We start from the raw sequence: 72,089 nt of genomic DNA, 5'->3' as shown, positions 1-72,089 counted from the left end.
ATAGTAAATTTTAGACCATCTTCAATCATGAGGAAGCAGGGCAATCAAAAGCTATTTCCCAGAAATTTTCCGAAAATCAAGCTCTGACAGGGGCGGGATGCAGACTACCGTTTTAGTGGGGGCCATACTAAAGAATGTCCCCACCGAGCGTACCTACGGTTTTGGGCACGAAAACTTTCTTAAAATGCTTGGGTGTCAATAAAGAGCACAGTATCGGTCAGGAATAGGACTCCTAATAAGCATAAGCGTTACAAATTAATTTCATAAGCAATGAAAGAAGAAATTTCAAAAATTTACTTTCAGAAATAATTGAGAAGACAACTGAAATCATTTACATTTTATTCGTACAATGTTTGAACACAACATGGATACTATTGTCGACGGTTGAGCGGGGGGGGGGGGGGCATGACCCCTATGACCCTCCCCTTGTATCCGCCACTGAGTTCTAAACACATGCAATTGTAAACAGTCACTGAACCTGCTTTAGGAAGGGATGGGTTTCGGACGTTTTCCCCGGGCATGTTTCGAAATTGAAGTTCTAAAATAATAATTTTAGAGGATCTTTCATAATGTTTGAGAGGGTGTTGGGGTTTGAGGAGGGTGTGTGTGAGGAGGAGGGGGTCAAGAGCTCTCTTTCTCCTAAATTGTTTTCGAAATTTAGGCTCTAAAACTAATTTTCTGTTGTTGCATTATATATGGGGCGTTCAAATGCCATCCTGAGGAAAATTTTCGAAATTGAAGTCCTTTAAATGAACATTTTGGCTATTTTTAATGATACTGGGGGAGGAGCTGCGTTCTCTCTCGTATCCAAACTGTTGCTGCTGCCGCTGATTTTGGTTGACATAACTGATTTCCAAGTGTGTGTCCCCCCCATCCCATTGTCACTTAACTTTGGGAAAACTGTTTTCAAGTTTTAATTTAGCACTCCCAGGGTGTGGCCCCTGTGACAGATGTCTCCCTGCTATCCTTAGCTACGTCGCTGGTCATGTTTTGAATTTAAAATAAAGTTTTGTTGAGTGGTTGAGTAGCAATGATATTAGGCGCGGCGCCTAAAACGGAAAAGGTATCTGGAAGTGGGGAATAAGTCACATGAAGTAAGATAAAATGATAGTTTTAAAAGCTAAAAAAAGACACGCTTTTGTAGCAAAATGAACTAAAAAGTAAATAATAATCCTTGAATAATAAGTATATAAAGTAATTGACCAAACACTTAATTTTAATGTAATAAAAAAAACCCCGCGGGGTGCTGTCTATTAATTTTTGCTTGGACAACAAATGAAAGAAATTCAAGACAACTGATAAGATCCCCCCCCCCCTCCACCCTTTTTTGCATTAAGTTAAAATTAAGTGTTGGGTCAATTACTTTATTTACTTCATTTTTTACTTTTTAGTTCATTTTGCTACAAAAGAAGGTTTTTAATAGTTTTTTAAAACTATTATTTATTTATTTTTTTTTTCCTTCTTCTTTTTTCTGTTTAGTTTAACTTGATTTACGAAAAAATATTCATTTCAACATAATTCAAAATCTTGTATATTCATGAAATTTGCCAAAACAAAAAGCGATTAAAGGCCGCATTCGAAACACGGTCTCTCGAACTCCAAAAAGAATAATTATGCTCCTTAAAGTGTTATAGCCATGCTCTAAAAACATTCAACTGCGCCGATAAATTGCTTGTCGAGTAATTGTCTAATCCAGCTAAACCATCTCAGTCATCGATGTATGTGTGCGGAAATCATATTTATATTACTTTGAAAATGAGAGACACATTTGAATCAAAGTATTGTTCAACAATGGCCTGATTAACAATGAATTGCCAATTGAAGGCTCACCTAAATTTTGCCAAATTAGTTAAAAACAATCATAACTCATGCTCTAATTACCTTGGAACATTGAAACAAATTTTGTCTGATGCAAAAAAATGAAAGGTTTTTATAGATAATTTTTGCGAGCATTTTTAACATTCTTATTTTAAATTTTTCTTCTTTCCATTGTTGAGTTTATGCCAAAATAGTGATTAAAATTGGAATAAACTAACAATTAACAGTTTATTAATTAATTTGATTATAGTATATTGCAGCACGTGACTCTTGTTATCTACCAATCACAAAACACACATCGCTGGACCTACGGTCCGGTACACTGTATAAAGCATCGAATAACACGACTCGCTATCTATCAATAACATAGATAATAGACAGAGAAACATCAAGTTACCTCAAGTGAAATCAATAACCAATCTTGATTGCACAAAAGAAAAAAAAGAAAAAAAGAAGGGAAGAAACAAGAGAGGGAAAAAAGAAAAGAAAAGAAATCGAGCAATTATAAAGGTTATGATGCCACTCTGAGACAATAAATACTTGTCTGGGGGAAAATAAAATTGAGCAAATTCAATTTTTCAGGACTAAAAACAATAACTGTTGCATGAAGCAAAAATGAATTCTATAAACTAGAAAACGTTAATCAAATCAGTAAATGAAAACGTGAAGATTAAAGATTTGACTATCAAAAGCAAACCGATTCCGTGGAATAACGGAATGAACTCAGTTACATAACGCCTACATTTTCTTGTGGGGAGTTTTGCCAAGCGCCTGAAAAAATACTTTTCTCGATTCAGTTTACGTAACAAAATGGAGAAAAAATTCCACTTACTCGTCGAATCTTGCGTCAAAAACGGCGGGTGGCGTTCGAAACGGATGAGGGTCGAAGCCGGTAGTTCGAAGAACGTCGGGAGCGAATCCGAATATCTTAGATGCGGTTCTACTTGAAAGGTGAGAGACGAGGCGATAGAGAAGAGGAAACGAAAACCACCGGCCGGCGTGGATAGAGGGCAGAGGAGGAAGTGAGGAGAGGTTCGAACAGAGAGAGAGCGCGCGCACAGAGAAAGAGAACGATCGCCCCCTGCGCACAAACACCACCAACCACCCGCGCTTTATTCGATGCTCCTGTGATGGAGATGCGTGGCAGATGATTGTAATGCGCGCGCACACGATCGATGCAGGCCAGACGAGGGGGGTGGGGGTGATGACGAACGAGAGGGGGGGGGGGGTGCGAGAGAGAGAGAACGTTTCGTTTCTAAAATGCTCTCTTTTCTGTGAAAGAGAGGGGTGGAAAGAAGTCAAACACGTAACGGGAAAGGCTATTTTTTCTCGCCCAACATGAAAGATTTGAGATACATCTTAAAATGACATGAATCGGTTTAAACACAACTTGTTGATCATGTACAAGAGCACAAATACGAGAAAGCTATTCTTTCTTTTCTCAGAAAAAAAAGATCACATTCAAAGAACCAAATCAGAAGGGATATTATTCAGTTGTTGTTGTTGTTGTTGTTGTTGTCGTGTCCAAAGAAGTGCAGAGTGCGAAAGCTTTAAATGGCTCCAAAAGTCTTAAAAACAAGATCCGCTAATTCTGGAGCCCGATGACTGTAAAGGATTTCATGTGGTGGTGCTCCAAGTTGGAGGAGGGAGCGAATAATGGCCTGGCAATTAAAGACATGGTCCGGGGTTAGTTGTGAATAGGGACAGTGCTTGCAGATGGGATAGGATTTAATATTATTTGGTAGAATCTTCATGCCCTTGAAATGTCCAGTACGTAGCCTAGCTATTGTAGAAGAGAGGTTTCTTGGGCAGTGGAGGTCAGGGATATTATTCAGTTCAATGTGCTTTACTGTCCCTGAAAAAATGTGTCTTCTCACAAAAAACGACATAACAGCGAGCAGGGACCGATTTACAAACCTGGGTGCCCCGGGCACTGACAAATATGGTGCCCCCCCCCCCCCCACAAAAAATATGGTGGTAAGTGTTGGATATTCTTTTGGTCGAAAGAAAACTTTAAAGTACCGATTTCATACGAAAAAAGTTAATAATTAAGATGTTTTGCAAAAAAAATCATTTAATATAAATCTAAAAACATTTATAGTTTTCATGTTAGAAATTTTTTTACAGTTGCAGATGGAAAAACTATGATACAAACGGTAAAGGTAAATCATAATGTGCTTTCTGCGCATCAATGATTCTTTATATATTTTCTCCTTTGTTCTCTTGTAGTAAACGCATCTATAATGTCCTCATAATCAAGTTTTAGGTCAAACTTCCTTCTATTGATAACAGAGCTAATAAAGATAATTTACCATCAGAAGTGAGAGTACGCAAAGGACACTTAATTCTCTTCAATAGCGAAAATGATCGTTCTCCACAACAATTGGCTAATATGCTTTCATTTAATTAAAAAAAATTGTCAAATGACAAAATTTTTTTGTTTCCTTTAGTTAGAGACCCGAACACTAGTCCCTAAAAAAAAAAAAAAAAAAAAAAAAAAAATCGATGACAGAAATTTGGTGCCCCGGGCCCCGAATGCCCTGCCGTAAATCAGTCCCTGACAGCGAGAGAGAAAAAAATAGATTTTCATTTAATTTTATTGACTTATAGAGACAGTGATAGTCTGTGTTTAAGAAATTGTAAAAGGAAGTTTGTGGCGGGACTGCGGCCAGGAGACCCCATAGCACCTACAGCCTTGAAATTTTGTACAAAATTACTTCGAGCCATGGGGGTTTGCACCTGAGGTTTTATTCTTTAAATTTCGAACTACTTTTTTTTGTAATTGATTTTGTAAACTAAAATTTCGCGTAAATTGCCTATTGAATGGATGAAAGGCTGTACGTATTTTTTTCTGATAGAGCATGCTTAAAAACATAGGATCTGACCACTTTTTAAAATAACTCGACAAAGTTTAATGTTTTTTAAAAAATACTTTAATCGGTGAGCTTTTATTGTTTACGCTTCAGCCGATGACATCACAAAAGATGCAATGCCATTCACTGTTGCCATTTACAGAGCAAAAAATTTAATTCGAACCTTTACTCACATGTACTGGCAACGATATGGTTGATAGCAAGCGTAGTAGAGCGCAATATTTAATTTGCTTCTTGATTTATCATAACGTGGAAACATGGTAGACAGATGCGCCACAGTACATCATTTGTGACGTCATAAAAACCAAGCCTTATTTTCAAAATAGGACATTTTAAAAAAAAACAACTAAAAATGAAGTGTGGGGAAAAGGAAAGATTTTTCTCGCTGCATGTCTTTTTATTTTTTGCTTCTTCTATCAATTTCAGACTAAAAAAAAGTACTTTTGACTGAAGGAAGCAACCCCATTCCCCAAGATTCCAATTTGAAAAGAAGATTTCTTTAAAAAATGTACTATTTTTGAAAAGTACGTCAATGATCTCAGTTAAGTATTTTCCTTCAAATACCTATCAGTTCCTTTCAATTTAACGAGCTGATGTGTGCATCACATGACTTCCTTTTACTCCAATTTAATGTCATTTCCCCATTATTGACAATTTTTATGTGATTCAATTGTTTACTCTCTAAATATCACCAACAGTGGCCATATTGAAACCAAATTTAAAAAAAAAAAAAAAAAAAAAAAAAAAAAAAAAAAAAAAAAAAAAAAAAAAAAAAAACATCGCAAAATTTGTCACCAAGTTGGCGACAAAACTTGGTGACCAAAAGACTGGCGATGTATCGCCAAGTGTCCGACAAATTATAACACCACTTGAGTTTACATCGAAATTAATAATGATTTCCCCCCAAAAGGGGGCAAAAGACCCCCTTAGAAACATCCGAATGCAACCAAAATTGAAGGTGCACAACTAAGCCCCACTAGGAGTCTACGTACCAAATTTCAACTTTCTAGAGCATACCGTTTTTGAGTTATGCGAGATACATACACACATACATACGTACATACAAACGTCACGAGAAAATTCGTTGTAATTAACTCGGCTCGGGGGTCGTCAAAATGGATATTTCGGGTGTCTGTAGGTTCCTAGGCATATATCCACGTGTGGCCGGGTCGAAAAAAAAACTCAACATTCATTCGGGTGTGAGAAAAATGGAAATTAAGGCCGATTTTTGAGTGAAATTTTTTTTGTGAATACAATACTTTCTTTTTACTTTCTTCAATATCTAATATATAGAAGAAAGTATTGGATTCGTGCAAATTTTCGAATTTTGACGGATTCGAACGTTTTTAGGTGTGCTGAGTCCATTTCGACTATTTTTGGAAAATGTCTGTCTGTCTGTGTGTGTATGTGTGTGTGACCAGTTTTTTGTGGCCGCTCTACAGCAAAAACTATCGCATGAAATCGAACGAAATTTGGTACACATATGTGCCCCTATGTGAACTTGTGCCCATTGGTTTTTGGCACGAATTCCTCCAAGGGGGGTGGAGCAATGGGACGTTTTTTGAGTTACGCGTGATTGCTATTCCTCAGGAAGTAACTGGCGGAATCAAACAAAATTTGGTCCATATGTTGCCAGTAACAGAAACAGGTGCTGATTCAATTTTGGTGTCAATAACTCAAACGGGGGTTGAGCTATAGAACGTTTTTTGTCGTCAATTGTGACTGCTGTATCTCAAGAAATAATGAACGGAATCAAACAAAATTTTTTGGACAAGTAGCCCTTAGTGGGTATAAGAGCTGATTTTATTTTGGTGTCAACAGCTAAAAAGGGGGTAGCGCAATCGCCCGTTCTTTTTTTCCATTGTGAGTGCCCTATCTCAAGAAGTAATGCTACGTTCTGGTTGAAATTTGGAATATATGTGAATCCATACGTAAACAGGCTTTGGTTCAATTTTGACGCCAATCGCTCCAAGAGGTGTTGATTTTTTTTTTTTTGCGATCGAAAATAGCTTTATTAATGCAACAATAAGAAAGATAAATCGTAATAGATTGTCGTCTGCGTATTTCTCGTGATTTTAATTGTATGGAAATGATCGGAAATATTATCTCAAAATGATTTAAAATTTTTAACTGTTGCCATCTTATGTTTGTTAACAAATAAAATATTTGTAATTAATTCAAGCAAGGCTTTTAAAATAACTTTCAGTTTTTGCATGTGTAATTTTGTTTTTGTTGGGAATATTGCTTCTTCGTCAAGCATGGGGAAGGATCAGAAAAAAAAGAAAAATATAGAAGAAAGTTTCGTGATGGCCACAATATACTAGTTTGTAAAAGGAAGTAAAAAAGAAACGTAAAAGTTTAGAATCTTATAAAATTATCCAGAAATGCCCAGATGATCTTGATTTTTGAGAGTCTTTCCACATTCTGAAGAATCGTTCCGATCTAGTTGACGATCCAAAAGCCATTCCGCATTGTTCTGTAGTTTGGCATCCATTCATTTAATTGGTAGGCTTCTTTCGCCCTCTTTGATCTCCTATGCCCAATGGTTTTTTGTGTTGCAGGTGTTTATTCTTGTGTTTGTGATGGACTTTTTATCTGATATTGCATTTCCATTTCTTGTTTTTTTTTTTAATTTTGTACATGCTTTGCTTTTTTTTGTTGTATTTTCCAACATCTTTCCTTTCGCTAAATGTAACAACTGATTCGTTGCAAAAAAAAATTCTTACGTGAAATTTATTGCTAATTTATTAATTAGCGGTTTCATTTTAACAGCAAAATGCATTTTACCCAATTTTTTAGAGAAATTTTTTGCTTAACGGTTTTTTCTTGAATGGAATCATGCAATAAATTTCGACTCTTAGTTCCATTTTGTCCTGTTTGTTTTTGTTAATTGCTATTTAAGCTGTTTGCTGTTGATTTTTTTTTTTGCTTTTACGGGATGTCTAATTGGAAAAGGGGTTCCTGGCAGGGTTGGCAAGGTTTTGGACACAACGGTAAATCCAGGGTAAAAACCCTGGTTTTTACCCTCCTGTCCAAAACCCTTATGTCCAAAACTGTCCGAAAGTGTCCAAAACTATATTTTTAGAAAAATTGCATTCTGTGAGAAAGCATCAAAAACAGAATAAAATGTATCGAAGTAATTTTTTATATTGAACATTTATTCAATGGAGAACATTCAACTTATTTATGCAGCTGATTTTAATCTAGTTACATAGAAGTTGAATTCTTGCTCAAAATTTCAATTTCTTTGCATTAGATTTTTTTTTTTTGATAATATCAACCAAATTTCCCTATGTTTATGCATGTGTGCAAATGAAAGCACGGTTGCAAGTTTTTTATCATCCTGTTCAAAGCCCTTGTGCCCGAAAGTGTCTAAAAATATTTCTTGGGAAACTATATTTTATGAGAAAATATCAGAAATAGAACAAAATGTATCAAAATTATTTTTTGACTATTTAAAATATTTATTCAATGTGATCATTCAAGTATAAAAATACATGTAGTTTATTTAAGCAGCTGATTTTAATCTAATTATTAATTAGATAATCTTAAAAATTTCAATTTGTATGCAGGAGTCCCCCCCCCCCATAAACCAAATTTTTCGACATTTATGCACTTTTTCAAAAGAAAGTGTTCAAAATACAGTGCAATAATTGACTTAAACGCAATAAGTTACAATTTTTTGTTGTTTCAGAATATATTAAAAAATATGAACTAAAAAAAGAGAATAACACAAGTTTTACAATAAGTGTTTAATCACCAATTTCTTGTTCTTTAATCTATGATTTAAAAAATAATTTTCGTTAAAACATCATGTAAAACTTATTTGTAAAATTCATTTTAAAAATTAATTTTTTTTTCACTTAAATATTGCACATTTAATAACATTCCTTTCAATTATAAATGGAACTGAAATTAGCTGTCTTGGTAGTGTTGTGAATTTCCTCTCATAACTCTACCAACTGTTGCACAAGGAAGTTTTTATGTAGTAGTTTTTTTTATTGATAATTTTTTTAAGTAAAATATTTTTTAAAATAACATTTTAGAAAAAAATATTATAAAAAACTCATTAATTAAACCTTGGTTATGTCTATATTTATGCATTACGAATATTGCAGTCAATACGACTTGATTAGATTACACCCCTTTAACTTTAGCGTAGTTTTGAACAGTTTAAGATAATTTCGGACACTATTGGAATGTAAAAACCACCTGTCCTGTCATGAACCAGTCCAAAACTCAACCCTGACTCCTGGAAATCCCGAAATACGTGTACTCTGTCGTATGTAGGTAAACGGCAGTATCTGCAGAAATGAAATGTCAAGATATTTGAAGAAATGTGTGTCGGATACAATGTTAACCATAGGGAAATGCTGGAATTCGACGGTTTATTCGGGCCTTTTTTTCAGCGCAAACCAAATAAGCAAGCTTCTTTACTAATAATAAAGCTGAAAGTCTCTCTGTCCGGAGGATGTCTGTATCTCTGTCACGCGCATAGCGCCTAGACCGTTCGGCCGATTTTCATGAAATTTGGCACAAAGTTAGTTTGTAGCATGGGGGTGTGCACCTCGAAGCGATTTTTCAAAAATTGGATGTGGTTCTTTTCTATTCCAATTTTAAGAACAAAAATATCATAAGATGGACGAGTAAATTACGAAATTATCATAATGTGGAACCGTAACATGGGCACAAGCCAATTGGTGAGATACGAAATTATCATAACGTGGAACCGTAACGTGGGTACAAGCCAATTGGGGAGAAAATTCACCATACATTATTTGTAAATATACAGGCGAACCAAAAGACCTTTTAATTTTTCTATTACGGGCAAAGCCGTGCGGGTACCACTAGTGTACAATAAAGCTAACGTAAAATAGATGACAAAAATGCGAAAAAATGAAAAATGTGCAGTTACTGCCCTTAACTTGCACACGGCAGTATTCAGTAGCTTGTTTATTTGTGCTAAACAACGTTGGATATTTCCTGCCAGACATTTATGCTTTCAACAATATCCATGTTCATTAGTGGCAACTTTAATGTTTTTTTCAAGGAATAGGGGGGGGGAGGCCCGTCATTTGGGCGATCAGAGGGGGGGGGGGGTATCGAAAACAATGTAAATGTGCATTTTGAATGCAATTTGGTGCTTTTTTCCTATAAATTTATATAAACAAGTATATGCCCATTCCCCCTCTTTCTCTTTCCCAGAAAATTTTGAAATGACAGGCCTGAGGGAGGGGGAGGCGAAAGGTGTCAAACAACCTCAAGAAGGGTACAATGAGCTCAAAAAGGTTGGGAACCACTCGCGGCAGGATTTAGACATTTAAAGGCTAAACTATTACAGGTATCAGGCATGAATAGACTTGCCAGATTTCTGAAATGTCCCCCCCCCCCCCCCGCCGTGTTGCTAGTATTCAAAGGGGTACACACTTCCGGCTGATTTTTGGAGCGCTTTATAGGGCAGTTTATTCTCAATGCTAATAAGTAAATGGTTACCAATTATGAACCTAAAGCAAGGGTTTTTAACGTTACATAAGCTGATAAAATTTGAACTTTTCACTTCCGAGATGTAAAAATTTACAATTTATTTCAGTTAGAAAAAACACTTTGAATGAGGAACAAACAAATTAAAAATATTTAGATACATTTTAAATTTTACAGGACTTTTTTAGAGTCTTTTTTGGTTTTAATCTGTTGCAAAAATCCTCACAAGCTAATCCGGCATTAATTTTACAAGTCTGTGATACAAATGATAAAGTAATTATCCTAAATAATCATTCACAGTTAACTATTTTTAGACCTTTTTGGTCGTTTGTAATCAAATTTATCTTTTTCCGGGACATGACCGGGATAGTGGAATTTTGTTTAAAAACCGGGACGTCAGGCAAGTCTAGGCATGAGGGCCCTGTTTTGTAGTCCAGACAACTTTGTTCAGGGCCGGATTTGGAAGTGTGGAGGCCCCAGGGTAACGAAGGAGGGGAAGCCCCTAATCCGGGTTCGAAAAGATCATATTTTCGAAAATATCAGATACTTTGATATATATCCAAATATTTTGATATACAGTGAAACCTCCCTAACGGACGCTCCCGAATAACGGACACCTCTAATTAACGGACATTTTTGCAAGTCCCAGTCCCTCAATATAGGCCATTCCATGTAATTCACTCTGAATAACGGACACTCCGAATAACGGACAGTTATTTCACAAAAAATTTCACTTGCGATCGTAGCACTTCCGGTTATTTTTTCTTTTCACAGAACATCTTAGTAACTGCTTGCCTTACTAAGCTTTTCATCCTCCACAACTGAATTCCCCCCCCCCCTCACCATCATTTCCTTATCACTGTTTCTTGGAATTAAAAGGGTGGTAATGGGCAGAAACAGCGATTGGGGCTTAAAAGTTGGGGGGCAGAAAAAAAAAGAACTAAAAGACATGGTACTTTTTGCAAGCAGCAAAAAATGAAACAGAAAAAAAAAGGCATAATTTTGTTACGGCTAGTTTTGAGAGTATTGAAGCAGATAAGTGAAAACTGATGTCAGTGTAACAATTAACGTACGTTTTTCTTAAGATTTTAATGATTTTTGTACACAATAACTATTCAAAAGTTAAGATAAAAAAGGGGAAACTGGGTGCTTTTTCTAACTGGGGCTCTCGGGAGATGCAATTGAACAGACCGGCGCCGGTAGTAGTCGGCTTTATGGCGCCGTGGTTTCGTTGGGTTATTTAATTTTTAGACATGAAAAAGATTTGCCCATATTCAAGGTCATATTGCCAACTGTCAATAATGCAATAGTGATACTCCAGATAAAATAAATTAGCCATATAAAGTAGAGAATTTTCGGAAGCACTGAAATACAGTAAAGAATTGAAAAACTTTCCTGAGCAAAGGGGACACTGAAAGACTTGCTAAGGTAAATGATTTAAATATTTATGTTGAGAAACAGGCTTGTAATGCAAAAAAGAGATGTCAAACTGTTTTAACTGATTACTTTAATTGATTAAATGCTTTTTAAGACAAGTGTGTGCTGTCAGTATACCTTTATTAAGAAAAAACACAGATTAATTACTCTTGACGTAAAATGTAGTAAACCTTTCGCAATCATTTCGATTGTGTTCTACAAAGGAAACAACAGCCCATTTTGAAAAAAGTAAATTAAGTAGTTCCTCCTAATAGCGGACACCTCCCAATAACGGACAAAACTTCTTGTCCCTTGACTGTCCGCTATTCGGAGGTTTCACTGTATATGTATATATCCGATATTTTCGGTCCGTCAAAGTAAGGATATTTTGTAAAAATGTTATTGTGGGGGCCCCTTTGTTGTGGAGGCCCTGGAGCAGTAGCCCCGCCTGCCCTCCCCTAAAATCCGGCCCTGACTTTGTTAGAGGCAAAACAGACCATATTTTTACTATGTGTGTCTTTTTCGTCGATGCAGAAACCATAGCTGCAGACATTGAAAGGTAAAATTTTGGGAGACTTTGCATGGACAAATTTAGAAACAAAAGTTTGAAAGCAAAAGATTTGTAAAATACAAGTAGGGATTTCTTAAATTTGGTCTACACAGGAACCAGATTTTGGAAATTGAAGTTACTATTTTTACAGTTCATACCGCAAGTAAAAGTTTAGAAAGTTCAGAAATAAATCGAGACCGGTTTACTGCATATTTTACGGGAAATAAAACTTTAAAAAGAAGAAAAATTGAATAAACACGTTTCAAAAATGATCGGATACGTACAATTTTCACAGACGTGTAGGAAAAGGTTTCGTTTTTGCGACCGCCATCGTTTTACCACAGGTTTTTTTTTTTTCTGGATTTTTAATCACTGAGAAAACCCTTCTTGAGAAAATGTCAGTGTTTTTACGAGATATTTACTTTTTAGGGAATTGGGGAGAAGGTATGAAAATTCAGGAGTCTCCCGAACGAATTGGGAAAAGTTTGGCTGAAAGATACCCATGATTTTTCGTGTTTTGTAAGTCTCCTGTCTTTTCTTTCTTTTGGTTGACCTTGGAATGGGTATCAGGAAGAGGGATGCAGTGGCCCTCTTTAAGTGGAGTCTGGAACATCCCCAATTTCAGGGGGTCAGAGGAAAATTTTTGAAAAAGAGATTTAAATTCTTCATTTTGGGGCCTTATAAGCGGCTTTATTGAAACTACAAAAATATCAAGGGGAAAAAACACAGGCAAATCAAAATCTTTTAAAAAATATATATTCTTTTGCAGATTGAGCAGGGGTGCACCTCCCAAAATACCACAAAGACCCTCCCCCTCCCCAGGAAAAAAAGGCCCTCAAAACACCCCATCCTAAAATTTCAATGGCGCAATCTGCGGCATGACCCCCTTCCCCTCCCCAGGTGGGCACCCCTGGACTAAGATCAATCAAAATAAATATTGCTTGTGTCACTTGCTCACTTCGGCTTTGTATAGCTAGTTCTTTTTGATATTTGATCCCCCCCCCCAACTCACTCAACAAATTCAAAATGATCATTATTAGTAAAAAATGCATACATTTAAAAAGAAATGATGAAAGAGTGGTTTATGAACTAGAGTTTAAAATTTTGCCGGTCAAAAAATTTTAGTATGAGAAGTAATTTCTAGTAAAATAGGCGTTAAATTTATTAAAAACTGCTTTCCAACTCTTTAGCAGTTTCTTTCTGCATTACTTCTAGAACTGGAGGTTGTCAAGAGTAATGGAAATTAAAAAATCAAGTGGTGTAGAGGTTTCATATAATTCTTTAAATTTTGTCACCATTCTACGAACAAATAGAATGAAAATTTCGCACGATACAAATTGTTCTTAATGCAGTGATTTGTATGTGTGAGGAAGAGATTGGGAGTCTCAACTCTTATCTACTTGTACATGGCAATCGTTCGTTGTGGTATATTACTAATTGATAAGACTAGCCCCCAAAAGTTTTACTCAATTTCAGAACACTAGGCTTTCTTTTTATTATTTTTGAAATTGAGCCATTTATAAAAAACAATACAAAATTGGAAGACATTATAGGCAAAACAGGAGCTTATTCCTGAAATCAGGAGTGTTGGTAACCCTGCAATGCAACTGTTTTGCAGTTTCTGGTCCTAGAAATTTAAATACGAGTATGATACTCCAAGTGAAATTTGAATATTTGCTTTCTTTAATAGTGATAAAAAAGACATAAACAAAACTTAAACTAAAACAGAAAACCTTTTTTGATCAAACTTTCGGAATTTGAGGACAAAATGCTAAATTTATGGACACTTCTCGAAATTCTTTTAGTTCAGAAAATTCGGGACAAGCGTTGTACTTTGAAGGAGATCGTTCAGAGTAAGTAGTAACTCAACTTGAATAAATACCTCTGTGTTTGAAAAGTAAAATAGGAAATAACGTCAAATAGCACAAATTGCAGATTACTGCAGACACATTTTTTGGGGGGACTAGGAACCTGTTTTTTAATGCGGGTTCCAAGGTTTTCTTACGTTACAAGGAATCCATTCTTCAATGCAAAATAAGTGAGCTTATGGATGAGAAAACATCCTATAAAAGTGATGTGTCTCTGTCAGATGTATTTTCATCCATAAGCTCACTTATTTTGCATTGAAAAACGGGTTTCTTGTAAATCTGAAAAACGTGACTGCAGTAATCTGCAATTTTCGTGCAATCATACTATATTATTTCTTACTTTACTACAGTAGAAGACCATTATAACGCACACCTTGGGACCAGAGCTTTTGCGTTGTATAGGTTTTGGCGTTATATAGATCATTTCAAATTTTGAAACTAATATTCAGAATGTATCTATCTATATATTAGCACTTCAGAACAGGGTTGGCAAAAACCCGGGTTTTTTTAAAAAAGCCCATGGACCCAGGGTTTTTTGGGTTTTTTTAAATAAAACCCAAAAAAAACCCAACTAAAACTGGGTTTTTTAAAAGAAATGTGGGTTTTTTTGTCTTTTTTTAGGGAAAATGTAGGGTACTTGTAGCACATTGTAGCGTAAGTATATGAACAATGCACAAGAATTGTCTTGGGGTAAAAAAAGCTGGAAAACTAGTTAAAATTCAGCGTTTTCTGAAGAAGAGTATGAAAGACGACGAAACCCAAGAATGGTGAAGTTTCAGATTTTTTAGTTTCCATGATTACCAACAGTTAAGGCAAAATTACTTCTTGAGTGATAAAATCTATTGTTCGTTTTTAATCACTATTATTTTTTTTGCATTTTACTTTATTGTATTTCATTTTTTTATGCAAAACTACTGTAGAACCTCAAGTAGTTTAAATCCCTATTTACTGAATTCCAGCTTAATCAAGACATTTCTTTGAATTTTATGTTGCCTGTTTTTCTATTTCTGTGTACAGATTAAGAAATATTAAACTTTTTTGTAAGATAATGAAAATACTGTACCTGTTCTGTTTTCTGTCGACCGTTTGTAAAATCTGTTTATTTCTAAAAAATATACCTTGTGTTTATTCGAGATTTGTGACGTGTTGGTTAGCAGAAAATAATTCACATGAAAGCCTTTTAACTAGATTAGTTTCCTCTGTACAATCTACAAATATTGAGAAAATCAGACGTGACAGGACTTGGTCAAGATAATTTGATTTATTTATTGACCAGTTAAAGAAAAAAGTTAAATATATTTATTTAAAATCTTTGAAGTATTTTTTTTTTATGCCGTCAAGAGTTAAGAAATACTATTAAAGTTCAAAATTCATTTTTTATGTTCATTGTCTGTGGTGAAGAACAAATAAAATAGAAGTTTAAATTGTAAAAGTATTTAAATTAATTACATTTTTAAAAAACTTCTCAAAAAATTAAAAAAAACCCAAAAGTGGGCTAAATAATGGGGTTTTTAAAATGGGTTTTTTCAAAAAAAAACCATTGGGTCCAACCCAATTGGGTCCAATCCGGCCAACCCTGCTTCAGAATGAGTTTTATCTGCAATAAGTATTAAAGCATTAATTACACACTTAGTCATTCACAAATAAATATGTTTCACAATCAAAAGAAAGTGAATTATCCTGTACTTCTGCTAGCTTCATGGTTTGTATAACAATTACATTTTCAAGAGCTATCTGGTATTTTCTGTTTACTGTTAATACTCATTTTCATTTGAAAGCTTTGAATTAAGATGGAAAGATGAAAAACTCAAATTTTAATTTGCTTAACAATTTGTATGTTTGCAAATCAAAGCAGAGGGGTTTTTTAAACTTAAAAACCTATTTTTTTTTCTACTGAAAAGTAGTGTGGTTTACAGAGAATTGCATTATATAGGTCAGCGTTATAAAGGTATTCTACTGTACTATAGTATTTGAATTAACTGGGACAAAGCTATTATTTTGCAGACTTTCAAGTTGATTGCCAGCTAGTTTCAGCAGGTTCCACTAAGCTATGTTATATCGTCGCCTCAGGGCAACACTAAGACATCTAATCCCGGGAATAACACTAAGATATCCTACCGTTGCTCTGAGGCGACGATGTCTCTTAATGCGATCTGGATGCTAGTTTTTATTGCTTAGAACTGGTTTAGATGAGTAATTATGAATATTGAACAATTCTTCAGATGGTTTTTGTGAGAAGAGGAAGTAACAATTTTGTATTCGTTCATTTTAGTACGCTAAAAAGGGATATGACTCCTTGAAAGTTAGCAAAGATAATGGCACTTAACAGTCACACATCTACAGTGGTAAAAAATACTATTTCTGGGCGATTCTCGAAAAAATGTCCTGTGCGTAACGCTAAGTATTTTTAATTTTGTTAAAGTAACTGTAAATTAAATATGGGATTAACTGTTATGCTTTAATAGTATATTAAATCATGTATTATTCCCCAACAGCATTATTTTTTGAAGGCTTTGGTTGTTGAAAAAAAATTAAAAACTTAGCGTTACACAGCGGACATTTTTTCTAGAATCGCCCCCTAGAATCTATGATTGGCATTAAAAAATAGAGTTTCTACGGATGTCTGAAGAAATGCATTTAACTAATCAATTTCCCCCTCGAAGAAAGGGTAAATGTGAAGGAGAAAAGAAAAAACTTCAAAATAGGATCAGTTCCTACCCTGAAACAACATTATTAGACTACAAGAACTATTCAATACATTATGAGTGCCTAATGATATTCATTGTTCGAGCGAAGGCCTCTCAATGCTGGTCAAAAGAGAAGTTGTCAATAGATCAATTTTCCAATACCAACCACAGAAAATATCTTTTACCCACATGGATTTCTGCCTGTTAAGTTAGATTATCTTTGGTGTTGTCCCCCTCTAACTCTCTAGGCATTATATATCCCTATTTTGTACTCTATAATGAACGAATGGAATATGTTACTTTCTCCTCTGACAGAAAAAAAAGACTAAAAATTTTTTCAATGTGCCCTATTTCTCATCGGGACAAGTTTTCTGACATCCAGATGACATTAAGACTGACAGAATTGCTTAGGGAGTCCACTGGAGCCAGCTGGCAACCAAGTTGAAAGTCCCGGAAAAAATATCTTTGTCCCAATTAATTTGAACACTATAGCAAGTCTTAACTATCTTTATCTTCACTAATAATAAAGCTGAAAGTCTCTCTGTCTGGATCTCTGTGACGCGCATAGCGCCTAAACCGTTCGGCTTATTTTCAAGAAATTTGGCACAAAGTTAGTTTGTAGCATGGGGAGGTGTACCTCGAAGCGATTTTTCGAAAATTCAATATGGTTCTTTTTCTATTCCAATTTTAAGAACATTTTCCCGAGCAAAATTATCATAAGATGGACGAGTAAATTACCAAGTTATCATAACGTGGAACCGTAACATGGGCAAGCCAATTGGCGAGAAATGCACTATAGATTATTTGTAAATATACAGGCGAACCAAAAGATCTTTTATTTTTTTCTACTACGGGCAAAGCCATGCAGGTGCCACTAGTTCATAATAAAACATCACTTCCAGATTTATTATTATTTTTTTTTTGAGCAGACCTTGATGATGTATCAAATCAAAGAGACAACTCAAAGTAATATTCTGTTTTATTTAACTTTTCAACCCAACAGTGCAAATTCAACAAAAAAGAAAAACAACTGAAATGTCAAGGTACGGACACATATCAATGAGCCACGGCGGCATTTTCCACAATGAGTCAATCGTCTACAAGATGGAATGTGCCAAACATATCTAAGAAGAAACAACCACATTCAACTATAAAACTAAATCATCTCTTCAATACAAAAGCAAACGTAACATACGACATAATCTCAAACAAAAATCAATAACTACAAACTAGAAAACTGTACAATCGGCACCGTATTCAGTGGGGTAGGCGGGCAGAGGACTGCTATTGCTTTCATACATCTTTATTACAACGAGGGGGGGGGGATTGAATCGGTGCATGGCACTAAGTTTACATAGGTCGTGAGCAAATGAAGTCAAAGTATCATGATGTAATTCAAAACGATGAATTCAAAAATACACAGACTAACATGTTCAAAGAAGAATCAACAATGAACAAGCTAGGTGAATTAACAGAGTGCAACATGTATAAAAATAATTACATCTGATTCTATATATATTTTTTAGCAATAAAGGTGAAACTTCTAGACAGCCTCTCATATTAAAAAGGACTTTTATAGAATAAAACCAATGAGTTAGTTCAAAGAAAATAAAATGCAATAGAAGATATTTTTTTTAATTAAAAAAGAAGAAAAAACAAATCTGCTTCATAAAAAATTAATGAACTATTAAATAGTCCTCAAATATGATTTAACAAAAAATTCATAGCCCACTGTATAAGATTCAATGCCGATTCAGCCCAACATAGACACATATTTAATAGTTTCTGAACTCATATTGTCTTCAGTTCAATGCAGCGCTTGTTCATTAAAATCGTTAGTAATCACATTTTTTACTAAGACTTTTGATATTTTGAAAAGAATTATTAAGAATATTTCAAAACATAATCAAGAGACTACTAAATCTAGTGTTTTATCCTGTTAATTGAAGAATGTTTTAAAGACTTCCAATTTAATTCACAACTATTGCAGTGAACTGAAAAACTACTCACTCAATTTTTTTTTCCCTTAAAGAGCAAAACATTTTGCATAAATCAATGCTTAAAATAAAAGTTCATTTTACACTAAAAAATAGCTTTCCATTGCTAAAACTTGAATTTAAAAGTTTCATTACTTTTATTGCCAAACTGTATGTCTTTTCAAAACAAAATCTCATATTGTCCATAAAAGCTTAATATATACATACTTTTTTAATTTACAGACCTACTTATACCTCAGAAATGAAAAAAAAAAAAAAAAAAAAAATCAAGAAAAACTAATTTCAAACTAAAGCTGATTTGACCATCAATATGAATCAGGCATCTAAATATGATTCTAGTTACAACAAAGTCAATAGCATGGAGTCCAACACTATAACTGCACAAATTGCAAAAAGGACTACGTACATTGTACATGAGTTCAGGGTTGCAAAGAATCTCTCTCTCACTGTATTACATAGTGACTTTCGGTATTAAACACTTTAGATCCATGAATTATTTTTTAGCTCACAACTTTAAGAAATTGCAAACCAAGAATTGATTCCATATAACCTCAAAACACATGTCAATATATTTTACAATTTGTGATAAAGTAATAACTGTTTTGCTTATCACTTGTTCCAGAGAAAAAATATAAATTTTACTTTTACGATTAAGTCATTAAAAAAAATTTTTACTTGAGATCAAATCTCCAAAGGTTAGAAAATAAATTGCACTTTGGAAAATTTAAAAAGAAAAAAAAACAATTAAAATCTGTTCAAATTTGGTATCTTTTCCCACCAAAACTGACAAACTTCACAAAGAAAAAAAACAAACACAAGAAGCATTTTTATCAATAAAAATTGCAGAGGTATCGGGGGGGTAACAAGGAACTCCTTTTTCCATGAGCACTATGGGCTTTTATTGTATGGAACTTTCAGAGCTAAAGTGGCTCATGTTGTTGGTGAACTTGATCCACTTGAGATCTGAATGCCTGGTATGATAAAAGCTCTCATCAAATACCTAGTCATTTAAAACCTCATAACTTTGGGAATAAAATGAGGTTCTTTATAATTCCCTGGATACGTCTAAAACTTTTATAAGTATCTGTGTTTTTTACCGTGATTTTTATCAGCATTGTCTGACAACAATTCAAAATTTTCACATTCCTACTTATTCAAAGCACTATATACATAATACAATAAAAAGAAATGTTCAAAATTCGTCAAAATATTTATTTTAATCCGAGCCAACAACTGGTAGAACAACATTTTTCCTCAATTTAAAAATGGATAAGATTGAGTGGGAAATATCTCATAATATTTTTTTAGAAAAAGGTTAATTACTTTTTTTTCCACATAATAAATAATCATTTCCACATACTGAAGGTTTATTTTCTACCATTAAGTAAAATAATCTACAGAAAATCAAAAAGCAGACGACAGAATTCACAAGTCGTTTTAACACTCAATATAACATCAATTTTTCACAGAAACTGAACTATCAAAACTGCTTTCAGCATTTCAAAACAAAATGATTCAAGTTCAAATTTGATATTACTATACTCAATGCTTACTATTATTCCAAAATTACTATTTAATCATAGGTTAATTTCTTCAATACTTTCAGTTATGTATACTAAACTGCAAGCTACCTATAAATGATTGAAACAGACCTACATACTTTGGGATAAAATGTTAAAAAATACAAGGTTGCGACGACACGCATCGTGAAAAATATTAAATCCTTAAACGGAGATCATAGCCTTTTGCAAACTTTGACAAAGATTTCATTCTATCACAGCCGCGATTCACGTTCCTCTCCCACACAAATAAAAAAATGTTTACAACTGAAAGTTGAGAAGCTCGTGTGATTACACATAATTCAACTACAGTTTCCCCCAATGCACAGAACCTTTAGGACTCGGGATCTCCGTGCTCGAACGGACGTTTCGTCGAAAACAAATATAGATATTGATTATTCAACAGTAGAGAAATAAATTAAATCGGTCAGTACTTTTTGCCACGTACACGTTAAGTACTAGGTGAATCATTTGAGAAAAATAAACGAACAAATTATCGATCATTATACACGTGTAATGATAGCACCACGCTGTTGCCAAACTAGAACAGTAGATATGCCCTTGAAGGAAACGTTCTTCCAAGATCTGTCAGCGCGTTGCTACGTATGCTGCTTGACGTGATACCCAGAGGGAAAAGACTAGTATTATACCTATAAAGAAAGAGAGAAATCAATTTTGACAGGAACGACCACAGGAGGATAAAAAATATCAAGTATCTGTACACACAACTCAACACTATTTGCAGGTAGGAAAATCCATATAATGAGTAGGCAAAATATTTAGCGAGAATGCCTTTTGCTTTCTATCATCCTCAGTAGCGAATTCACTGATCGCGTAATGCTCCTGACGTCCAAAAAATAAATCTCGTGCCACAGCATGATAATTTGATAATACATTTTTGGTAATGTCTGACATGCAGTTAACCCATTAAGCGCCGCTATATGAACCACTTTGAAATTACTTAAGTTTTCATGAGTTTTGATATTCAATACACATCTCTAATCATATGTAGCTGAAATTTCGCAAAAATATTTATTAGGTTAGGAGATATGGTATGGTCCCAAAATGGGAGACTTGGCGTTTAATGGGGACAACATACATATCCCTGCCACTATGTTGATACTTGAAAAATATCTGGCTAAATCCAATTAGAAAGCCCTAAAATCGTTTTTATGTAATTAATATGGCTAGGTATTGGTATTTTATGTACATATTTTACATATTCAAGCTTTAAAATGTAAAACTTTTAAGTTTTCATGACACCTAAAGCTATACATTTTGGGCCCCCTTGCAACAAAAGCCGTGGAGGCTAGCCGTAGAGGCTAGCAGTGTATATTTGCAACATTAATAAGTATTAGTATGCTAGTTATTTTCAATTTCTTGAGCCGTTGGGGCCCTTAAGAACGTCTCCCCCCCTATGCCCTTACATCACACCGCGTCTGGTTTTCATTCGTGTTGAATTCCTTTTTCTTATACATTTTTGTACAAAATGGAACTTTTTCCACACATTTTACTACCTTTTAGCAAAAAGCCTTAGGATTTTCATACACAAAAAGAGAAGAGGTAGCTTTTTTCTATTAACCATGTAGGGGGATCGAGCAATGGTAAATGACAAGGACATGAAGCACTATATAAAATGTATCTTATAAAATGGAACTAAGATATTTTTGGGCTCCCTGATGGTGTAATTGTGTTATTATAGGCAAGGGTTTTTTTGCAGTTAGCATTTCGGTTGCTTCACAACATGTTTGATGACATGATTTATTCATTATCATAATGTTTTTAGAGATAAATGTCTAGCATGCTTCGCATTGAGGAATTATCAAAGGTCATAGTTTCTCCGATTTCATCCAACAAATTACGATAAATGGTAAAAATATAAAAAGAGACAGTTATCGCATTATATCTGTGATCTAAACGATTTCGATTAAAGTTTTTTTTCTTAACTATCTGAAAAGAATTTGGCGATTCACAAACAAGTGATCCTGTACTCATCTTCTTGTTTTAAGCTAAAATATATTATTTTAATAGTGTTTGAAGCTCGTAGCAAAGTCAAAAATTCTTACTACATTTTTGATTTCAAAAAAAAAAAAAAATATATATATATAGTGAAGAAATTTCTCTATTGAAATTCAAGCTCCCTAATTGAAGGGGGAGCGCCCTCAAGGGGGAGGGGGAGCATGGAGCTGACTGAGCTGTAAAATTATTTTATGGTGGGGGGAGGAATAGTTTTAAAGGGAATTTGAACTTCTTTTACGGAAATCTCTTTCGTGATCTGTAGAAATTCAGAGAGATGCGTCATCTTCCTTAGGGAGTATTGGCACCCCTGTTTCTCCAGAACTTTCTTCTAAACGAATGAAATGTTACTTCTTTTGATAAAAGCACCTGCTCTTGACCTTGAACAATAAAAGAGTGTTTACAATGAGAAACTACAAAGGGGGCTATGGCTTCAACAGGAAAAAAAGGGAGAGTTCATTCATACAAAATGGGTGAAGACGATTTCTACTGGGCATGACTTGCTCTGCTAATCAGAACACGCCAAGTCTCCCATTTTGGGACTTCAGTAAATAAAGTCCTCTAAAACTACTTTAAATTATTTTTCTTGGGCCCTGTTTGTTTTGATTTGAAAAAAGGTCTTTTGAACTTCATATTCCATGTTCCTAATTTCCTGCATTTGCATTTATTATTTTTAGGGAATTTTTTCCCCGTGTAATGCAAAAACAAGAATTTTTTGCAAAATTTAAAAATTTTTCAAAAAAGAATTTACATTCCAAACCTTTTTGAAAAAAATTACCAGTGAAGTTTGGTTCTCTATCATTCATTTTAAAAAATTTCAAAATGATATCTTAATTACTTGATGAAGAAAAAAATCTTAATTGAAGGTTCCCAAAATGGGAGACTTGGCGCTTAATGGGTTAAATGCTTTAGTTTGACAAGGCTGAACTGAATCCGGTCACTCGACTGTTTTACTGGTAAGAATGTCATTTTAGGAGAATGAAGAAACGAAAAAGGGGTCAACAATGAACGCTTATCTACTGGAGTTTAGAATGCATCCAATGGAGTTAGGGTTAAAATTTCAGCTATCAAGATATCACCAAACAAGCAACTGATTCGTTGAAATGTAGAAGCAATTTTCACCCGTCACACCTGGACGGGCAATTTTCTAGTGTATCTATAAAAGCAAAATTCACTTTTTTCATTAATTTATCTACCTTTTCATTGTTAAATATTGATATTAATTCACAATTATCAGGCAATGCACACATCTGCTTCAAATGTTGTATCTGTGCACATGTGCATCTACATTATCTAGCTATGGGAATGACTCCATTGCAAGTAAGAATTTGAATCTTGGTTGTTGAAATTTTACCACTCTCCACATATGTGGTCAGTGTCCACTGGACACTGTGGACCACTGGACACTGTGTCCTTTCATTGTTAAATATTGATATTAATTCACAATTATCAGGCAATGCACACATCTGCTTCAAATGTTGTATCTGTGCACATGTGCATCTACATTATCTAGCTATGGGAATGACTCCATTGCAAGTAAGAATTTGAATCTTGGTTGTTGAAATTTTACCACTCTCCACATATGTGGTCAGTGTCCACTGGACACTGTGGACCACTGGACACTGTGTCCTTTCATTGTTAAATATTGATATTAATTCACAATTATCAGGCAATGCACACATCTGCTTCAAATGTTGTATCTGTGCACATGTGCATCTACATTATCTAGCTATGGGAATGACTCCATTGCAAGTAAGAATTTGAATCTTGGTTGTTGAAATTTTACCACTCTCCACATATGTGGTCAGTGTCCACTGGACACTGTGGACCACTGGACACTGTGTCCTTTCATTGTTAAATATTGATATTAATTCACAATTATCAGGCAATGCACACATCTGCTTCAAATGTTGTATCTGTGCACATGTGCATCTACATTATCTAGCTATGGGAATGACTCCATTGCAAGTAAGAATTTGAATCTTGGTTGTTGAAATTTTACCACTCTCCACATATGTGGTCAGTGTCCACTGGACACTGTGGACCACTGGACACTGTGTCCTTTCATTGTTAAATATTGATATTAATTCACAATTATCAGGCAATGCACACATCTGCTTCAAATGTTGTATCTGTGCACATGTGCATCTACATTATCTAGCTATGGGAATGACTCCATTGCAAGTAAGAATTTGAATCTTGGTTGTTGAAATTTTACCACTCTCCACATATGTGGTCAGTGTCCACTGGACACTGTGGACACTGATCACATACGTGAAGAGTGGTAAAATTTCAAAAACCAAGATTCAAATTCTTTCAACTGTCGCCAAATTTTTGACTCCTAAGATTAGACTTTCATGTATTCCATCCTTGCTGAGGTTAACAGAATGAAACAAAATTATAACCCCAAATTTAGCGACCATTCAAAATCTTAGCTATCAAAATATCTCCTATAATGGGTAGGAATTACGGTGCTTTTTTCCTTGCTGTTTATGCAAAGCATTAATATCATTATCACTAAAAGGATTTACAACATTTTTTTGCATGAACGTTCGTCTCATTTTTATGACAGTTCTACGCAATAAGTGGAATAAAATGCATAGAGGCAAAAAATTAACAGAAGTTAATAGAAATGTTCTTCATTGCACTACCAGAGATAATTTTATTTAAGAGTTATAAAAGTAAGTTACAAAATAGTAATGCTGAGACCACTTAATAGCATCCAGTGTAGAGTCATAGGAAGAGGTTTTATTTGTTTAGTTATCACATTAATTGAAATTTAAAAGAAAGTTTACAAAATCCAATAATAATTAAAAACTGGATAGCTTTAACATTTGGTTTGAAATTACTTTCATTGTCTAATAATTGGGAAGTTTGTAATTAATTGCTAAGCTCAGGGTTCATACTCTATTTGGATAAAAAAATTCCATGACTTTTCCAAGACTTTTTCATGACTTCAATGAAAATTTTCATGACCTTGTTACACGAAAAGAATAGCACTATTTAATCTCAAACTTGGTAATATTTGGAAATGTGCATTAGCAAAACGTCTATATGAATGCCACAGCTTACTCATAATGGAAAAAATATAAGTGCACACTTAAAAAAACTAAACCATTCTTATTTGTCTTCATCATATAAATTTACGTAAAAATGCAGTGAAGCGAATATGATGATGCTTAAATGTCTGATTTTTTTTTTTTTTTTTTTTAAACAGGCAGAATGATATTGAATGGGACAAAGGTTGAATAAGTCATCACTAAGTTTCAATAAATGTGCTTCAAAAGTTACCTTTTAGTGTCAACAGGGCCTTTAATCATCCACTTAACTTGACAGTATTTTGGTTCTTTAAAGTAAAGCCACTTAGTTTAGTTCCTCATGTTTCTAAACCTGATCTTTTTTGAAAAAACCATTCAGTAATGAATCAATCTTCTGATTCAAAAGTATATTAGTTTTGTTTACAAATTTGCATATTTTCAAATGCATATAAATTAGTAGGTTCAGAAATTCCAGAACACGTTTAATTCTCGGCATTGAACGTAGCAGTGGGTCGCATGGATTAGTTCTGCATGCAGTATGTTGGGCACTACTGTTTTAGAGTATTAGAATTCCTCTTTTTCTGTATTCTATCGCCTGACTTAAGATCTTTATTTTCTAAAACATTCAACAAATTAAGATAAACTCTGATAAATTTAATAATAAAGTCCTTACGAGTGATGGAATCAAACTCGCATGCAATCGATTTTTTTTTTTCAGTGGGCGTGGCAAAACTAAGAACGTGAAATTTTAAACTACAGAATATGAAACATAAGAAGTGTTGAAAATAACAGAAAATTCAAAATAAGTGATGTCCAGGCAGTAAAATCACATCGCAAAAAATGGCAGGCGGCTGCGACAGAAGTGGATGCAATGAGATTTCAAAATTCAGATTTGATTTTTGGATTGTTCAATTTTCCAGCTTTTATGTGCTATACTGTTAAATCACTCAAGATTTCTAATGCTCCTTTAGCTACTGTTCATTTCTCTTTGTCCAGGACATTTTTCCATGACTTGAAATAAATTTCCATGACTTTCACTGAAAATTTCAATTTTCCATGACTTTTCAAGGTTTGAAATTCTGTTACTTTTTTTCCATGACTTTCCAGGATTTCCATGACCCGTACGAACCCTGTAAGCTTAACTGATACATTTTCTCCCCCCCCCCCAAAAAAAAAGTTCACTAACTAGAAGATACTTTTAAACAGGGGCGTAGCTAAGGGGGGGTTTTGGGGAACCCCCCCCCCCCCCCCCCGAAATGTTAGTCGCAAAAAAAAAAAAGAGAAAAAGAAGAGAGATGAGAAAGAAAAAAAAAAGAAAAGGAAAAAATTCCAAGCGATTATATATATATATATTATATATGTATAAATATTATATATATATATATATATATATATATATATATATATATATATATATATATACAAAAGAAGTAATCCCCCCCCCCCGAAAGTCGGGTCTAGCTACGCCACTGCTTTTAAAATTTCTTATCTAATTGAAATAAAACTGTTGATTAGAAACCTGTTTTAGCAGAACAGATGAAAACTATTAATTATTAAGTAGATAAAATATTTATCGTGCAATAAAGAACTATGCAATGAAAGTTTCCTAAATGTACTGATTTTTCCTTTCTTGTTTAGGTTTCTCTCTTGGCTTCACAACTGCTGCATTTTCGCAAGTGCCGATAGCAGACGTTTTGAACAAATATCTCACCTTTCACAAGACACCGAAGGGGTCGTTGGAGTTCTGACGTGTGCCCACAGATCCAGCTGCGGGGGCTCCCTGTATCACAGTGTGTTGAGGCGAGGGTGTCCCGTATATCGCCTGCATCTGAGGATGAATTGCCATGGGCACAGGAGCCACTCCATAGGGGGCAGCCACGTTGGGATTCCAAGTGGCTGGCATCTGAAACAGGGTTTAAGCTGGGTTCAAAAGTTCTTTAGCATAAAAGCTAAAATTGATGGAAAAATGTTAGCAAAATGCTAAAATGTTACACATTCTCATCTTTTCTTTACTAATAATAAAGCAGTAAGTCTCTCTGTCCGGAGGATGTCTGTAGGATGTCCGTAGGATGTCTGTGACGCGCATAGCGCCTAAACCGTTCGGCCGATTTTCATGAAATTTGGCACAAAGTTAGTATGTAGCATGGGGGTGTGCACCTCGAAGTGATTTTTCGAAAATTCGATTTTGTTCTTTTTCTATTCCAATTTTAAGAAAAAAAAACTATCATAAATTACGAAATTATCATAACGTGGAACTGTAACGTCGGTACAAGCCAATTGGCGAGAAACTTCACCATACATCATTTGTAAATATACAAGCGAACCAAAAGACCTTTAATTTTTCTATTACGGGCGAAGCCGTGCGGGTGCCACTAGTATATTTATATATGCCTCAGTGTGTTTCATCTCCAGTTGAAAATAAAATTCACATTTCATTTGTGACATTCTTGAAGAAATAAGTACAACAGCAGTTCTTTTAAAACATAAAATAAAAAAAAGAAAACATGATTGGGGTTTAGAACGTTGCAGTTCCCTCCTCCTAATAAAGCAGTTTTTGGGGGGGACATAATGCTGGATAAGACTAATAGTTATTGAACTTAATTGTAGTTTAAACATCTCAGCTAAGATTTTAAAAAGATTAAGTTGATTATCGCCATTCACGCTTCCTCTCTAGGATCATACATTTCTTCTTTATTTAAAAAACTAATTTATTTTTTATTTGAGCAAAAAAGCGAAAATGCATTGCTTTATTTTCGCAATTCAGATAGTGTTTTCGCATTATGCGAAAAATGCGACCGTAGCGGAAACCCTGATCTGAAAGATCACAGAGTGTACATTGCTACGACAACAACGATAGCTGAAAGTAAAATTACATCCGCATGGAACATACTGAAAAGTACAGATATGTCGTTCATGAACGAAGGGGTGTAAATGACAGACTTCTTACAATTGAACGGTGCAATACAATCTCCTAAAAATGAACGAGTTCTTTTGAGCGATGATACTTATTTCTGTTCTCGCTCTCTCTCTCAATTATTCATAAGTTGTTGACCAGAATTCGGAAATTCATCAATTAAAAAATCCTACAATTTCATGGATGACACAAAAAAGTTTTGCCCTTGCCCTTCAATAATGCACTTTTTGTTAGTGGCTGTTGATGAGCTTTCATGAGAGGAATGGTCACTATAAACAAGATTTTTTTTCTCTTTGCAAAAACTGTTCCACAGTTGTATAAAGCAACATGATAAAGCTTACAAAAGATGGAAAAGAACAAATGGAATTTCGAGTGAGAACTCGGGAAATTACAAAACTTGGTGCAAAAACTTGCATTTATTTACTGAATTTATCCTTTCAAACTGTTTTTTTCACTCCCATATATTACTAATCAATGATCTGTTGCTGTAAACACAGCAAAGAAAGGTATTTTTAGATAATTAGGGTAAAGTAGGGAAATTAGTTGCATTGATTTTCCACACCGATTTAGTTGAGAAGTATTTTTTTTCAGTAACTGGTTTTTGAACTTCTGAAGAAGAAATGAATCACTAACAACATCAGCTATCAACATCAACTTTAGTTACAGTGGTACACCAACAAGTTAACTCATGGATATGATTTTAAAAATGGTATGCTACATTATCAGATTAAGATATTGCTTACTCAAAATGAAAGTTATAAAGAAAAATTAATGTTAATCCAGAAATCTAGGAATAAAATACAAACAAATAGCCAATTAGCTTAAAAATGAAAAAAAAAGAAAAAAGAAAGGACACTTAGTGCATGGGGCCAGATATCGGATTAAAGTTGCATCACTACATGGTACCAGGCCCAAGTATCACTTGGTAAAACATTAATTTAAATAATCCAGTAACAATCATAAAAAAAATACCGGTATGTATCACGATATATATCCCATATTTATTTTGAAAATATCATGATATTTTGATATTTCTTTTTTCAACTATGGTATTTTCAATATAAAAAGTATATTAATTACAGTAATATTGTTCATTTATTATTAAAAGTAACCAAAAAGTTATGTACTATAGTTTTATGATGTATTAATACATGATTAATATAACAGTAATATAATATTCCTTTCTTATTTTATATTCATAAAATTATTAGCAATGTAACACTTTTAATACAGATTTAAAGTGCCTAGTTAAATATTAATTGTTCAGAAAAAAAAAAGAAAATGTTTGATGACTGTGCACTGACGAATGCATATTTTTTTGAATTATATAACTGTACTAGCTGTACTCCCACGGCGATGCCCGTGCTAAGACTTTAAAGGAAGTCTGTTGAATAAAGAACCCCCATGCCCCTCCCTCCTGTTTTTACGCCAAGTTCGCCGCCTAGGGCGGCTGTTTAAATAAATTTGGCAATGGTATTGATTAATCAATATCTACCTTTTTCGTATTTTCTATACCTATTTCCAGTTGCCTTTTGTATCATTCACTTTTTTACGCCAAAATTGCCGTACTCAAATATGTAACATAAAATAGATACAGCGAAACGTCTGGTGGAAGCGACCGCGCTACAGTAACCCACCCAATTAGCGAGCGAAACAAACTCTGGCCGATAAGCAATTGCGATTAAAAAGCATGTAGCATCTAGGACAAAAAGGAAATCCCGTATCCTGTACGAAAGAGGATTCAACTCCCCAGCAGAAAAACAACACAATTTAAAAACATGGTACATCTAGGACAAAAAGGAAATCCCGCACCCGGTATGAAAAATTTAACTATAGAAAAGCTAACGCTTGAGAAAAGGAAAAAAAAGAAAAAACTCTAGAATTTAAAAAAGAATACCTCCCCCCCTTCTGATGTCAAATAATCGGTAATCATATTTTTTAAACTAAAATGCGTGAACATCCTTTAAAAACCTAAATGCAAAATAATTAAATATTCTGCAACTCCATTGTTTATCATCGAATTCGCCAAGCGACTTTCAAATTAAAAAGAAAATCAATTAACATTCGCACAATGAATTTAACAAAAATGACAACAGCGCAATAACCAAATCAAGAATCCACCGGTTCTACTATTCGAACGCAACCGTATACCGAAGATGACAACACTGCAGAAACAAAAATTTTAGTTTAGCCTTGAAAATTGGCTCAATTAGAATCGCTTATATCTCCTGTTCTAATTAATTGAGAAAATGGAATAAACATCATCTTGTTCAGAAAGGAAAGCTCTTTCCAACGACATATAATGTTAGGGGGTGGGGGATTTTTTACCCCCTAATTAGGCACAAAACGTGAAATTTCAGCTTAATTAGTTAATTATGAAAAAACTAATTAGAAATTTAGAATTCGGGCTTCGAGATGCAGACCCAAAGGGTACGTTCGAATTTTGTGCCAAGTTTCAGGGCTGTAGGTGCTATGGGCCTTCTGGCCATCAGATACAAACAAAGAAAGAAACAAAGAAACACTGTCACCTTTATATATACAGATAAGTAAAGAAAAATGAGTAAAACAGCTAACACTAAATTAGCTCCATTAAAATCGATAAAAATGTAAAATAAAATAATCCAAAACTGATTTTAAAAAAAAAAGTGGATTACAAACACAAAATTTTAAAAACCGACTATCACAAAAAATAGAAAACCTTAGCACAAATGTCCTTATTATTAATTAGCACTGTTGCAAAACTGGTGTACAAATGGAACAAAATAATACTAACATAAGTTAATTAAATTTAAATTAACATCCATTAAAAGTTTTAAAAATACTTACTCGGTAAGCTTGCTGCTGCATCATTGCAGGCATAACAGCAGACTGAAAACCATAAACAGGTACATTCACCATACCAACTACTTGTTGAGGTACACCCATTGCCTATTGAACGGAAAAACAACATCCACGTAAGAAAAAGAACAATTTAATACAAATAATGATTCACGGAAAGAAGAGAATGAATCAGGAAAAAATCAAATTCTTTGACAATATTAAAACAAGAAGATATTAACCACTTAACGTATTTGCTCAGGCGCTCTTGTATCTCGCGTTATTTTATTTCTAATGCCAGCCTGAAATCTACCTCAAAATGAGAAATTGCCGTTTAAAGTTGTGTATCTTCATGTATTTGATACAGATGCAGCTTTTTCAGAATTAAGCAAAAATATTTCCCATTCACAAATGACCATAAAACATTGTTTATAGGTAAAATATGCGACAAAGAATCACTTGGTGACCGTAACTCAATTTTGATAAAAAGTGCAGATATGACTTTTGTGCTTAGCACAGCAGTATAGTAAAAAGAGGTAGGCTAGGTTATTATTGAACTCATTTACCATTAGTGATGTGGATCGGGTAAATACCCAGTGGGTAGGTAAATATTTTTTGGGTATTTACCTGGGTATTTACCCAAGGCCTGGGTAAATACCCAAAAACTGGGTATTTTACAAAAAAATGCAAAAAGTGAATGGGAATTTTTTTTTAAAATCTAAATATGAAATAATTGGTAAAACTGATACATACATATGTATTGCACAGTTTATAATATTTGTTATTGAAAGACTTGATGAAATTATGAAAGAAACATATCGTGAACCAAAGAATCTTTCTTTTCAATGTCATAATTGGAGAAGTATAAGCAATTCAATGATGAACTTCAGGATCTTAAAATCAATCTAGATTAGTCATATCCAAAATGAAAAATAAAAAAAGGAAACATGGCTGTTTGGAAGAAAAAACTGAGAAGTTATTAAGACTATGATGTTATTTATTTATTTTATTGCTGTTTAAGTGATAACAAGACAAATATAGAAACAATTTCACATTAATAAGCAAAAAAAAAAAAAAAAATCAAATTATTATTTTCTGTTGCCTTGCTCATTTGCATTTGCTCCCCGGGACTTTGTGATGAAAATTTATTCAAACTATTTTTAATGCACGCAATCAGTGATGTAGGGTGGGAAAGTTAATATTTTTTTGGGTATTCGAAGGCTGGGTAAGACCCCTAGTAATTGCGCGTTTCGCAAAAAAAATTTAAGTGGTATCAAAAGGTGATAATTTTCTTTTTTAAACATAAACAGTAAAATAAAAGATTAAAACTATAAAAATTTATATATTATAATTTTTTTAATTAAAGGCTTAATGAAATCTTATAAAAAAAAACTGTCAGAATTTAGAATGAACTATTTTAGGCTCAAATTTTCTTCATTTTAAAATACTATTTTGGAATTTTATTTTAAGACTTATTCCATTAGTAACACAGGATTTTTGAGACAGTATCAAAATTCCATCCTGCTGCAAGTGTAGCTATCTTTAATTTTTCCCTTTCCCATTATCAGTTCTTTATCATTTTGAAACAAACCTCAGCAGTTTCTTTCCTTTAGAATTAATAAAAAAATTTTTTAAACATCTTCAAACACATTTTACTGAAAAAGGATTGATTAAGTATTTTTATGCTAACATTTATGTTGTACTGTATTTATTTTTATTATTAAATTGTTTTGTTCTTTAAATTAAAACATTGTAAAACAGCTTGAACGTCTCTATTTTTTTCTCCCACTCAATACATATGCTTGAAATACAATAAAAAGTGAAAGTCAAAATATCAAAATGAAATAAGCGAACTAAGGATTGATACGTTATCACGGGATAGACCAGCCACTTAGTTTGCAAGGTCCATTCTTCTGAACATCTTTGGTTTGTTCCTTTCTATTTTTGAATTTTAAATGTGTCTGTATATTATGTGTGTGTGCGTGTCTATTTTATATATATATATGAGATGCAGAATACGCCTGAACACTTGAACTAGGTTTGGAGGAAATTTCTGCAAAAGATACAGGTAAATAGATAGTAATAATAAATTGAGCGACATTCTGATGTCGTGCAGGGACATATTACTGGGTTATAAAAGACTAGGACCTTAAAAAATTGATGTTTGCTTTTTTTTTGTAACCAGTTAAGGTTTTTACTTTTTGTAGGATGGCTTTTTATATCCGAAATTTGGCTATCAACATTGATTAGGCATATCCAACACATTTAATATGATGATAAATCAAATTGATTTGATTACTTTTAATCTGATTACTTTTAGTCTGATTAAATTCAATCTGATTAATTTAATCTGAACTAAAACAATCTGAACTAAATTAGTTTTTTTCATCAACTAACGAGTTAGTTTAAACTAACGTTAATCATCGTCTGCAATTGAAAAAAATCAAATTAAATTTAATCTGAACTAAATGTGAGTCAGATTACTTTAGTCGATTGAGGATTTAGTTGATTAATGCCCAACACTGATTCACGGAAAGGTTCCATACGTTGTACCTGTAGGTGTTGTCTAAAATAAAACTAATATTCATCAATTACTCCCAAATTTAATGTTTTCAAGACTGGATGGGTTTTGCTTTAAAATGAATGTAAGGGTTTGCAAAGTTATGGAAATGAGATTGCAGTTTTTTCAAGGGCTGTAGAAATCAGTCGGGGAGGGGGGGGGCTACGGAACAGACTGCACCATTGAAATTTTTAAAGGGGGCTGCTTTAAGAGAATGGTCACCTTTGTAGAAAGGAAGAACAAATCATGCCAAAAATATAGCATTAGCGTACATGGAGATAACATGCATACTTCGCCCGGATGGTATGAAACCAGTGAACGTTTGGCCATCAGTTTGACATGAACGAATGACAGCTAATCGAGCCGACCAAACTACCTTGGCACTTTCAAATGAGGTTTACGGCCACAAGGTGCAATGGTTACTTGCATTGGAGTAAATAATTACAAGTGGGCACTTTATCCTCATTGGCAACTGATTTGATTCACAGGGGGTCAGTTGAGTTAAGAAAAGAACTTATTGCTTGCCGATTATCTCAATTCATATTTGCTTTTTGATACAAACTTGACTTCAAGTATTATTAGCAGTAAAAAATTTTAAACCTTTAAAAATGTACAAAACCAACTTCTAAGAATAAATGAACATTTTAACAACACCCTTTTATGTTCATGCTTTTCACTACAATATCTAAGATGCATACAACTATTACAATTTACAACTTTTATAATAACTTACCATAGGTGGCATGTTCTGAGGTGTTCCAAAATTTGGAGGTGGCATACTGGGACTCCAATTTGCACCGCCTGTTCTGGCTGAGGTTTTAGGTGAACCCCACTGATGGCCTCCAGGTCTTAGATTGGAAATAACAGTAATAAATATTTCAATTTAACAAAATCACATAAAAAACACTAAACTCACAATAATCAGCAAAACTTTCAGATAATTTGCAATTGAACAAATTTAATTAACACAGAAGTCGATTTGAATTTTGTTCTGATGTCTATTTAAGCTAAAATTGAGTCAAATTCTTGCACAATATGATTTTTAAAAAATATTAAAAACTACAAATATTAAACAATGAAATTATGGTCTGTTTTTGGCAAAAAAATGCTTAAGTACTGCACTAGCCTTAAGGATTTGCATGATTAAAGCAATTTCAAAACATTTGTAGTTAATATTTATTAATCATGAAAGTGCAGCATAGCTTTTGTATTTTCCTAGACACAAATTTATACAAGAAACAAATCCAAAATAAAAATCAACAGAGATAAGTTGCAAATAAAATATTTTTCAAAAGAGCAATAGTCTGTAACTATATACATCAGACCTCGCGTCAGATCTGGTAGTTCTGTTTTTTTTTTTTTTTTTTTGCCGAATTGCTCCTGGTGCTTCCCTTGCTTCCTGGTATTAACCCAATAAATAATCCAAGTTTTATACTTTGAGTGCTGAACGCAACCTTTTCAAAAGCTGAAAAAAACCTTGAAATTTTAGACCTAAATAACCAGTTTTTCAATAATACCTACTATGAACGTTTTTAAAAAGGACTAAATTTGCTACGTCGTGAATCTGGAACTGTCTCTTTAGACTCAATCGTTTCTGAAATAAAAACTTCAAAATTTAATTTTTTTTTTCAAACTTCGCAAGTTTTAGCAATATTTTGTCATTCTGAATGGCTTTATCTCGGAAACTATTGGGTCTATAGATAGTTTTAGATTCATATTGTAGCATTTTTAATCTAGTTTTAAAATGTTCAGAATAGGTATTTTTGAAAAACTAGTCTTTTAGGATTACAATTGGAAAAAAACTAGAGTGAAGTCTAAAATTTCACATTTTTTAAAATTTCTGAACAGGCTGTGTTTGGTGAGGTCAAAAACTTAAGATAATTTATTGGAATAATCTCATAAACTCAGCATAAAATCAGAATTACCGGATCTGATGCAAGGTACCCCCCCCCCCCCCTCAGTCGACAAGACTACTGGACTACAACTGCAGGTTTAAAGTTAAAGAAGCATTTTTAATATTGAGCTCAAATGGTGAGATACTCAGTACAAATGACGGACTTACAAATTTTGAATCAGTCATCAGTTCTTTATCTAAGGAAAAAAAATCTGTGCATTATTCAGTTTGGCTTTTGCTATGCATATAATTACAGAAATGTCCAGTTCTAAGGCAAAATGTCAAAACCTGAACAGTAAAGTTTTGAAGTTTAGTTGATATAAAGCAAGGCAGCTGGAAAACTGCGGTTAGTGATTTTTAAGTGACTGCATTTTTATTAGTACTTTAAATCACACTGGTTTATTTGTTTCTCAGTTACAATATTAATGCTCAGAACATTCGTAATTTTTCAGACCATGAGGTTTTAAAACAGCCAGTAAAAAAATACAATGTAAGTATTTCTGAAAATTAAATGCAATATTTTTTTTAAGCAAAAAGAAATTTTAATCTGGTTCATTTTATGCACAATTTAATAACAAAGTAAGCAAAACCAAGCACAAATTGATAATCAACCATTTCTCACTTGGCAGGTTTCTTTGGTCCATTGATATCTAAGTTTTGGACTAGAGTCTGTAAACTGGAATCCAGATCCGAGGATATGAGTCTGGCAGATGTAGGTGATGACTTAGATTCATTTTCATCAGGAACAGGACTTGACGTAGGACTTGAAGTTGGCTTAGGCTGCAGCACTTCTCCAAATGGGTCAAAGGCTATATAACAAAGTAAAACACATTTAGGCTTTCAATCAAAAGCATAGGGTCAGGTGGGGTGGAGTGGGTATTTTTGGTATTTTTGAAAATACCAAATTTTTGAAATGATTATCAAACTATTCAAATCTGATATCCAACAATTAAAAAACCATAACGGAGTTTTTACATTTCAACAATACACTTCACATATCCATAGTTATTATTACATAAATAATATTATTGTTTAGTGAAAAAGCTATTATTTCAAAGTTTGTTTTTACCTATTCTACCCCATGGGGTAGGGTGAAATAGGTAGAATTATTTAATTAAATTTCAGAGTGAAAACATGAATTTGTTATTTTTTCACACAAAGACATTAATATAAGGGTAAAAATCTATTGAACAATATAGTCTGTAATTCCACTGCAATTAAAGGTATAATGTCCACGATTATTGAGGATTGGCTGACTTAGTGTTTTGATGATCTGTTCTTCTTCAATCTACATTTTTGCATTATTGGGGAAGGTGAAAAAATTTCCCATCGAAGACTTCTTAAGAATTTTTACAACATAAGCACAAGTATATAAAGATCCTAGAGCTTGAGCAATAAAATACTTTTTAAATTTCTTAGCAATGTATTCAACTAGCACCCATTCTCCTGTAGATATTGTACTTGTACATAAGCTTAGTGGAATGGAAGTTTGATCAGACTGATTTTCAATTTATTTAGTCAGCTCTGGCTTTCTCTAGAGGTTGCAGAGCATGACTCGTATTGGGCGGTAAGCAAATGATAATTTCATTATCGATAGCATGCTTTACAGTTTCATATGTCAGATGGCTCGCATGTATTTTCAGATGCCTTGCAAAAAGTTAGAACCATTCTTTAAAGATTGTGTCTTCCATTTAACCAGATTTATTGCAACCCCAAGCAACTCCAAAACATAAGGATTTCAGAATATAAAACATTTGACTAAATTAACAACTTATTTCAGAGAAAAACTTTTAATGAGAAAAAATGTTAATTCCACAGCCTAACAATCATTAATCCTAATATTACACCCATTCCACCCCACTTAAAGTTTTTAAACATATTTCTTAAAATGTATGGATTTTTTTTTTCTTCTGATTTTTTCAGTTGACAAATGAGACTTCCTTAAATGAAAATAACAATAATAGAATGCTATCTAAATTCAAACAAAATCCTGAAAACAAAGTTTCAAAGATATCAGTTAATTTTAATTTTTACAATGTAACTTTCAAGAAGGCTGCCACTAAATTGACTGTTTCCATTTGGTTTCTTCTTGAACCAAAATAAAGTCAAACTATTGTAAATAACATGAGTGTTTTTATTATTATTATTTTTTTCTTTTTATGTTTTTTTTCTGTAACTCGAAGATTAATAAACTACCCATTCCACCCCACCTGACCCTAATGAATAAAATTCTATTATAGGAAAAAAGAATACATTTACACAAAGAATTTTCAACTAAGTTGTCTTTGAGGGAGAGAGAGGAAAAGCAACCTCTCAGCAGACTACACACTCAAATCGAAAATCTGCTTGACACAGAGCTTCAGTTAATAATTTAGCTCAGTGCATAAAACACAAAATTTTGAAACACAATAAAAGCAGATTGTATTTTATAACTGGCACGGTGGGAGGTATTTTTCTCAATAATCTTGTTTCTAAGATCATAATTTGTCTAAGTTTATATTTAATGTCTACTCAGCTTTAGAAATTAATTAAAGCACCACTAAGTGTGGATCTAGAAGGGGGAAAGGTCATGGGGTCATAAAAACTCGTCTTTAAGTGACCCAAAAAAAGTCTATAGCTGTGTTTCGGAAGGCTTATCTTTCAAAAAAATTCACTCCAAACTGCTATTTGTGTCCAAATATTTCACTTTTGACCCCAGCAAAGATTTCATCAAACTCAGCAAAATCAAGGCAGGTTAAAAGAAATAATTATGATTCAATAAAGTTTTGTTAATTACTTTGAATGAAAATTGTGGCAATTAAATATCATTAGAACTTAAAAACCCCAGAAATTGTATTTAAACTATAATCAGTTATGATGAAAAAACACAGGCAATTAATCCTATATCTTTAATACTTTTAGTCCTGAATATTACAGCTCAGTAGAAAGTTTTATGTTTTGGATAAACCCAAAAAGGGACTAATATGACATCAAGCAGGCAAAAAACCCCCAAACACTTCGAAAGAATTTAACATTAACTTACACATTCCACTTTCAACAGGAGCAACAGCCGGAAAAGCCGCATTGAAAGCTACTTCTCCAACAAAATCTGCCCTAACACCTGCAGAAGAAATAAATAATTTAAACAGGATTCAATTACAATGCTCTTGTGAATGTTTGGGATGCAATACAAAACATTGCTTGAATTTTAATATCAAAAGAAATATTATCAATAAGTCTAAATCTTTAAGTTTAAAAAATATTTCATCCATAAAAAAACTTTTTAGTACATTACATTTCATTCATAGTCTCTATGAAGTAAACTTGAATTAAAGTGGCAGAAATAAACTTAAATCTAATTTAAGATACGGCGACATGAAATTGTCGAACTACACAAGATACCAAAAATTTTGTGAGTTCATAGTAATCCAGCCAGAGGAAATTTGTATCCACTTAAGGATCCTTCACAGAATTCCTATTAATAAAAATGAGCCTTCACAAAATTTTGATCCATCAAATTGGACTTTTATACTAAACTAGCAGTACCCACACAGCGATGCCTGTGCTAAAAATCTAAAGAAAATCCGTTGAATTAAAAGAAAAACAAATCACATCAAAATTACATTTGCAGCAGCTTTCAAATGTAAAAAACTCCGGAATCCGCAATTCATCCCCAAATTTGCCAAGAGACTTTCTAATTAAAAAGAAAATCAATTAACTTACGCACAATGAATTTAAAATAAAGTAATAACAGTAAAATATTCATAAGCAACAAAGGCAATTTCCTCCAAAATGTTTAAAAAGAAAGTAATTGAAAAATTGTCTGGAAAATGGACCTAGTGTTGTAGTTGAAAATTGTATGGAAAGTGGATCTAGTGTTATAGCCATTTCTCGAAAGAGAAGCCTTGAAAATTGGCTCAATTAGAATCGCTTATTCACAACTCCAGCGCTCGAATACGCTACCTTGCGGTGATTTACAAAACTGCCGAAAAAACTAAATCATTGCCACATTGCGTTCCACGTATGTCTGTTGACTTACGTGGCAGTAACAAAGGCAGTTAGTTCCGAGTATTTATTAACATATTCGATGTGTCTTGGATTGCTTTCAGCAACAGAAAGTGTTCGAGCTCCTCAAAATAATGTTAGTTTTCATTATTTCACTCTAAAAAGTGATTTGATTGAGAAATGGTGAAAGCGCGTTAACACCAGAAAACTCTGGATTAGCGAACTTAGATAACGTTATACCAGGTAAAAATTTTTATTGTTTTGTGTGAATTTGTTAGAATATGGGTTTTTTTTTAATCTTAAATTAATTTAACAAACCATATTTTACAGCAGCATTTAGTTGGAATAGACAGTATGCAAAATTTGTTCTTGAATATATTATCGTAGAACGAAATGAAAAATGCTTAACCGAAAAAGAATTTATTTTGTTGCTTTTATTCTCAGCTGAAAGGTTTCACCAAATTTGTTTAGGGTTATAGTTTTAGTATTGTGCGAGCTAAGTATCCTTGGTGAGATTCCGCCCATATTAGTTAAACCATTTTTATTTTTTATCATGAGTGGAATAAAATGGTAGAAAGATTACAGAATTCGATAAGTAAAAAGAAATAATGGTAGATCAAATTGAAAAGAAAACTACCACCATATATCCGTGAGAATTTTGTTGATGATTTGTATAGCATGACATAATTAAATCATAACTCAGAAATTAGAAACATACCAAATAGAAAAATTTAAAATGAACCGATTCGGCAATTTGAGAAAAATAACTCGGCTACAAATGCAAAACAATTAGCGCTAGCCAAGCAAGGCAAAGAAATATCATCTTCTTTTGACAATAATTCGTAATGTCATATAATTAAATTTTCTAGCATTAATTGTTATTCTTGTCAGGCCACAACTATTATTTAGTTTTACCAAAAATTGATAAATATCGAATTTAACATCGTTAAAATGGCTGCTTAGAACTACGAACTGCGTATTTTGCATTAATTTCTAACGTTTAATAATGCTTCTTGAATTCTCATTTCTTTCTACGTGGGCCAGAATATCAACAAGACTTTGAAAATTAATTTAAAAAGAATAAAGCGAAAAAATCATGCATACGAACAAAATTTACTAGACTTATTAGCATTTTCTTCGTTACCACATGCGTTTGTTTTAGTTTTTTCGTCCGCCATTAGACAGTGACTGCAGTGCCCCCTATAGTTTGTTGGAGTTGCGAATATCTCCTGTTCTAATTAATTGAGAAAAATGGAACAAACATCTTGTTTGGGAAGGAAAACCCTTTCCAATGATATATAATGTTTGGGGGGGTGGGGGGATTTTTTACCCCCTAATTAGCCGAAATTTAGCTTAATAAGTTAATTAGAAGAAAACTAATTCAAAATTTAGAATTTCAGCTTCGAGGTGCACAAGCCCGGGGTACGTTTGAATTTTTGTGCCAAGTTTCAGGGCTGTAGGTGCTGTGGGGTCTTCTAGCCATCGGGTACAAACAAAGAAAGAAACACCATTACCTTTATATATATATAGACTAGCATTCCCGTACCCGGCATTGCTCGGGTAATGGAATTAGCAGGGGTTAACAGTGCTTGGTGCACCTAGTTTCGAAAATCCCCTATAATAATTACTTATTACCTATAACTTTTTCTAATTTGGGGAGGATCCCGGGGACCCTGGACTCCTTATATATATATATATATATATGCCCTTGTCCTTAACCGATCTTTAACTGTTATTAACGATTCTTTTAAAGTATTGATTATCTTTGCAAACAGAGGTCATCCACATTTTATTGTTATACCTATGTTTAAGCTACAACTTCTTTGTATACAACATTTTTAGTTTTTTTTTTCTGGTGCTAAAATTATTAAACTGCTTGATGAACTGACTTTGGAGCAAGCTACATAACATTGGCCGTGTGAAAAAAAGTCTTCTCTTAAATGGATCCCTGCTACTTTTAATGTGTGCCCTTGTGACTTATTAATGGTTATTGCAAAGCAAACTTTAACAGGAAACTGCACTCTTCTAACTTCAAAAGGATAGTCCGCCTGTGATGATGTTCTTAAAAACTTCAATTCTAGTTTTGAAAAAATGAAAGCAATAGACAGAAACATTATGATTTGACTTGAGAAAAGCATCGAAGAATCACGTGAGAAACAAAAACAATATCAAATTTATAGTTCGCTATCGACCAAAAGTTGAGATGAAGTATTGAATAATGATTTGAATGGAGGAAAGCTTTCGAAAATAAGGGATTTGAATTTCAATGACAGGTTTTAATTTCGCAGAAATTAATGGGTTTTAATTAATTTCTCCCGAACTAATTGAGATTTCGAAAAATCCTTTCTTAGTGGTTACTTTCGTAATCATGCGGACATGCCTGCCAAATTTCAAGTCTGAAGCTTCAGCGGTTTCGGCTGTGCGTTGAGATATATATATATATATATATATATATATATATATATATATATATATATATATATATATATATATATATATATATATATATGTATATATATATGTTATCTCAGGACATTGATTTTTATATATTAAGATTGATATTAAATAACTTAAATTAAACTTCAAAATCAAAGTACAGTAGTAAGTCTATTTTTAATGAAAAGAAGAAGGCAATCTTTAGCTTATTTGCCAGCCAAAACCATAATATTAATACTTTTCTCTGCATGCAACTTTTTAGCATAGTACCTAAAGATTGTTTTTTTGTCTTCACAAAAATACAAATCCAGGATAAAGTGCGAACTAAAGATAAAATTGTGGCTCTATAACTAAATGAAAAATGTCCTCGGGTCACTAGCTACTGAATAAGATTTTAAATTTTCAAGTCTACCTTCTTTGAATGCATATCGCCGCATCAGAGCAACAGTAGGATATCTTAACGTTATTCCTGGGAATATATGTCTTAGTGTTGCTCTGAGGCGACAATAGAGTAGACCCTCGTTTTATGCGGGTTTATTTTACGTGGTTTTGATAATGCGTGGTTTAAGATTTGACACCTTTAATTTATTTTACGCGAATGAGTTTCGGTTTTACGCGGATGCGGCCATGCAAACAGATAACATTTTCCCCCCTTTCAAAATCCAAACTCCTATAGATTGCAGATTACGCATTATCAACTGCATTCTGGCGTGCTAATAACCGAGCTCGGGCCACTGGAGACATTTTATGCGATCGGTTCCAGAGCTCTTCCAGAAGTAAAGTTATTAAACTCACAGAGTTCAAAACAAGCTGGAAGAAGAACTATTAGGAGTGACAAAGGAGGCCAAAACCAACAAGGATACTGATGTCGGTAATGCACGACCAAAAACGTTCACATTGAAAATTTTTAGCCATTCCTAGACAATAGAAATCTGATTTGTTAGTGAAGGAAGATTCCATCATGGAAATGACGCAAGTGATCATGGATACGTAAATGCTCTGCAAAGAATTAGAGAAAAATTCTTAATGACTGCCAAAAGACTATCATAGTCGGCTCCTCTTTATAAACAGGACACGAAATTAATTTATGTTTTCTTTATGCATGTTGTGCATAAAAGTCGATATAAGTACACATTACACATATTATACAATTAGTCATCACTAGAATGAAGTATTTTGTAATCTATGGAACCAAACCCCTATTTTAACACTAGTATTAGGTCTCAATTTACGCGACATTTCCGTGGAACATAATCCCCGAGTAAAACGAGGGTCTACTGTATAGTTTCTGAAAAACTCTAAAACCTGTTCAACTCAAAAGTAGAAGCTCTCCTTTTCAGAGAATGTAAGTACTCAAAGGTACTGATCAACAGATTAAAACAAAATTAAAAATTTCGAAATTTTGAAGAAAAAAAAATTGTAACTATTTGTAATTTTTTTTTTTTAAAAGATGTAGCAAAAAGAGTTGATCACAAATTTCCAAATAGTGCATATTGTTTTGAAGAGAAAATTTTTAACTTTCATATGAAACATATTGAAAAAAACTGCAACATATTGTGCACTGTTCGGAAGATGTGAGAAATGGTGCACAGGCTGCCACTTTTGCCGAACTTGATCTCGGCTCAGGAACTTTTTAGGGAAAAACCAAAATATGCTTGCAACATACATTTCTTTTTGGAACTATAAGATATGTTAAATACTAAAACTTGTGAGACTATGATAACCTTTCTGCTTGAATTCACATGAACTATTACACCTTTACAAAAGAAACAGTAATGGAAAAATACTGAAAGTAAAATTTCTCCAATTCACCTTCTGTCCCAACATTTGCAAAAGGCACCTGGTGAAACGCTGTCTGAGTGCTCATGAAATTATCGGCCGTTGAAGTGTTGAGTGACATCAAATCGTTGACAGATGATGCTTTTGTAGCAACAGGCGCAGCAATTTCTTTGGGTCTTGTAGGAGGGCTTAAAGATACTGGAGCAGAAATGGAAGGAGGGGGGATGGGGCTCGGAACCTTCCTCATCCCCGGTTCTGGAGTCGGTTTCGTTGCCAATTCCTTGAGTCGTTGCTCCTATTTTATCATAAGTAAAAAGAGAAAATAAATGATTTGCAAGAGTTTTATTTTGATAGGTAAAGACAACGGATAGCGTGAAAGCATTGGTGTTAGTATTGAGTAGTTAGTATGAGTATTTTAAGCTTAAAAAATTGCTATTAGTAAATAAAATTGTCTCCTCCCCTTCCCCTAGCCCCACAAATGACAACTTTATGGTTTTAAGACAATAGTTAAAAAATAATCCCTCAGAGAAACTAACTTGAACAATGAACAGTAGGCTTTTCAAGTAAAACACATGGTGATTTGGTAGCAATAAAAAATAGTGAACAGTAAAACAAAAGACGCTTCGGTAAAACGCCCGGTTTGCATCAGTTACCATTGTTCATTTTAAAATAACTTTTATACCTACTGAACCTACTGAATGAAACACACACTGAGAAATTTAGTTAAATTTGTACCAATACACATATAAAGGGACATGGGGAAGAACATTCATAGTCCACCACACACAAATTTACCCCAGTACACTTTTTAAGTTTGAAGTCCTCAAGCTTTTCTATATTAGCCCTAAGATTTTCCCAGTTAAGCTCGGTACTATGATTTTTCTTGCCAGAACAATATTACAGTTAAATTACTGTCTGTAATAATCTACCATTTCCCACAGCAAGGGGTTGTAAACAACTGCCATGCTTTGAGAGGGAAAAATTGTCATGTGAGTTTTTGACAAGGGGGAGAGAAAGGGGGTCAAAAATGTTGAAGAGGAAAAAAAAGTTTGACATGATAGCCAATAAACTGAAATAGGCAGGAAAAAAAAATGAAACTTTGATCATTCCTCCCTGCATAACTTCATATGTGCGTGTGTAGAGATACATAACATGCAGGAATACATGCATTATATTTTCTACCCTCCCACCATGGAACAAATTAAAATGAGACCTGACCCAACACAGTCAAAGAAGTAACATTAAAACAGTCTATTTGCTGTTCAGTAAGTTACCGCCCTATAGCCAGGGCTAAGGCAGAAATATAAATGAAATACACCGCCAGCTCAGTCATTCCATCCGAGGACTGCAGTTTCGTGCTTATTAGCAGTCCAATGATTCTCTAATGATGCTGGATGAGTGCTAATAAGAACGAAACTGCAGTCCTCGGATGAAATGACTGAGCTGGTGGTGTATTTCATGTAGCCTATTTCACTTTATGAAAATAAAGAAAAAAAATGTTAAAGCACATACTAACCATTATGTTTTGCCAATCAAGCGATAAAGAAACCACCTCCTCATGCAACTACAGCAGGAAAGAAATGATTTTTATTCCTACTAAAGCAAGAAAGCAAGGCAAGAGAGCCCCGAGTAATAAATCATGCTAAAATACTAAAGCACATGCACTAAATTCTAATTCTACAGAAACATGCAAATTGAGAGAAATGAAAAGCATACTAATAATGAATGAAAAGAAATTATAAAAGCAACATTTACATATAAGAAAATTAAAATTGAAACAAAAAAAGTTTATTTAAAATTTAAAAAAAGCTAAAAGAAAAAGAAACTTTTTTGGTACATATAAAAATACTTCACAAGGAAAGAAAACCTATGTTGAGCATAATTTTTTCAATTTCTATTAAAAAGGTTTGTCTCACCTCCGAGTACAAAAGTTCAGGAAATTAGCAAATCAAAATAATATTATAACAAATATACCTCATGTTCTTTCCCTATTTCAGAGAAAGATATTTTTAAAGGCTCTATGAACCTATTTCATGCACTGACAATCGGAAATAAAGAGTCAAAAATTTAGTCAAGGGTATTTCCACCCTTTGCGTTTTAAATACAAATTTCGCATTGCGGAAAATGGGGAGAAAAAAGGCAATTGGAGTATTTAAAGCATTACATCTGAATGTTTTGCTATTTTCAAATACAAAATGTAAATATCTTATAGTTGAGGCAACCCTAACTTGCTGGCACCATTGTAATGCTATGATTATGAGTAGCCTTCACAATGCTGCCAGGTTTGGTTTGCTGCAACTATAAGTTTTAAACATCAATATTAAAGTACAATTCTTTTTTTTTTTTCTCTTTCCATCTTCCATTTCATTTTTATGAAGCTAGTTTTTATAAAATAGCTTATAAATAAAATTTTCATGGTTTTTCTATATTTCTCTCCTTCAAACTGATTTTCACTCCCCTAAAAAATCCACCTATCACGTTAGAGGCAATAAACAAGTGTTGACATTAATCCAAAACCTTTGTATAAAAAAATCATTAATGTTCAACTGTCACAAAAATAGCATCTAAGTTTAATTTTAAAAAAATACACACAATATACCTTATAAACATATGTTTAGAAACTTAATAATATTTTAAAGTTTCGGTAAAAACAATTTCTTTCAATCTTTCAGTAATCTACACAATTACTTTTTATGCGAAAAATTACAATCATCATGAAGAAAATGCTCAAAAATGAACTGGAAATACAATAAATTTGTACACTATTTTGGGGGTAAAAACGCAGTCTGCTTCTTTAAAAAAAAAAGATGAAAACAATACCACTGTATGCAGATTTCAATGCCAAAGATAGGAGAAATTGACTACAGAAACAAGCAGGTGCATACAGAAATGCTCTAAGTATGCTTAAAAATAACCTTTAGCTGGTTCATTATTGCGGCTTCTTCTTCAACGGCCCGTCTCATGCTTTCATCAACAGTCAATCCATTCAATTCATGAGCACTCGAAATACTGTTTGTGAAAGCAGAGCTGGTCGAATTCAAAGCTGATACTGCGGTTTGCACGGCGTTGGTCCTGAAATAAATGCATTATATTACTTTAAAAACCAACCCAATAGCTTCAAAAAATAACAGTACATTTTCGAATATAGTAGTTTTTTTTTTTTTTTTTTAAATACAGTAGAGTCCCGAAAAGCTTGAGTCTCGAAAGTCTGAGGCTCAATTTAATTTGAGGTGCTTTTTTTATATTTTGATAGATATTTTTTCTTAACTAAAAAACTGATTTGAATTAAGCAAAAAATAAAGCATTATTGTAAAACTTGTTTAACAATGTACAGTAAAACAATAGAAAGGTTTTGTCCAAGGAAAAACAAAGTCCAACAACACTCTTCAAATGTTGCAAAACATTCATTGATTGCTAGGGATTTACTGAGAGAAGCCCTGGAGATTATTACTTGATACGAAAAAGGGTTTGAAATTAACATTGTTTTGCCACAAAGAACAAGTAAACTGTCATTTTAGAGCCATCTATTGCAATCAAAATGGGAGGTGCACAACTAGATGTCATACAAGTAGAATAAAAGAAATTGTAACCAATGACTGGCTGTTTATGCGAGATGCATGCACAAGTATGATACAGACGTTACAACAAGACTTGTTCAAGGACAGTCAAAACGTAATTTTGTTTGGCTACAAGTTATATTCATATGGACATCATGAAAGAGTTGTCCTAAGTTGTTTAGGACTGAAAGAAATGGAAATTCGTTTGAACTTGAGTAAAGGTATCCTTTCTTTGTACGAGGAAAGAAAAGGACATGTCCTTGTCATTCAAATACACATAAAATTCTCAGATCTAAGAATTTCGCGGATAATCTGAGTAATCAGTAATTTGAGGCTGCGTGAGCCCCGATTACCTTGGATTTACAGCACTTCGAGATGTAAAAAACACAGTAAAATTTCAACTTATTGCTTCTGAGTGTAAAACAGCTGAAAGTATACAGTACCTAGGGGTAATTTGTGCCTTTTTTCCTTCCAAGTATGTTAAATGATTTTCCATTTCTTCTAAAAGGCTGCCTGGTGCCTACGGAAAAAGAATAACTTTTTATTGAAAGGGACAAACTTCAAATCAATAACTTCACAAAAAACAAACTGCAAGCAAAGAATTAGGCTGAAATAATTTGACCAAACAATTATTCACTCATGCACTTTCACCACTTTAAAGCGATGAATTTTCTTCAGAAATGAATTTTACATTCTGGAGTTAAATACAATATAACTATAAAGATTGTCTGCCTTTGCAATGTAGCCTTCATTCCCACTCACTCCAAAACGAATTCCTTGAAACACCAAGACGTTTCATATTTTACTACTGTGTTTTTCTCGATGCTGCAGTCAACCAAGGGTAATTATTTTTATCCCCTCATTAGCCCTCTTATTATCTATCTTTCTTTAGCAAGGTTTAAAATATTTTTGGGCTTGAAATTGATGAGGGGATAATATCTCCAAGATTATATGAGGCAGTGAGAAGCAAAGGGATGCAAGTGGCAAAATTAAAAATTTGGAGATAACCAGTACAAATAGTAGGGGGATTTGAAGGGCCCTTCAAAAAAATTTCCTAATTGAAGGAGTATTGAAGGAGCAAACGAACCCTGGATTTATATGCTAAGACAAAGCGTATAAAATATGTCCATGATTATTTCCATTATCCCCAGTAGCCAAATATAAAACGGCAATTTTTAATTTGATTTTTTTCTACTTCAGTGGCACAAGCATTCTACATTTTTTGAAATGGCGGGAAATGACAACTTATTTTTTCTATGTGCTAATTAAGCAATTATGAGCTTGATTCTGAAACGATTAGAAATTGGGAATATTTTAGGAGAATGATGATAAAACTGTAAAACTTAGAATATTATAGGACAATTTTTTTTTTTCAGCTTTAGGAATGCTAGGAATTTTAGGACAACTCCACCCATTGACATAAGTAGTGATCTTAGTAATTTTTCAGTACATTGCAGTTCATGATACAATTTCATGATACAGTAGAATCGCATTTATCCGAATCAAATGTGTAGAGTTAAAACAAATTATAATCAATTAAATAATAATTATAAATTACAACAGCAAGAACGGAAAAATAAATACGCCTAATATTTGCTCATTAATTTAATTAAATACACAACTCCTACATAAGTTGCACAATAAATTATAGTTGTCTAATAAACAACGTAGCATATTTTGGAATGTCAGTCCGACACCACTGCAGCTGAACTATAAATGATCAAGTGTTTGTGAGTAACAAACCTAAATAATTTTGTTTCAAAGCATCGCTTTTTTACCTTTATGAAAGACTAACGGTACCCGCACGGCTTTGCCTATAGCAGAAAATTAAAAGGTCATTTGATTTGCCTGTATATTTACAAATAATGGATGAGGAATTTCTCGCCAATTTGTTATGTTAATTTGCTTATCCAGGTAATGGTAATTTGCTGGTCCAAGATATGGTATTTTGCTCGGTAAAATAAGCTTAAAACTAGAATAGAAAAAGAAAAAAAAATCAAATTTTCAAAAAATCTCTTCGAGGTGCTCACCCTTATGCTACGAACTAACTTTGTGTCAAATTTCATGAAAATCGACCAAACAGTCTAGGGGCTATGCGCGTCACAGACATCCAGCTTTATTGTTAATAAAGATAAGTCTGCTTACTTACGAATGTGTTTTATTCATTACCTGGATTATCTAGGTTTTGGTTAAAATCGGATTGCCTTTGTTCCCAATTAGTCTGGATAAACAAGGCTGTACTGCACTTCTAAAAAGTTGTATCCACTGCCACAATGAGCATGTTAAAGGACAAGCAGAGTCTCGTGGTTAAAGCAACAGATTCCGAGACTATAAAAACCCACCAAGTACATGTAGGATATGTGCTCATTAAATCATGTTGACCTGAAAGAATGGAGTGCCGATCATAAAGCAGTTTACCACAGGTGAAGGGGACTGGGAAAAAATATCCTCTCCATCAACCTCATGCCCTAACTGCTGAGGTGGAAATGATAACGCTATAAAGGCTGTTCGATTTTAGGCATTACGGCGGTCACCTACTAAGTGCAGTTTTACAAATGACCATCACCTTTGTGATGTTTAATTGAAAAGGACAAATGCTGAAAAATCAAAATGACTCCACATTTGAAAAAAAAAAAAACAACATTGAATGTGATAAAGAATAAGTTTTCATTCCAGCAATTGAATAAAATCAGTTTGTTTAAACAGCTTAAAGCACTATTAGCACATATTTTTATTACAATTAATGACAACATAGATTTTTGCTATCTGTTTGTTGTGAAACTATGTACACATCAAAGGAGAAAAAAACTTTGTGCGCAGTACTGACAATTACAACAACAATACTACAGAAAAAAGATTAAAATTAAGAATACAATGTTTTAAAATTTCTCATTAAAGCACCGCTTCATCCAAATCTGCATGGGTAGTAGTGAAATGCTTAAAATTACATAATCATTCAAAATACAGTAAAGAACTTACTTTTGTTAGATCAGGGATGCTGCCTTTGTCTATGCCTACACTCTGAAAAAATAAAGAAAAAATAAGTCTAAGGATACGTGACAAATATTTTTCATCCATATAATTGTAAAATGAAAGTAATAAAGGAAGAACAACTTATTTACCTCAGCTACTTTTAGGAAGTCGGAAACTTTATCCATTGCAACAATAAACTTCTTATAGATATCTAAGGCCTCTTTGCAATGCTTTTTGTTCATATTAAAATATTTTTCTGGGGGAAAAAAAAAAAACAATATTTTAAGTATAGATGTGCATGAAGATTTTGTCATTTATTCATTGCTTAAACATTGCGAGTATGATCTTATAAATGACCTTTGGAATAAATGAAAACACAAACATATAATTAGTGGAAAAAGATAAAGCTACAAGCAGATTAAAGTCACTGATATTTCAAAGTTTAAACAGTTCCCATATTTGCAGGTTAAAAACAGAATAGCACATATCTTCAGAAACTCACTACCGCAAAAGTCTAAACAAAACAAAAAATTCCGCACAAAACAACTTCAATCGGCAGACTCAAGGATTTTGTTCATATAGGTTCCACAATTTTCAGCAACATGTTCTGCCAATTTAGGAGGACCCGTGTGAGTTATTGTCCAATATAATAGCCATTTGGCTAAATTTCATCACTAAGTTTTTATTTATTATGTTTAACTCATTACTTGAACGTATGATGAAATCGCAAAATTATTTTTCACAGCAAAATATTGATAATTTAACAACATAAAATGCCATGATGTTTCACAGCAGCTTGCTGGAATGAAAAATATACCCTTTTCTCTTAACATTTTAACCAAGTTTTAAATCGTTGTCCCTGCTGGAATACTTTAGAGCAAGACATAAAAGTTGAAACATGCTTTAATACAAGTTAAATTTCAAAATAATCTTTGGAGACATACACGTGGGGCCATCTGCTGTTTACAAATCAATTTAGATTAACATGTAACAACTTGGGTGCATTTTCACTTTTTGAAAAATTGCAGGGCACAGATTCTGAAATGGAAATGTTAAAAAAGCAACCATGGGAGCTTAGTGCTAAAGAAATAATTGTTTTTTTTTACTTATGGATCTATAATCAATCACAGTATTCTTTTTTACATATATATTTTCAATCTCTCACTAAGACAATAGAAGCAAAATATCACATAAATGTTAAAGTGCAAAATAAGCAGTTGCTACTGGTCACAAAGTCACTAAATAAAAAAAATTTTTTAGTAAAAATTGTCTGCCTATCTCCACCTTAAAAATAAATTAATAAATGTAAAAAGAACTTAAGAACAAAAACGTAACTGCTCTTTGACTTGTGGGGAAACAAACCATTTGCATAGATGATAAAAATTCTCAAATAGGCATAAGTTTTGTTATAACGAAATTTTAAGAGGGCTAATGTACAAAGGACAAATGAAAACAATGAATGCTTTTTATTTAACGCATGTGTGCAGACCATCAATAGGTCAAAAAAAGTAAGGAGGTGTATGAAATTGATGGCCCCTTAATTATTTCAAACGTATCTCAAACACAGGTGTATTGAAAATATGAACCTAATCCTGAGCATAGTATTTACTCCATGATGTGGGGTGGAAAAGAGGGGGGGGGGGGGAGGGCAGATTTCCCTGGCAAAATTTCAAATTTGTAGTTTCAAAAATGCATTTTAGCTTCATAATTTTCAAAAACTTGCAATTCCACTTTGGGTGTCACCCCCCAAACTGGCGACAACTGGGATGGTCTGCCCCTCTCCTGCCCCCTTGTAGCAACGCCACTGATTTTACTACTATCCTTCCAATTCACACAAACAAACCTGGTAAATTATTACTCACAATAGACTCACAGCTGAAAAAAAAAAAAAAACTCATGGGATTTTACACCTACTATATTTTAAAACATTTTTTTTATAGAAGTAAATAGATAAGTCATTTCAAATGCAAAAAAAAAAAAAAAAAAAAAAAAAAATTAAAACTAAAACACAGGACAGCTTTTTTTTCTTTATTGAGTGTCAATGTAATATTCACATATACTAGAGCACATAAAACAGTTACATGTTTTAAAATGATAGCATACCAAATAAATTTATTATTCCATCATTGTAAGCTGCAAACAACTGGATGAGGTCTCTGTATAACAAAACAAAGCCAGAATTCATGACACCATTGGTTAAGTCATCAGGATTGCACTAAAATAAAAATGTAAAAATAAATTATATCACCCCCTTGTAAACATTACAAGGGTCGATCCAGGTTTTAATTTTTAGGTCTACTCTTTGAGGGGGTGGGTGACTTTTTTTGGGGGGTATTTTTCTCATACATTTTTTCTGAAAAAAAACCTTCTGTCATATTGTATAATGCAGCACGGGAGCTCAGCCTGGTGGATGTAGAAGAATTTCAAGGAAGGCTTAAAAGTCTTCCAAAAATCAATTACAGTTAACTATAATTCATTAATTTGGGTTCACACATGTAGATATTTTTGAAATTATTGCCTTTTTTTGCAGCTTTTATCTTTGGCGTGAAGAACTTCACTGGGAATGACTTGGAAGCTGGGGGGGGGGGGGGGGGGTTAATACCATTTCGCTTTCAGACAAATTGGTGAGCTTAAAATTGTTGAAAGAAGTTTCCACTAGTGAAATTTTGTGAAAGGTCTCATTTAAATATGTGAAGTTTTGTGAGGTGGGCGCTTTTAAAATAAAGAATTTTGTGAAGGAGCTGCAAAAGTAGACCCAATTTGCGTCTGAATCGACCCCTGTATTTATTATCATAAATTTTAAAATAGCGTAAAGATGTTAACAGAAAAAAATAATACATTTTTTTTCTTCTTTCTATCCATATCAATTTCAATACGTATGGCAGTCAAAAGAAAGAAAAAAGTTCATGATCGTTTATTAGAATTGCAATGAAGAAGCCTGGTTAATAATGAGCCAGAAATTGAACAAGTCTAAGCACTTTTTGTTAGAGACAAGGTCATTCACTGCACTTGCGTTTCATCCAAAAATCGCAAATCTTTATTGATAACTAGGGGATCTTCCAGGGTTATTTTCTGTGGTTCACTATAGGGCAAAATTTGATCAATAAATTAGACTTACTAGGAAACCTTTCTTTTTTAATGCTTAGATATTATGTTCAGTAAATTACCGCCCAATAGCCAAGGCTAAAGCAGAAATACATGAAAAACACCGCCAGCTCAGTCATTTCCAGCCGAGGACTGCAGTTTCGTGCTTATTAGCACTGTTAGCTAGATATTATGCTAGCAGTGCTTAGCTAGATATTACGCTCATTTTTTTTTCTCATTTTTCTTTTGACCATTGATTTTTGCAAGGATAGGGTTTTAAAAATCATGCTGAAAGTTTTTTTTTCTTTTTTGGAAGTCATTTCAGGCAGTGAGGTATACAAGGGTGGAAGGATTTTGAAATATATCACCCCAATTTTCAGAATTCTTTCTTTTGACCATAGAAACTAACTAAAACTAACCATATCAGAAATTTAACTGGCTAACAGTTTTTTTCTGTCTAAGTTGCTAGTCTCCAGTTTCAGTCAGAAATGGTTTAAAATTTTAGATAAAAAGTTCTGTTTCAGAGAGAAAGTGCTGTAAAACTCAGTCATAGAAATGCAATGGAAATATAAAAAACAGACGGAGAAAGATATGAGTAAATTTGAACACATATGCAAAAATTGATTAAGAGTTAAAAGTTTTTACATTATTATTTTTTATTTTCAAATAAACAGACTCAAGATGATGAATATCAGAACGTCGTATATATATACACTGGTGTGCAAAAATTAAGGACGAGACGGTTTTTTCAATATAACTTTGTACAAAAGCTTTCCAAATCAACACATTTAATACCGTAAGATCCCCAATACGTAAGGACATGTGTAATGTAAGCAACACTTACTAAAAGAGAAATCAGAGGGATACAAAGAAGCTTTATTGAAAAGGTAGCATGGAGCGCAATGCGACTGAAGGCCGAAACATCCCTGTGATGGGTGTCCAGCAAGAAACATCCGGTCTTTAGTAGGGGATATGATCTCCCCCGACTGCTAGGCAGGTTTCACAGCGTCTGCCCATGCTGAGAATGAGGTCGTCAATGAGTTGTTGAGCCATTGCTGCCCATTCGTCTTGCAGCGCCAATCGAAGCTCCCGAATCATTACTGGTGGTAAGGTACGAGCTGCCGAGCGTCTGCCTAGAAAATCCCATACATGCTCGATGGGATTGAGACCCGGAGATCGTGCCGGCCAATCCATACGTTCAATATTCTCACTCTCTAAGAGCTGTTCGGCAGCTACTGTGCATGTGCATTGTCGTCCATGAAAAGGAACTGCGGACCCATAGCGCCTCTAAAAAGACGCACATATGGAAGAAGAATCTCGTTACAATAACAGGTCCCGTTGACTGAACCTGCGTCGAAGATGTGAAGGTCTGTACGACTACCAAGCATGATGCCTCCCCAAACGAGAACGCCGCGACCTCCATACCTGTCCCTTTCAATGATGTTCGAGGGATGATTGCGGCTTCCCCGCTCTCTCCAGATGAGTATGCGATGAGAATCGCTACTCAGACTGAATCTGCTCTCATCCGTAAAGAGTACTCGTCCCCATTCATTGTCTCTCCAATTCCGGTGTTCCCGGCACCACAGAGAACGCCTTCTCCGATGGGCAGGCGTTAGAGGTACACAACGTATAGGGCATCGTGCAAACAGACCACCACCGTGCAGTCTTCTGGCCACAGTAAAACGCGATATCGGTCGTCCAGTCTCCTGTGTCTAGCGATTTCTCCCGCTGTCTGCCGCCTGTTTCTTCTGGCCTGTAAGACAATATACCGGTCATCTGCGGGTGTGGTTCCTCGTGGACGACCACTACTGAACCCCCGGATAGCTGTTTCTGTAGTTTGAAATTGTCTCCAAAGTCGTGAAACGATGCTGTGAGCACAATTCCGAACTCTGCAGCCACACTTGTCACACTGCGGCCTTCCTCCAACTTCCCAATGATTCGACCTCGGGTAAAAGCATCCAGATGTCGTCTAACAGATTGATTATTCGCCATTTCTCCCTGAGGCAGCAACTCGGTGTGATTTTAACTGCTATATGGCGTGCAATCTCTTTGCCAGAAATACTGATCTTACACCGACAACATGCTTTATACTACTCAGACACTCCCCCATTACGTCTGCCTGCATATCTGCGCATGTGCTAACGAACATCACCTTACTTAATCTCCTGATTGGTCTTTCTGTCCGCTCTGCCTCTTCGTTCAGCTGAATGCTAATTTTTCGACTTCATCCTTAATTTTTGCACACCAGTGTATATATATATATATATATATATATATATATATATATATATATATATATATATATATATATATATATTTGCAAATGAGTCTTCACTGTGTGAAGGAATTTTGTATACATATAATTTCCTCTTTTCTTTTTGAATACAGTGGACTCGCGCTACAACACAAATTTTTCTTGAGTAATGAACGGTCTTAGAAAAAAAACCTCATGTAAGTCTAGAATCCACTATAGAGACATTGAATATTTCATTATATTACTTGCTAAAATTATGTTGATGTAGTTTTTCGATGACAAGGAGAAGCTAGTATACATTACAATACGGCTTAAAAATTAATTAATGACTAAATAACGACATTAAATTCAAGCAAAATATTTTTTAAAATAAATAAATAAAAAGAAAATGATTTAAATGCATTATCAAATTAGCACCCAACAAAAGTTATACAATGGAGACTACATTAAAAAAATGTTTTACGAATTATTAAACTAAAAATACATACATCAAACTCGATCAAGGCATCAAGCTGTTCGTGAAGAACTGGAAGATTTTTTAAAAGCTGAAAAGACAAAAAAACACTGAAATCCTTCTATCAAAAAACCCTTTACATTATCTGAATAACAGAATCTTAAGAAAGAAACAAAAGAATGAAACATGCCAAAAATGACAGACAAAAACTAGTCACTTCAAGAAGCTTTTACTTAATTTCTGAAAACAAAAATTTCTACAAAATTACCTATAACATTTTGGTTTTGAAAAGCTTATTTAGACACACAAGTATTAAAATTTATGTGCATAAAAACACTAGAACGATAATTAATATAGAATAGTAATTTAAAACCTTACTGATTCTGTAGACATATTCCTCAACACACCTTCTTCTTTACTATTAAGGAAAAAAACAAAAGGAACAAATTAAAATGTTGAATGCTAAAATTAGAAAGACAGTACATGACACTATAAAACCAGTTATGGGTAAAAAAATAAGAAAAAAAAATTATTGCATGTAATCCAATCAGTAGCAATTGTTAACAACTTCACAAGCTTCCATCCTGCACTAAAACTAGGGGGTGCCCACCAGGAAGGGGGGTCATGGCGCAGACTACACCACTGAAATTTTTAGGCGGGTGTTTTGAGGGGCTCTTGCTTTTGGGAGGGTCTTTGCAAAATTTAGGGGGGAGAGTGCACCCTTGCTCTTGGGGGGGGGGGGCACCCCTGCAAAAACAAATAAGATTGATATACTAGGGGAACCAAATCAACCCCTAAGATCAGACAGAAATCAAAGTTTTAAGGTTCCCATTTTGTGACTCAGGATATAGCTCTTTAAATAGCCTCAAGCTGTAGATAACTGGGGATACATACATTTTTGGCATAAGAGTGACAAGATTTTTAAAATTTAGGAGACAGCTCAATTTTTCAAAAATTTAAAATTGTGTTGTTAATTTTACACCACAAAATATTTCAAAAGATGTTATATATTTCTGTTAAAAAGATAGAACAATATGGATTGTGTATTGATTTTTAAATGTTAAACATTTTTTATGTTTCCTAAGAAAATATAACAAGCAAGTTACGATTTAAATTTGTAAATATTCAAATTTTTCCTTTTTTTTTTCAGAATACTTTGGGACAAACTGGGGCTCCCCCCCCCCCCCCACTATCTCAAAATTTCCAGAAATTTTGCATCTGTATATAGGATTATTAAGTGACATGAAAATTTTTATTATTCAAAATACAAGAGCTTAATCTTACATACCCACGTTTCATTTTACAAAAATCTGAGCCCATGACTCTATATGTAGAGGCTTTCACATTCAAATATTTTGCATACCGACGTACAAATGTTGACATGTCATAACCTGGAAAAAAGAATGCTTTGATTATTCAGTAACCTTCAAAATGAATTTAATTACAGTTCAGCATATTATAAACTAAAAATACTATTAGTTTAAAATTACCAGATTAGAAGGATCCCCCCCTACATTCTTCAACTGCATAACATGGTTACAATAAGTCTCTGGTACAAAGGTAAAAGGGAGAAAAGGTTTACGGCTTGTAGAAAAAAAAAGAAAAGGCAAAACTGCTAAAAAAGCTCTTTTGTCCTAATATTTTGCAAGTAGAAAAGGCTGAACCAGTTTCCGCTAAGGTTGGGATTTTCACAAAATGTGAAAATACCATATGAAGTGCAAAAACGAAGCATCCATTTTCCTCCTTCTTTTTTGCTAAGCAATACACAATCTCAATGAGAGAGGAAACTAGCATGGCATTATGCAACATAATCTTGTTATACATTTTAGCTAAGATGTTTAAATTATTAATTACAACAGTACTTAATCTTAAAGGGCCTATGCTCCTCTAGTACTGCGGGAAAGGAACAAGTTCAGTTTTAAAAATCAAACCTTTGTGTTCTCAATATAGTAAGTGTATGATTGTACTTTTTTTTTTTAAATTTCAAATTAAAAATAAAAATAGCTACTGCGTATTTATTTCCTTAAGGTTGTCATAGCTAGACTTTAAATTTAGTTTTCAACTCAAAATGAAACACATTGACATATCTAGAAAGCTATGGGTGAAAATATCTTTGAACATATTTTTTTTATTCAATACTAGCAGCACCTGCACGAGCTTTGCCTATAGTAGAAAATTAAAAGGTCTTTTGGTTCGCCTGTATATTTACAAATAATGGATGATGATTTTCTCAACAATTTGCCTGCCCTTGTTATGGTAATTTGCTTGTCCACGTTATGATAATTTACTCGTCCACGTTATGATAATTTGCTTGGTAAAAATGAACTGAAATTTGTAGTAGAAAAAGAACAAAATCGAATTTTCGAAAAATCGCTTCGAGGTGCACACCCCCATGATAAACTAATTTGGTGCCGAATTTCATGAAAATTGGTCGAAGGGTCTAGGTGCTAAGCGCATCACTGACATCCAGCTTTATTATTAGTAAAATAATTTGCATTTTATTTTTTAGCTATCTTGTCCATATTTTACAGTTAAATTTAACTTAAAACAAAGGCACTTAAAATAAAATAATAGTTTAAGAAACTAAAAAAAACACGCTTTCATAGCAAAATTAACTAAAAAGTGAAAAATAATCTTTGGATGATAATAGTTGACCAATCACTTAATTTTAATGTAATACAAAAAAGCGTGGGGTGCTGTCTATTTACATTTTTGCTTGGACAACAAATGGAAGAAATTCAAGACAACTGATAAGAAGCCCCCCACGCTTTTTTGTATTACATTAAAATTAAGTGATTGGTCAACTACTATCATCCAAAGATTATTTTTCACTTTTTAGTTCACTTTGCTACGAAAGCGTGTTTTTTTTAGTTTTTTAAACTATTATTTTATTTTTCTGTTTTTTAGTCTTATGTCGGAGAATTATCAGGCGACGAAATTATTTATAAAACGAGTGCGAGGTAATATCTTAAAGTTAAGACAAGGGCACCCCGATGGGAAGCTACTGTGAGTCATCGATGTATGTTTGCGGAAATCATATTAATATTACTTTGAAAATTTGAGATGCATTTGAATAAAAGTTTTGTTCAACAATGGTCTGATCAGCAATGAATTTTCAATTGGAGGCTCACCTAAATTTTGGCATGAAATTAGTTAAAAACAATTATATTTCATGTTCTAATTACCTTGGAACATTGGAACAAATTTTGTCTGATGCAGAAAAATTAAAGGTTCTTGTAGATATTTTTAAATAATTTTTGCAAGCATTTTTTAATGTATTTTTAAAAAAATTTCCTTTTTCACATTGTTGGATTTATGCCAAAATATTGATTAAAACTGGAGGAAACTAAGAATTAAAAGAGTTAATTAATTATAGAATATTGCATTGTCATCGGGTCTGAGGTCGCGTGCCAAATTTCAAAAGAATCCGATCGCAGGAAGTGGGCGAAATTTGAGCTGCAAGATTCCGTTATAAGATACATACATACAGGTGAAGTAATAAAAGCGTGTTAAAATGAGAGCGACTGAACACAAACTATCAAGTGACAGAAAGACATTTGAGAATTTCTGAGAAACCAAACACAAAATATCTTAAAAGAAGATCAATTTGGAATGGGTGTGCTAAAACTTCTCTCAAATTAATTCATCACACAGCTGAAAGGGTTTTAAATATGAGGCAGTGAGAAGCAGAGGGATGTAAGTGGTAAAATTAAAAATTTGGAGGCAACCAGTACACATGGTAGGTGAACCCCTCCTCTGTCTTGGGACAAGAGATGGTACTAGTAGCCCTGGTTGGCCGGACTGGACTCAATTGGGTTAGACCAAATCTCTAGAAAAAAATCTATTATTTAGCCCACTTTTGGGTTTTTTTAAATTTTCTGAGAAGTTTTTAAAAAAAATTAATTTAAATATTTTCCCAATTTAAACTTTTTTTTTATTTGTTCTTCACCACAAACAATGGACACAAAAAATGAATTTTTAACTTTAATAGTATTTCTTAACTCTTAACAGCATTAAACAAATACTTCAAAGGTTTAAAATAAATGTATTTAACTTTCTTCTTTAACTGGTCTCAATAAATAACTCAAATTATCTTGACAAAGACCTGTCATGTCTGATTTTCTCAATATTTGTAGATTGTACAGAGGAAACTACTCTAATAAAAAAGCTTCCATGTTAATTATTTTCTTCAAACAAACATCACAAATCTAGAATAAACAAGGTATATTTTTTAGAATTTAACCGGTTTTTCGAACGGTGGACAGAAAACGGAACAGTATGTACAGTATTTTCATTATCTTAAAAAAAAGTTTAATATTTCTTACTCTGTACACAGAAATAGAAAAACAGGCAACATAAAATTCAAAGAAATGTCTTGATTAAGCTGGAATTCAGTAAAAATGGATTTTAAACTACTTGAGGTTCTACAGTAGTTTTGCATAACAAAATGAAATACAATCAAGTAAATTGCAAAAAAAAAAAAAAAAATGTAGTTAAAAAAAACGAACAATAAATTTTATCACTCAAGAAGTAACTTTGCCTTAATTGTTGATAATAATGAAAACTAAAAAATCTGAAACTTCACCATTCTCGGATCTTGTCATCTTTTATACTTTTTTTCAGAAAACGCTGAATTTTAATTAGTTTTCCAGCTTTTTTTACCCAAAGACAATTTTTGCGCTTTGTCCATATACTTACGCTACAATATGCTACAAGTAACCCATATTTTCCCTACAAAAAGACAAAAAAAAAAAGACATTTCTTTTAAAAAACCCAGTTTTAGTGTGGAGTTTTTTGGGTTTTATTCAAAAAAACCCAAAAAACCCTGGGTCCATGGGCTTTTTTTTTTGAAAAAACCCCCAGGTTTTTGCCAACCCTGCTGGTAGGTGCTGCTATACAGCATGATTTAGAAGAAAAAAAATCAATGAAAGCCTACCTGGGACGTTATCTTTAAACGCGTTTTATTCAAAACTTGAAAATGTCCACTTACAACCCTTTGCTTCTCACTGCCTCACATGATTTAAGAAATGCACAGCTTGAGCAGGGACAGATCTGACTTCTGGCTCCAGGAGTGAGAGGAAGGGGTGAGGGGTGGGGCATACGTGTCATTTTGGAAATAAGGGATTTAGTCCAAACGTTCCGAAATAAAAGTACTCAAATGCAGCTTGTACCTAGTATCCAAATGGATCCGCATCAGAGCTGGAGATCAAAAACACACATTGGCAAGATTCAGAAATAGCATTTTAAAAAATCCGATTATATTCATGTCTGCATTTAGTCAACTTCTTCATGTCAACATAGATTATTGGAATGGGGTGAAAAAGCAAATACTTACCTTGCGATGCCGTTCGATCCACAAAACCACTTAAATGAAAGGTACAGCTAGATGTTGCCATGCATTGAATAAACCTCTGAAAAACAAGGTGAAATTAATGTCACACAAATTCACCTTGTTAAAGAAATAATCAAAGAAAACTAAAAAGAAAAAGAAAAAAACGGGATAAATACAGTAAAACCCCTCTAATGCAGACACTAATGGGACAAAGGGATTTAGGACTAAGTTCCTGGGGGGGGGGGGGGAGGCAGTTTTTTTTTTTTAAGCAACATTAATTGTAATCAAGACTGGATTTAGAATATTTCAGGTTTTGGTCTCTTTTGTAGTCCGGACAACCTTTTTGTTGGTGGTGGAAAAAGCCATTTTTGATACCCCCCCCCCCCCCGCTCTATGTTTTTTTTTTCCCTGTGATACATAAAGTCATGGCTTACTTTTTTTGTGTTGTGTTGCCGGCTGTTCTTTTAAATTGAACTTAAGAGAAGAAGTGGCATCCCTTTTAAGTGGGGTATAGAATGTCTCCAATTTTAGGGGGTCCGGGGGATTTTTCGCCGAAGAAATTTTCGTCAAAAATAGAGAAAAAATTCTGCATTTTAAAGCCTTAAGAGGTAATTAGAACTACAAAAATCTTGGGGGGGGGGGGGGGGGAAATAGGCAAACATGCTCTTTTGCAAATAACGATAATGCATAGTAAAAATTGTTTTTTGGGTGGACAAATCAATGACAGCAGTCCTCAGAGAGAAAAAGCAAGGAAGAACAGATGATTATGCATTTTTATTTGCTTTATAACGGCTGTCGGTTCAATTTAATGAGTTTTTGATCCCGCCTCCAACCCACCCTCAAATACAATAATGAATTAAATACACATATATGATCAATAGTAAAAAAATGCTTTGAAAGAAAATTGTGTACAGACTTTGAAAATAGGTAACAAGAGTGTAACATGCAGCCTATTTGGACAATTCATTATTTATACACTTGATAAGATAGACAATTGTAGTATTTTGCTTAGGAATTTCAAAGACTGATCTAATTCTTTTCAAGGACCCGAGGACAATAAAGATTATTTAAGGCACTTCATTGGCCTTTTCCAAACTCTGAAATTTAGTACTAGATTTGTAACAGTTTTACAGTATTGTTCTAACTTTGATAGAGCAACTATTTTAAGTTTAAAAGAAAAAAAAAAAAACAAGCACTTCACCCACTTTTTTTTTTCAATTACAAGTAGTGTAGCAAACGAAAAGGAATAGAGGTAGTGTATTTTGTTTTTCCTGCTTAACAGATTAAGAATACACAGTAGAAGTAAGATAAAAACAAGCAATAGAAAAGAATTTCCAAAACACAACATTCAAGATTAAATAAATAGCAAGATATGAAATATGTGGGTCACAAAAAAATTATCTCAAGTAATATGTTACAGAAACGTTGAGAACCAAAATTTTTTTCATTTTTACTGCAGGATATGGCAAGGAGCTGAATTTGACACATTTCGGCATTTTCTCCCCCCCCCCCCCCCCCGCCCCACATTAGTTATAAATTAAAAAAGTCATGATTTTTATCTACCACTTGTCCTAATTTTCAAGGTTTTCAAGCACTTTAAAATATTTTTTTTTTTTTTGGAACAAATCATGAAATTTTCAGGAGTGGAGGGCCTTTAACAAAGTGGGGTGCCCTAAGCTATACCTTGTTTAGTTTATAGGTATATCCGGTATTTTTAAACCTTTGTTTTAGCTTCTATTTTGTCAAAATAACTGTCGATTGTTTTAAGTATTGCAGCTGGACGCATAGCTCGATCAGCCGATATTTTCACTTTTATATACAAATACAAATGGTGACAACCAGCAATAGGCTCTGGGCCCAGCTAGGCTGGTCCTAGTCAATTAATTAGTCCCCCAATGAAGATCAATGGCCCTCTTAATCCACCCCCTTGCTCGTTACCTGCCTCTACCGGTAAGCTGTTCCAAGTGCCCACGACCCTGCTAAAGTAGTAGTGTTTCCTTATTCCCAGGTTAGCCCTGAGATTTGAATGGCTTGAAACAATGACCCCTCGTCCTGCTTTCCATGCAAAAATTTAAAACCATCAACATCTTTCATTTTGATAAATTTAAACAACTGAATCATGTCCCCTCTGGCTCTCCTTTGCTAAAGGCTATACATGTTAAGCCTATTAAGTCTGGTATCATAATTCTAAATCTGAAAGTCCCCTTACTAGTCTAGTTACCCTTCTTTGAACCTTTTCCAATATATTTGCCCTAATCATTTTCAGTTCAAAATACACGCTTTTAACTCATTTTCAACAACCCAGTGACAGCAGTAACTACTTGTAATACAGTGTACGTTGTCCCCCCCCCCCATTAGAAAAAGGCATTCACTATTCTTTTCATGTTCACTTCTGAACTATTCAAAAAAAGAAAAAAAATCATGAGTTTTTTCTTTTAAGATTTTGGAAGGTGTTTTGTTACTATGTCTAAAAAGTCGTCCCAAGGCCAGTGTTGCCAGATTGGGGGAAATTTCCCCATTTTGGGGAAATCTGGTGATCTCTGGGGAAACTTTGGGGGAAATGAGTTTTGAGGGGAATTCTTTGAGGGAAATTTTTTTTTCTTGGGGAAAACTTGGGGAAAGAAAAAACCTCGAGGAAAAAAGAATTTTTTTTCGTATTGAGATTCACGACAAGAAGTAGTAGTTACATTGCATCAAACAGCGTTGGTTTAGCTTTGATCAACTTTATGGAATTCGCATTTCGCATAATGTGGAATATTATGCTATGGAATTCGCATTAATGTTCTGCTAGAGTAACTAGTTGATACGTGAAATGGGTAAAAATAAGTGTGATGAAGAGTGTTCTTGGATAAATATATACAAAAATCATAGTTTAATGTACATACAGAAGCAGAATAGTAAATGCAAGTAGAAAAAAAAAAAAACATTTGGCTATTTTTCATCTCTCGGTCAGGCGCTTGTATTTATGACTAGTGGCACTTGCATGGCTTTGCCCGTAGTAGAAAATTAAAAGGTCTTTTGGTTCCCCTATATATTTACAATAATGCATGGTGAATTTCTCGACAATTGGCTTGCCCCGCATCACGGTTGCACGTTATGATAGCTTGGTAATTTACTCCTCCATCTTATGATAATTTTGCACGGGGAAAACGTTCTTAAAATTGGAATAGAAAAAGAAAAAAAATCGAATTTTCGAAAAATCGCTTCGAGGTGCACACCCCTATGCTACAAACTCATTTTGTGGCAAATTTCATGAAAATCGGCGTAACGGTCTAGGCGCTATGCGCGTCAAGAGAGCCTGACAGACAGAGAGATATCCAGACAGAGAGACTTTCAGCTTTATTATTTGTAAAGAAGATAAAGAAAGATAAAGAAGACAAAAAAAAAAAAAAAAAGTGAAAATGAGAAGAAAACAAAAGTTGGGGAATTTTATAAGAAAATTTGGCTATTTGGGGATTTTTTTTTCAAGAGACAAAAATATTAGAGAGAGTCGATTCATTTTATGAAAATATTAGTGGAAAAATAATTTTGAATTTGGGGAATTTTGATAGGAAAACATCGCTTTTTTGGGGAAAAGTAGGAAGGGATTGGGGAAATCTGGATTTGACCATCTGGCAACACTGCTCCTCGCCCCCTTTAAATCTTGTATTTAAGCTTTTGAAAAATAATACTGATACTTCAAGAATATAATTCATACTTCATTCCCGTAACACATTAAATGATGAGCTGTGATAAGGGACTTGAAAACCATCACCCAAGAAGACTGCTGAGTCCTTTGAATAAGAAAGTTGCACAGCTCTGGCACTGACACATTTGGTTCGTTTGTACAATGGATCAAATCTGAAAAACCAATGAATGATTTTGTATCAAATAAAGTGCATACATATAAGTAAGAAAAAAAAAATTTTTTTTCAAAAGTTTAAATCCTGAAACATCTTTTACAAAATTTACAAACACTAGTTGAACTGTTAAAACAAAATCAAAGGGACAGTTTAAATGTTTAATTGTGCAGGGGCAAATCCAGGATTTTTTTATCACTACCTATTTTTGTGAAAGTACTGTATCAATAATCTATTTTTGTGAAAGTTTTTCTTATTAGCATTGTGTTTGGGATCTTTCAAAGGCACATTCTACTTTTTGTAAGAAAATTAGAGCATTTAAATGGTAGTTAGAAAGGTTCAAATGTCGTTTACTATTATTTCTAACGTTTTTTTCTTGGGGGAGGGGGGGGGGGATGGCTAAGATTTAGGGAAATTAAAATTGTATCTCAGCTCAATAGGCTTTGTACTGTGTACAATTCAGGGAAATTAATCATCCCCCAAAACTAATGCTACGTTGCGTAAATGCAATTTGGCGAAGAACAGCTAAAAATGAGTTTAATACTATGAAAAAGTTGTTACCTAAGCGATTGTTCATATAAATCATCTTAGCATTTCATTTTATGAGTAAGCTGTGTTTTAACAGAAAAACAAGTTTTCTATTTTAGAAATACAGATTTTTTGTAAAATTTTTGATTTTTTAATATTGTTTCTAGAATGTGCCGATTTTCAAAGTTAGTTTTGTGAAGCTGCTGATTTTATAACTTGATTTTTGTGAAAGTACCGATTTTAAAATAAGATTTTTGTGAAGGTACCGAAAAAACGGTAGTAAAATCAGCCTGTATTGGGCCCTGTTGTGTCAACCATAGTTCGTCTTATCCGAAAAACAAGAAATAGCATTATGTGTTGATAAAATATCATGAGAATCGCAAATATAGCTTGTCTTAGCAGTAATTCGTTTTAAGCATGTCAGGTTTTTTTATCTATTTTTTTTACAAATTACATTCCAAGTTGCCTTTCTGAAACATGTCCTGATATTTTGGATTATGTGGTAAATAAGCATCTGTTATTATAAATCAAACAAACACATTTAAAATTATGATGTTTCAACAATTTGACACTCCATTCACATTTTACAGTTTCGCAGTTGCCTGCGATATAGGGCTAGGGAGGTGCACAGCATTTTTTGCACCAATTGTTTAAACCCCTTTCAGGGGCAGTTTTCGCGGTGTAAAACCACTAATTTCTAAAAAAATTCTGTTTTTTCTGAATTTTTTGAATCAAAATCGCTTGAGTCCTCTTCTTTTAAGTTCAATGAACAACATTAGATGGCAGAATAACAACAAATTTTTTTTTTTCGTAGGCTCAATTTCTTGTTCCAAATCATAAAATTTTCAATTTTTCGTTTACCCTAAAAATATGGAATTTTTTTCAGATTTTAAAAATTTTAATTAGCGCTGAAAGAGTGAATCATTTTTCTTTATTTTACCCGAGGTAGTCAATCATATTGTTTGAAAAGATTCAAATTCATTTTACATGCATAAACATGTTTTGTCCTTCCCCAGGTGGGGGGGGGGGTGAACAAATTGAGGACACCACCCCCAGCGAAAAAAAAATTTTTAACTGAAAAATCTATGTCTAGATGATCAAATAAACCCACTTGTGGTGTTTTTTCTTAAGATTTCTCAAAAATTAATGACGCGTTCTGAAAGGGTTAAAAGATAATTTGAGTTTGCAAACAATTTTAGGATCGTACTTAGCACCGTTGCTAGAGTTTCGGCCAGTGGTGGTTTTAACCATGGATAAAACTGGTTAAAACCGGCTTTTATAAAATCAGTTTTGACCATTAGATGCGGATATAGGAAATAATAAAATTTAAAATCAAAATAAATGAGTAAATTAAAATATGAAACACATTCAATCCGATAATCAGTCACTATTCATTATTTAAGTAGGCAGTTCATTTTACACCCTATGTAAGTAATAAATGGACTGTTTCTAATGGTTAGTCAGATCAATGTTTCAAACAGTGTAAACAGTGGCGGCTCGTGGGAGGGGCCAGAGGGGGCCCGGGCCCCCTCACTTTTTTCAAAAGACAATACTTTATAATTTTTATTTTATTTTCCTTTTTTTGTGCGTACGAGCTTGAAATTAAAAAAAAAAAATTGTATTGTATTATCCAGCATATAATCCGCAGATTATCTGTTGAAAAGTGTAAAATTAATGAGGTGCGGGTTATCTGCGCGTGTGTGTTTTTTCCCTCAACACCAATGCATTGAACTTCAATATTTACAGCAGGATTCGCAGAGCCCGTTACCCTACCTGTATGCTGTTTATTTTACATAGCTTGAATGTTCTTAAGCGATTCAGGCTATGTAAAATAAACAACAGTAAAGGAAGAAGCCTTCATTTGCACAAGATTAGATCGTTTGCTCCTTTCTTGACTCTGTCTTCAAGTAATTAGCTTACTATAACAACAATTTAGAGAAGCAATCATTATTTTTTAGATTATTTTCATATTACTTTTAAATATACCTTATAAGTTATTACTTCTTCAACGTTTTTTAATTTAGTTGCGAAAATAAATTTAATTTTATTAATTTAACAAAAAAAAAAGGTTAAATGTTTAAAAAAAAAAATATTTTTTTTAATTCTTTTTTTTTCTTCAAAAACAAGGGGGGGGGGGGCGAGTGCACCCATGATCTGGCCCTCTCACTTTTTCAAGGCACGAGCCGCCACTGAGTGTAAATAGCACAATACGTAATTGTTTCAAGTTTTATGCACACAAAATGAATTTCAAATTTAATCAAAGTAGGATATTACTTATTTTTTAATGCATTGAATATGTTACAAGTTTTGTGAAGAATAGCCATTAGTTTATACTGTAGCCTGTATAGTATTCCTAGTAAACGAGCGTCCTTTACCTTCGTTGTGAATAATTTTTAATTTTAAAGAAAAGTTGCGTTTAATCAATAAATCAGTTTAAAAAATAATTCTAATTTTTTGATAAATACACATACTATTTCTTTCAATCATGCATTAAAATGTGCAATATTATGCATACAAAGTATATGTGTACACATATTAGTGCACTTCTATACAATACAGTTTTGGCCCGCTCAATGTGGTTAAATCCAGTTTTGGCTGGTTTTTATCAGTGGCATGGCCAAAATGGGTTTTGTCCTGCCAAAACTACAAACCCTGGTACTTAGACTTGTTTAGCAGTTTTAAAAATAGTTTTCATAAAGTATTTATTAACTTCAAAAATTAGGTAACAGCTCATAATAGGAAAGTATGGTCAACTGTTAAGTGCAGTTCGTTACCTATTAAAAATAAAAATGTATCATAAAACATTATTCCATTTTGTAACATACATGTGTATCATGGAAAAAATACAAATAACAATGAAAAATATGAACCTTTTTTTTTTTTTTTGATAACTAATTAATAACAATCTTTCACTAAATTTTCCTTTAAACAAAACTCAAATTAGATTATCACTTTAAAACTTAGCTCTGAAATGAAGCAAAAACATTTTATGTCGTAAACACTTGAGTTTCAGTCCTCATAAAGTTCAGCCATTCTTTAAATAAATTTCATAAAAATGTTTGGCTAACTATCTTTTATCGTAGAAAAATGATAAATTTATCAACAGATGTACGAATAAAAATGATTTTAACAATAACTTATTTCATGGAACATAGAAATACAATACAGCAACGAAATTTTAGATCAATTGTTGTGTAAAGAAAAGAACACAACACTAGTATACACTCTAAAATTTTTAATAACAACAATTTTTTTGAACATTTTGGCAGAATTTCTTCTCAGTTGAAATGAGAACAATCCTAATACAACCGAAGTAGGATGATATTAAGAACGCTTTTAATTACTTAGAGACAACTAGCTAATTCAACGCAGTACGTATACAATTCCACAGAACACTTTACTTTGTTTACTCAAAAACAATCAGATGTAAATTACTCAACATATAATGCTCAAAGTGATGACGAATGAAAACTAGCCCGAAACAGAAAAATCTATTTTCAATGAAACATTTGGCAAACCAAGTTGGTGTTGGCAAAAACCAAACAAAAACAAAATTTAAAAGGTCGCATCAAAAAGTACTAAAGAATTAAATATTTCTCAAGTGATGGTTCTGTTACTCATACTCACAATCGAGATGTTTCTTTTTTAGGACCGATAATTTCTTCCGTAGTTGCTTTACATACGGCTTTTTCAACATTTTGGCCATAAATAGTATGCCTTTGCAGCTACAAGTCTGTCGTGTAATGTTTGTTCCCGCCATGTTAGTGCAATCGTTTAGATGAAGAGAATAATTGGATAGTTCGATACTTTCAAGTACTCGACATCAAGCACGTTACATTTAAACTTCTCCATTAAATTAATAATTATTATTTTACACACACACGCGTACGAGCTCAACGACCAGCGTTCACTACGTAATGTTTCCCTTTCACTAGTGAACAACCTCCTCAGACAGAGTGATGCCAAACATGGTTGAAATGCGGGGAAATACTTAAATTTAAAAAGTCGAAATTCCGTGAGATGAAAATAAATATTTTGGATATCGACAACTAAATTTTTCGAAAATTAAAATAAAACACCAGAGAATACGTGAATAAATATCTACAGGGGGCCTCAGTGGCCGAGCGGTCTGAGTGACCGCTTGATATTGGCACACTTGAGGCGGTGGGTTCGACTCCCACCCTCGCTCCGTTGTACCTTCCCCTCTTTGTGATGTAATTTCTTTCATGTGTTGTTTATATGTCTAATAAAAAAATATATCATGCTTAAGGGAGGCAAAACACTCAGATTGTAGTCCTCATCAAAAAACAAACCTGTGCAATTAAGCACCAAAAGAAAGAAAGAAAGAAATATCTACAGTAGAATGCTGAACATCAAAGAGAGCTATCAGTGAAAATTACAAAATAAATAATGTAATATTTTCGTTTTCGAAGTTTTGCTTTCCTTTTTCCTTTTTCTTTCTTTCTTTCTTTTTTTTTGATCTTCATTTTCAAATATCTCATATGATTTGTAAGTTAAAATATCATTTTCAAGATTTTTTTCACCGCTTTCGGTGAAAAATAAGGAGACAATCCACAATCAGGTGGTTTTGTCAATAAAACTAATTGATTCTGTTTTTTATTACGCATTAGCTTCTATGCATTGCATAGTATAGATACTGAAATTTAGACCCATTATCTGATTGTCTCAACTCTTGGTAGCTCGTCGTGAAAATAATGCGAAGGTCGTGAGTTCCTACTTGGCAGAAAAATACCGTTTAATGGCTCCTTTTCTTCAGCAGAATTCTGATTCAAATTTCCTAGAATATATAGCCTAAAATTTAAATGAGTCTCCATTTGCTTGATTAGTGGAACCCTTTTTATATCTAGTTTATCGTGTAATCCCTGATTTTTAGTCAATGTCAATAAGAAAGGAGTTTTGAATGCGGACATTCTGAAAAGGTTTACTTGCAATTAAGTCGAAAGTAATTTCGAATCATATTTATAGTTTAATAAAAGTAACTTCAAAAATTACCACTAAAATTTTTTAAAATTATTTAAAGCAACTAGTTCAAACAACATTTCAAAAAGATTCTTCTTATTACAGTAGAACCTCATTTATCCGGCCAGCGTTTATCTGGATCAAATTTTAGAGTTAAAATGAGTTTTTTTTAAATAAAAACAAATAATAATTTTGAAGAATGATAGCTGAACTACCGGTGGCGCCAAACATTCGCTTTTTCTTTGATTAACTGTCCAACTCTTCAATAGCTCGCATAAAATCGTATTTCATATGTTAATTTTATGAGGGTAAACTTCTTAAACTAAGAATAATTTCTATTTTTTGGGGGAGGGGGGGGGGGGTTCATTAAATTAAAAGAAATATGTTCTCTGGAATTGTAAATTTGTCTCATTATTAATATGAAAACAAAATATATACAAAGTAAGTAAATTTGTTCAAAATGTGTACAAAGTTAATTGAAAGTAAACCTTTCAATTAACGAAAAAGAAAACTTAATTCGCTTCTGACAAATTAAAGCTTTTGCAATTGAGTATTGCGCGTCTAGGTTTTAATGATTTTTATTTTTAATTTATTTTATTTTATTTATTTATTTATTTATTTATTTATTTTTTGGATAAGTTCTTTTGTTTTCTCTTCCAATTACTATGTTATATCGTTGAGTGCACCGAACTTCTTAAAAGTATAATTTTGCATAAATTTCAGTTTGTCTTTTAATGTTTTTTTTACTAAATATCATACAAAACTAACATTAATAAACTGTAATATTTTAAATGTTCTACTGTAATACATAAAGCAATATCATTAAAAAAAAAAATAAAGTGACGTATGAAGTTATACCTTGTATATGAAACTCTTAAGTTGGATATGATTTAAAAAATGATCATTTATAATTATCATTTAATCGTTTGAAGATAAAAAGATATTCCAAAAATTTTCAGAAATAAAATAACAAATACAAAGAATATCCAAAAATCCGAAAGAAATTGTCAAAAAGAGAAAGAGAGAAAGGAGAGAAAGAAAGAAAGAAAAACAAACACCGTAATTTTGCATGCAACAAAAAAGAAGTTTTTACTAGAAGCGGGGATTGTTGAAATAATTTTCCAAGCAATCGTAAGGGATCACGCTACTCACTATCTAATAATCACAACTTTTATTTTCAACATTATGATAAAGATGGGTGAATGTTTGATGAATCGTAACCAATCACTTAAACATCGGTCCATGTCATCGTAACACCGCTGAAATCTGCATCATGCTTTCCCACGTGTCATGTCTAAACACCCAGGGGCTCGAACTTATTTTTTTTTTTGGGGGGGGGGGGCAAAATTCTCAATACGCTGAAGGAAACTCCAAATATTGGCGAATGATAAAACTTGGATA

General features: G+C 33.4%; 1 protein-coding gene across 1 annotated transcript; it reads right to left on the bottom strand.

The window, feature by feature from the left end:
* Positions 1-19,386: 19,386 nt before the first annotated feature.
* On the bottom strand, positions 19,387-69,441 carry LOC129232121 (phosphatidylinositol-binding clathrin assembly protein LAP-like). The gene is made up of 18 exons (XM_054866360.1): positions 69,336-69,441; positions 65,039-65,181; positions 61,345-61,420; positions 57,298-57,400; positions 56,388-56,427; positions 56,044-56,100; positions 52,321-52,432; positions 50,367-50,473; positions 50,224-50,265; positions 47,688-47,764; positions 46,603-46,759; positions 43,721-43,982; positions 38,511-38,588; positions 36,111-36,297; positions 34,328-34,442; positions 31,044-31,145; positions 27,015-27,206; positions 19,387-20,899 (listed from the first exon to the last, which is right to left on the bottom strand). The coding sequence occupies exons 1-17, from the start codon at positions 69,412-69,414 to the stop codon at positions 27,018-27,020; spliced, it is 1,926 nt and encodes a 641-aa protein (XP_054722335.1). The 5' UTR covers positions 69,415-69,441; the 3' UTR covers positions 19,387-20,899; positions 27,015-27,017.
* Positions 69,442-72,089: the final 2,648 nt, after the last annotated feature.

Source organism: Uloborus diversus, unplaced genomic scaffold (genome assembly GCF_026930045.1).
Source record: "Uloborus diversus isolate 005 unplaced genomic scaffold, Udiv.v.3.1 scaffold_11, whole genome shotgun sequence".
NCBI lineage: Eukaryota > Metazoa > Arthropoda > Arachnida > Araneae > Uloboridae > Uloborus > Uloborus diversus.
Note: the sequence above shows the minus strand (reverse complement) of the source record. Positions and strands in the feature narration are given on the sequence as shown.

What these genes read in the sequence shown, in the direction of transcription:
- LOC129232121 (XM_054866360.1), bottom strand. Translation starts at nt 69,414, where the DNA reads ATGGCCAAAATGTTGAAAAAGCCGTATGTAAAGCAACTACGGAAGAAA. An exon ending in CAATAATGAACCAGCTAAAG is followed by an intron (nt 43,983 to 46,602) that starts GTTATTTTTAAG and finishes ATGATAAAATAG; the next exon opens with GAGCAACGACTCAAGGAATT. An exon ending in TCCTGTTGAAAGTGGAATGT is followed by an intron (nt 36,298 to 38,510) that starts GTAAGTTAATGT and finishes TTTGTTATATAG; the next exon opens with CCTTTGACCCATTTGGAGAA.